General features: G+C 36.0%; 3 protein-coding genes across 3 annotated transcripts; all 3 read right to left on the bottom strand.

The window, feature by feature from the left end:
• Window positions 1–31,142: 31,142 nt before the first annotated feature.
• On the bottom strand, window positions 31,143–33,607 carry LOC120068403 (subtilisin-like protease 4). Its single transcript, XM_090308652.1, has one exon. It carries the CDS (start codon window positions 33,475–33,477, stop codon window positions 31,240–31,242), a length of 2,238 nt encoding a protein of 745 aa, XP_090164778.1. The 5' UTR covers window positions 33,478–33,607; the 3' UTR covers window positions 31,143–31,239.
• A 750-nt stretch (window positions 33,608–34,357) lies between these two features.
• NUDX14 (nudix hydrolase homolog 14) lies at window positions 34,358–37,452 on the bottom strand. Its single transcript, XM_039020160.2, has 7 exons — window positions 36,922–37,452; window positions 36,651–36,756; window positions 36,493–36,570; window positions 36,038–36,130; window positions 35,756–35,848; window positions 35,251–35,349; window positions 34,358–34,780 (listed from the first exon to the last, which is right to left on the bottom strand). The coding sequence occupies exons 1-7, from the start codon at window positions 37,146–37,148 to the stop codon at window positions 34,541–34,543; spliced, it is 936 nt and encodes a 311-aa protein (XP_038876088.2). The 5' UTR covers window positions 37,149–37,452; the 3' UTR covers window positions 34,358–34,540.
• A 10,463-nt stretch (window positions 37,453–47,915) lies between these two features.
• On the bottom strand, window positions 47,916–51,726 carry LOC120068531 (geraniol 8-hydroxylase-like). Its single transcript, XM_039020337.2, has 2 exons — window positions 50,721–51,726; window positions 47,916–48,680 (listed from the first exon to the last, which is right to left on the bottom strand). The coding sequence occupies exons 1-2, from the start codon at window positions 51,609–51,611 to the stop codon at window positions 48,075–48,077; spliced, it is 1,497 nt and encodes a 498-aa protein (XP_038876265.1). The 5' UTR covers window positions 51,612–51,726; the 3' UTR covers window positions 47,916–48,074.
• Between the last annotated feature and the right edge of the window lie 20,363 nt (window positions 51,727–72,089).

The following is a 72,089-nucleotide window of genomic DNA, read 5'->3' as shown; positions in this document are numbered from 1 at the left end:
ATGTGGAGACATACAAGTTGATCGTGCTTTAAGTGATAGCCTAATTGGTCTGTAGTATATGGATAAAGGAAGGAAACGTTATTCTGGTGACACTATGAGCGTGGCCTGCTTTGTAGATGTTACAAGTGTTGTAAAGTGCTACAAATGGTCTGATACAAACTCTTTGTATAGGATACCCCCGCTCGCATGTCTCCACATGAATGGTCAGGATCAGACCATTTGTAGCACTTTACAACACTCGTAACATCTACAAAGTAGGCTGTATTCATAGTGCCATCAGGATAAGTTATCGCTCCTTTATCCATCTATTACAGACCATTTAGGTTATTACTTAAGGCATGATCCACTTGTATTTCTCTATATACATGCTTAAGTTACATGAAATAACCATGAATCTTAGTTTATTAGATTTGAGTAAATGCTTATAAAAATTAACATTTATTTTATCAATAACAATATGTTTACAAAATGTTTACAAACTACGAGACTACTAGGAGATTTAGGACACCAAACCCAACAGTAGGCTCTTCAACAACTCTTGTTGAAGTTTCAGTAGTTTCTTTAGAAATTTCACTCAACATGATTTTTCTTCTTGGACTGTACTTCCTTATATGATCCTCCTCAAGGAAGGTATCGTTTGTTGATACAAACACCTTGTTTTCCTTATGATCTTATAAGTTACCCCCTCGTGTTCCTTTGGGGTAGCTTACAAATAGGCACAACCTCGAACGTGGTTCAAGTTTCTTAGGATTAGCCTCAAGAACATATGCTGGGAAACCCTAGATTTGGAAATGACGCAAACTAGCTTTACGCCTGATAACTTGTAGAAATACAAGTTATTTATGCTGCCTTATTCACATATTGTGGCCAAAAGAGAAGGAATATTAGCTCAGAAATATAATAAATATAAATTAGCGCAATTACACCCACTAACATCATTAAGATGGTAGAAGAGGATATTTCTACTTTGTTTTGCAGGAAACCAAGTCACCGCTTGCGATCAAGACTCAACGAGAAACTGAACAACACATCTCTATTACATTGCGCCTGTCAATCAACAATGAAGAGACGATTAATGCAATGACGGCGCAATGCGACAGTCGATCTCGAGCTAAATTTCAACCGCAGCAGTAATAAAAATAACACCGCATACGAGCAACCGATCGAAAGATGCAGCTGAGCAACGCAAATGCGGAAGATTGTGACATGTCTACAACTAACCGTTGTGCAGATTTGACGGTCTGATTGCATAACAAAAGGAATATTTATTCCTCCATCTTCAGAATTTCCATAACAAGAAGTAGGGTCTACAAGCCAAGAATCAAAGATTTTCAGCTATAAATACCCCCATAGAATTTAGAGAAGATATATTTGATACGAGGGCTAATTGATGCTAGATTATTGAGAGAAAGGCTGAGTTGAGTACTAATCGGAAGAAATCCAGGAAGAAGAGAGACAAGGCCGAGAGGTGAGTCTCAGTGCGATTCTGCTAGATCCCCGCCATAAAGCTCTGTGCTTAGATACCTCTTACCGGTTGAGCAAGCCTGAGAGGGAAGCTCATCCTTCAACACGATCCATCCATACCGACAAGCAAATCTCCATCCAGATCGACGGCAAGACATTGGCATTTATTTGTATTTGTTTCCAACTCTATTTCATCAACTGTATTTCATTCTCTTAATCTCGTCATTCACAAATCATGTATCAGACGCTAAATAGTTTTATTGAATGTCTCGATCACTTTCATTGCCACTTTTCTGTCTATTTCTGTTCCTCCATTAATCATTTTCTCCATGAAGTTTACTTAATACCTTGGTAATTAATATGGATTAAACGAGTCACTTAATCTGTGCTAAAGAGATAAATGTGTTTAGCTAAGGCATGCTAGATAGCAACTTCACCTGTGAGAGCAGAAGTGAAGATGTCATTCTAATCTGTCGAAAGAAGGTTAGAAGAATGCGTTAAATAAAGCAAGTAGTACTTCCAGAGATGGAAGCAACCTTGCGTTCATTACGTTTGTCCCTATTTCACCACAGAGATGTGAGAACGCGGCCAATCATCGAAAGGTGTACCCCAAAGGAACAGCGAAACCGTACTTATATCTTTAACGCAATTAAGGAACTTGCGATGTTTGTATTAATTATCCTCTATGTTTCTGTTTCACACATAAGACTTGCTTCGCATTACACGATCTTTGTATAATCTTCACAACCAATCTTCACCTCAGTATCTTGTATCATGAAACTTGTATCTTGTATCATCTTGTATAATCTTCACAGCAATTTACTTTAACGCAATTTATGTTATTATCGCATTTTTACCGCTTTACTTTACTTTATCGCATGTTTAATTACTTGTACACAAAACTCTTTTATAAATTGAAAAACCCCGGTCGCATATATCACAAACATAACGCAATAACCTCAAACAGTCCGTGTGTTCGACCTCGGATCACACCGAGAAACTTGCAGTGAAATTGTACTTGGTTTCAACGCAAGGAAACTTGTGACAACGCATAGCTACTACAAGAACATTCATTAATAAAGCATATCTAGAAGTAGTATCATATATTATCGCATAAAATCTATGTCATCATGTTTATGGCATGAACTTGCATCATATTAAAAAAAATACGCGTTACAACACCCATTCAAAAACTCCAAAGGTGTTCTAGCAACACTCTTGGAGGGAATACGGTTGAGGATATAAGTTGCAATCTCTACTTCAAAACCCCAAAATGAGTCCGGTAAGGAAGCATAACTCATCATCGATCGAACCATGTCCAACAAGGTTCTGTTTCTCCTTTCCGATACACCATTATGTTGAGGTGTACCAGGTGCTGAGAGTTAGGAAACGATTCCATGTTCTATCAAATAGTTCTAGAACTCATAATCTAAAAACTCTCCACCCTGATTAGATCGAAGTGTTTTAATCCGTTTATCTAATGCGTTTTCAATTTCAGTCGTGAACTCTTTGAACTTTTCAAAGGATTATGACTTATGTTGCATTAAATAAAAATACTCATACCTCGAATAATCATCAGTAAAAGGGATGAAACACTCATAGCCTCCCCTGGCTCACACATTCGTCTAACCACAAACGTCTGAATGCACTAACTCTAAAGGCTCTTTGGCTCTATAATGTTTTCCAATAAAAGGTCTTTTAGTTGTCTTGCCTTCAAGCATGACTCGCACACAGGTAAAGAATTTTCGTCTAACTCGTTTTCTTTAAGAGAAACTTTAAGTTTTTTGTTTTGAGTTACAAACTGTTTTAAACAACTATCTGTTATGGAGGAAATTTATTGCTAACGACCTTAGCACAAACAAATTATTTTCCAGTTTAGCTTAACATATCTCACCACCATCTTTCTGAGTAAACACTTTATTAACTGAAAATTTTAAAGTGTATTTACATTCAAGCAATGACTTTACAGAAATCAAGTTCCTCTTTAACTCAGGAACAACATACATATCATTCAAAATGATAAATATATTCTGTAAAGTCAACCAGAGGTCTCCCATTACCACAGTTGAGATGACGTGCCCGATGCCTACTCGCATCATCATCTCATTAGCCTCAAGCTGCCACCAGGATCTAATCCCCTAAAAAGAAGAAAAAACATGGTTAGTGGCCTCAGAGTCTATAATCCAGGCAAAATCACCATTCTCCACTAAACAAGTCTCCAAAACTGGTAAATCACATTTAACTTTTTAGGCCTTGGCCTTCTTCTTCTCCTTCAACTAGCGTGGGTAGTTCCGTTTCCAATACCCATCTTGGTTGCAGTGAAAACTTTTCCTTTTTCAACCAGGCTGGCCAAAAACTTGGTGACAAAATTTAGATTACCAAATCGTCAAGGACTTGATAACTAAAATTAGGTGAACGCAATATGCGATGCATGCTCTTAATGTATGCGTTGATTATTGATGACATGCATAAATGCATGTCATCATAGGCCTTTTATTTAGAATTATGAAGGCTGTTAAGCAGAATATGAGGCAATTATATTAGGAATTCATGAGAAAAGGAGTTTGCAATGTTCAGTATTGAGAATCTCGGCTAACCCATTATTATGCGTTATTATGCATTCAATTGTCTATTTTTGTAGCTAATGCATGAAGTGGACACAAACGCAAAAGTCGGACTACCGCATAGACGACTACATGCAGAGAAACTCTCCTTCGTAAAGGCGAATGCATATGATCAATGCATGGATGTTGCGGTGATCAGCCACATGCATCCATCGCATAGGTGTTGCGATCGTCAAGCGGTTGCGGTCATCATGTAGAGTTGCGATATTAAGCAAATGCGGTCACTACATGATTGCGGCTACACGATAACGCATAATAGAGGGATCAACGCAAAGTTGGTGGAATGGACGCATAAATGCATCTCTCAGAAAAATCAAAAGATGATGTTGAAATTTCACCTACCCGCCGTTAGCAGCAGAGATTCAAAAAGGACTTCGCACCGTGAATGTAAAAATTAGAGCAGTCCATTAATGTTGTCGATGATCCAAACTCTATATATAGAAGCCAATGAGCAGAAGTTCAAGGTATCCAAGTTTCGGACTTTGGGCAGATTCTTATGATCCAGACAAATGCGTGAGAAGAAAACTTGAGAGTTCTTCACCTCCTTCATCCATTCTGAGTGATGACTGGAGCCTTCATCGGAGCTCGATCTCGAGAGAGTCAGCTCCATCGCCTATCCATGGCACCATCGGCAGCCTTGACACACATCTGCTGGGAGCGAGACATTGCATCCAGCTGATCCTTTCATTTTCTCTTCTTTTCTTATATTGTATTGTATTACATTTTGGGATTAAGGAATTAATACATTATGTGTTCAATTTATTTCTGTGTTTCCTCGACTCCATCTCCATCTTTCTTTACTTAGCATCCTTAACTTTCATTGCATCACTTAGTGAGATTGCTAAAGTATCACATACTTAGTCATGTGGATTAGAGATATGAAGCATGTAGCAAACCACTGAAAGGTGTGTGTTACGTGAGTGTGTGAGAAAACCTTATTTGCTTAGTGTGAAGCTGTAGCAATGCCTGTCTATAGATAGACGCAACGCTTGTCTATAAGTAAAATAATCAACAACCAACTGCCTGGGAGGGTAAGCGATTGGTCGCATTAAGCAATGTAAGATATTGTTCACTAGAGATAAAAATAATCTTGCATTAGCCAAGTTTATGTGGTTACCTTGCCTTATGTATGCATCTATCACACCTTTAGAGCTACTAGGGAGAGAGTCCAAAGAAATAACCTAAGACTCGAGAGAGCTAGGTTAGAATTGATGCTCAAGAGAGCTAGATTAGTTTGCATAAGCAAGAATGGAGACTTGGGAATAAGCTCCGTTTGCTATTACACAGTGTATGCACCCTACGAAGAGGACAATGACTGCATCCAAGAAGTAGGATTTAGTGGTAGTATGCGGTCATCTCGACCTTTTGCATACACATCGCATGCGTCCTAAATCTAGGCTTTTAGTGTATGAAGCATGATCATATAGCTTGCATTGGCTAAGGTTACCTTGCAGTCACTTTTAAGGGTTGCGACGAAGATATCTCCACATTTTATCTATTTTTCCATCCATTTACTTCCCGGCAATAGTTGTCGTGTCTCTACCTCTCATGCATACTTTCATTGCGTTGTCTGTTACTTAGAAGTAGAAGTAGTGTTAACATAAAAACCCCTCCATCATTCTTTTATTCAATCATCGCATACACCTACTTATAAGTCCCTAAGTTCGACCTCGGATCACTCGAGAAACTTGCGTTCGCATTATACTTGGCGTGAGCGCAAGAAAACTTGTGACAGGAATGCATGGTCATCGCATACATTGATTAATGCATAGTTCATTCCAACGCATGATCACCGACGCATGATAATCAACACATACATTAAGAACATGCATCGTATATTGTGTTCACCTAATTTTAGTTATCAAGTCCTTGATGATTTGGTAATCTAAATTTTCGTCACCAATTTAGATTACCAAATCGTCAAGGACTTGATAAGCGATGAAGCAATTATCAAGGACTTGTTCCCCTACGAGCATCGATTCTAACCTAGCTCTCTCGAGTCTTAGGTTCTTTATTTAGACTCTCTCCCGAGTAGCTCTAAAGGTGTGATGGATGCATACATAGGGCAAGCTAACAACATAAACTTGGCTGACGCAAGATTATTCCTATCTCTAGTGAACAATAGCTTACATTGCTTAATACAACCAACCACTTACCCTCCCAGGTAGTTGGTTGTTGCTGATTTTACTCATAGACAAGCGTTGCATTCGCCTATAGACAGGCGTTGCTACAGCTTCGCACTAAGCAAATAAGGTTTTCTCACACACTCATGCAATGCACACCTCTTGGTGGTTTGCTACATACATGACTAAATATGCGATACTTGTCACACCCGACCCTAGACCATCTTCTTAGCCTAGAGAAAGGTATGACTGTAGCAGTTACCAACCCTTGGGCTAACACTTACTGCCTAATAACTCTTGCAAAATAACTCTGATACAAATTATAATTCATATGCAACGGGACGTCTTTAGGTCCATAATTTATTAACTTAGAAACATAATATGTTTAGAGTCATTACAACACTAGATTTACCTGTCCCAAAACCCACAAACCTTAGTCTCTATGTAAACAATAGTAACATGTGTACAATATTACAGTAACCACCTAGCAAACGATTACAAGTCTTTTAGTCCTTTAGTGGCAGAGCAAACGCAGAGCTATCTTCAGAGGATTCGACCACTACCTGTGGGGAAGAAAATAAAACATTTCAAAACGGGGTGAGCTTACGCTTAGTGAGTGACCAAGAAAACATAGTAAATTCTCATGCATGATTTCAGTAATGAGTTTTTAACTGAAACATAAACTTTTACAGTACTTGTACTGTAGCATAAACATTTTCCAAGCGTAAAACATATAAAGTTGTTTTAATCATAATACAGTAAAATCATTTCTCAATCCAACGCACACTACTATGGATAAAACAATCCCAACACCAACTACTAGTCCAGAGAGAACTCTTTTGTTCAATCTCTAACTCTATCTATCTGTGGCCACACTAAGTACCCTCACACATTAGGTACTTCTACTCCGATACCTTCTCAATGTCCTTCAGTATCGAGCTACTAGGATACCTTCTCAAACGTCCTTCAGTATCCCATTGGCTTGGTACCTTCTCAAACGTCCTTCAGTACCAATAGATACCTTCTCAAATGTCCTTCAGTATCTAGTTGGGCGGATACTTTCTCAAATGTCCTTCGGTATCGCATTTTAGTAAAACTAGTCATAAATGACTTTTCTCTTTAAACCATGTAAAGTATAATACATATAAAACATGGCTTTGAAGATGGTGACGCATGCTGGATAAAATCAACACATATAAATGGTTTTTCAACAATTTTTCGCACATGCATGCGTTCCAAACATAAATTATAACTTGCTTGGAAATCACTTCACAAAACTAGTAGGCATCAGAATATTCTTGAAAACATGATTTCATGGTTGTAATCAAACAGTTTAAGCAAAATGTTTCCGTCAAAACATTTTAGCCACTCACCTTGATTTCTTAGGAGCTTTTCACTCTAGTGGCTCCTCGGGCTCCTTTTCACCCCTAGAATCTAGATTAAATTTTCAGCTTAGATTACTCATATATCGGAACCTTATTTTGAAATACTTCCTTCTACAAACCTATTCTAAAATGACTCAGAAAGATTACCCTAAAATATCAGCTCATAACTCTTCGTGGTTTGGCCGGAATCACATAATCTTCAAGACTGGCTCAGACTGATTTGACAGTCTGACCCTTCTGTCTTATTTTCAATCTCCAGCCCGGTTCCTTTGATTTTTTCCCTCTGGCAGCCCCATCTGAAAACTAGACTTCCATAGGTTTTAGATGGCTTTGGAATCACTCCAAATGCACGAGTAGATTGGGAGATCTTCTCATCTCAATTTGATGCGTTCTCCTCAACCCTCACTGTCCAATGCGCTCTACTCTCCCTCTCTTTTTACGTAATTTCTGATTTTGTGATTTGAGAATGAAGTCCCAAAGGCTTTATTTATAGGTGTCCAAACTTCCCCTGTTGTTGACACCACCTACTTGGCTGCATGGCCAAGTGTTTACTTCTTCCCTCATCAACGCAAACTTGCATCATCTTGGCCAATTGTGTTTTCTCCATATGAGTCCACCATAATTCCTTAGCCCTTAAGAATTTCTCCTAAGATGACACGTGGTTTGCTGATGTTACCCTTGTGATCTCACCCTTATTCATCCAACTTAGGTATTTCAACGCATAATCCACAACAGCGCAGCCTAAACTCAACACATAGATGCTTGCCCGGCCAATCGACGTATAGGCAAGGCCCTTTGACATTTGCGTGGGCGAGGCGCTTGAATGCATCACCGGATGAGGCATTGCTGCACGCATAGGCTGCTATCACCCTCTCCAAACTCGCTCTCTCCCACTTTCTTGCTGGTCTCGCTCTTTCCTACTTTCTCGCTCAAAATCTCGCTTTCTCCTCTTACTCTCTCCCACTTTCTCACTCTCTCCAATCTCTCTCTCTCCCACTTTCTCGCTGGTCTCGCTCTTTCCTAATTTCTTGCTCAAAATCTCGTTTTCTCCTACAATCTTGCTCTCTGCTACTTTCTCGCTCTCTCCCACTTTCTCGCTCAAAATATTGCTCTCAATGATCTCACTGGTCTCGATCTCAATGATCTCACTCTCAATGATCTTGCTCTTAGCTGCTGCGAACATTGTTTGTCTCCGTGCAATTTCTACACGATTGTGCCACTAGTCAATTACCTTCCAAATTTCCCCAAACTCAATTTCCATATTTTTCTTTTCAAATCCCCCATTCCTTCTTCACCATTCCATACTAGTTTCCTCTTCAACCTATTTATTATACAAATTAAATAGGAAAACACACTTAAGTAGAAAATTAGGGTTCGGGGTTCACAATACTCTAGCAATCTCACTAAGTGATGCAATGAAAGTTAAAGATGCTAAGTAAAGAAAGATGGAGATGGAGTCGAGGAAATAAAAAAATGCATTGAACACATAATGTATTAATTTCTTAATCCCAACATGTAATACAATACAATATGAGAAAAGAAGGGAAAATGAAAAGACCAACTGGAAGCAATGTCTCGCTCCCAGCAGATGTGTGTCAAGGCTATCGGTGGTGCCATGGATGGGCGATGAAGTTGAGTATCTCGAGATCTAGCTCCAATGAAGGCTCCAGTCATCATTTGGAATGGATGAAGGAGGTGAAGAACTCTCAAGCTTTCTTCTCATGCATTTATCTGGATCATAAGAACCCACCCGAAGGCCAAAACTTGGATACCTTGAACTTCTGCTCATCAGCTTCTATATATAGAGCTTAGATCGTCAACAACATTAATGGACTGCTCTAATTCTGACATTCGTGGCGCGTTAGTCCTTTTCTGAATCTCTGTTGCTAACGCGTGGTAGGTGAAATGTCAACATCATCTTTTGATTTTTTCGAGAGATACGTTGATGCGTCCATTCCACCAACCTTGCGTTGATCCCTCTATTATGCGTTATCGTGTAGCTACAATCGTGCAGTGACCGCATTCGCTTAATACCGCAATCGTGCAGTGACCGCATTTGCTTAATACCACAACCCTACACGATGACCGCAACCACTTAACAATCGCAACTCCTATGCGATGGACGCATGCAGCTGATCACCACAACATCCATGCATTGATCGTATGCTTTCGCCTTTGCGATGGAGAGTTTCTACGCATGCGGTCATCTATGCATATTCTGCTTAACAGCCTTCATAATTCTAAATAAAAGGACTAAGATGACATGCATTTCTGCATGTCATCAGGTGCCACCCCACGGACCGATAGGTTGTGGGTTAGTCGGTGCCTTCCCTTTCCCCTTATTACCCTTCTTCTTTTTTCACTTATTAGTGCCAGAAGAAGAAGGTGCAGACTTAGTTCCTAAGGTCGAACCTCAGAGGAAGTTTTTAGATGAAGAAGCAACATTTGCCTAACCAATCTTCTTCTCCTTGCTTTTCAGTAAGGATTGGAATGTCTGCAACTCGATAAGGAGAGTTGTAAGGTTGTAATCAACCCTATTCAGAATAGCATTGCTCACGAAGTGTAGAAAGCTTTCTGGCAACGTCTCCAGAATAATGCTAACCTGGTTGCCCTCATCGATGCGAGCCGCGTTCATCTCCGCCATATTAAAGTGGACCATCATGTTTAGAACATGTTCTCGAACAGATGTACCCTCCTTGATTTTTTAGTTGAAGATGAACTTTAGAGCTTCATGCTTGAGCTGCGTAGACGATTGTCCAAACATTCCCTGCAGGGACTCCATGATCTCTTGTGCAGTGACCATGGGCTCATGCTTCTTGGCTAAGACATTGTTTAGGCTGGCCAAGATACAAGTTCAGAACTTCTCGTTTGGCCGTGTCCATTTTTCATAAGCCTCTCGAAAATTTCAAGCGTCGTTTTGCGTTGGAATAGTAGGACACTACTCCACAAGGACAAATTAGAGGTCATCGATGATAAGTATCATGTTTATTGCATTCTTACAACTAGTGTAATTTTCGTCAGTAAGTTTTCAACAGTTAAAAGAGCTAGAATAATGGTTGCCATTAATTAAAAGTTGTTGAAAACAAGAAAAAGTTAATAACTCTATTTGCATTACCACTTTTAACACTAATTTTAGGTTTTAGCAAAATGGTTCTAATATACCGTAAGTGACATCTGTTTTGCAATGATGCCCCAGCGAGGTAGGACAAAAGTGACTGTTGGGGTGATCAAGTGCCCCTTCACTAGGATAAGATATTCTCAACCGTTAGACAGAAACAACTTTTGTAATTGACTCTAACAGTCGTCATTGTTTGGTCTAGAATTTGTTAATAACCTTAACAATTTCGCGTAAGTATAACCCTTCATTTTAGGCTTTAGAGTCTCGCCCTAATACGCCCACCATAAGGAAAAAGCAGATTTGGACAACAGACTAAAGCAACTCTATCCTTTCCAGGAGATCAGATAAAGAGTTGTGCAAATACAGTCAACTTTTAGGGAGAGACTCCTAAGGTGCCTCGAGGCGATGCACAAAAACTTTATTGAACCTAATGAGAGAGACCTGAGATATGTTATCACACGTTCTGCTCCCACTTACTATGAACATTCTCTCCATTCACCTTGGTATTGACCTACATAAACACCATCCTTTAGGGAAACACTCCTAGGGTGCCACGAGGCTGAGAATTAATCTCACGATGTGAACATTTAGGTAGAAACATGTAGAGGTTTAAGTGAAGTATCAAATACCCAAGTACCTCCCACTGAATGTTCTACCTAAGGATTCATAAACTTAATTAATCCGACTACTGATTTTAACTAAGTGTGTGTTTAATTTGCTCAAAAACAACTCTTGCTTTTGATAATTAAACAAGTTTGAATCAAGTCTTATTAAACATTTTAATAGACTATCATCAAATTTGCATGCATGTAGCAAATCTATCTAATTCACCTTTCCAGGTAGGTTCCCAAGTAAGGGTGTACTGTTTCCGTCAGCTTAAATACCCCAGCCTAGACAGAACCCGCCTTAGATAAAAGGTCGCTTATAGAAATATTTGGTACATTTTTAATCTTTTATTAGTGAATTTAATCCCATTAAACTGAATTAAAAGATTAAACTTGGGTTTCTAATCTCATTATAACCGTGATCTTAGGTCTAGCTCAATCAAATTTTAAAACTCTTTTAAAACATGAATAAAGCCTAAGTGTGCATGCATGTCTTTTTTATTGATTTTAGTTCTAATTTCTTTAATTATAACACTTTAGTACTGAATCTAGATCTTGAACAAGAGGTCCCACCCTCTCCTTGGCCTGAGAGGGATTCGATCTATAAGTTGGACCTTAAACTAATTGTTCATTAGAGGATCAGTGGAACTTAAGGAACAAGATGTAGTTTTGGGGGTAAAACGATTTTTATGACCCAGCCAAGATTACGAACAACCTGTGAAGGATTAGCTTACTAATCATGGTTTATATCAAATGGACACAAATATATCTATAGTAAGGGGACTGCAACTTTGGGACTATAGTGGAATGACCCGTTAGTTAACGAATGTTGATTAGCTCTGTCTAAAGAGTTTAGCTAGCTAATCTCGGATCGTTGGAGCCCATGATCTGTAGGTCCATTAGGTTCCCCTACTAGCTCATATGGAATAAACTTAGTACAATATGATAGAATAATTCGAATTGTTTGAATTAGGTGAAGAGAGAGAAACCGACAAGTATATATGATATAGTGGTCGAATTTTTCAGTTTAGAGATACAGCTTTAATATTTAAATGTGATTTAAATATCAAGAATATGAATACGTTCATATTCGGAAGCTCGAAAATAATGGAAATGGTTAAAGATGTAAAAAGTCAAAGAGTTGACTTTTGACTTTGAAAAGTCAAACTTTGACCGACCTTATATTCAAATGTGATTTGAATTTCGAGAAAATGAATGCGGATTCATGCTCGGGAGGTCAAAATTAGTCAACATGGAAAAAACTCATAAAAGGTCAAAATGTTGACTTTTTGAACTTTGACCAAATGACTATTTTGCCCTTTGACTAAAGTTAGTGGGAAAATCTAAACTTTTGTTGGATAATTCCACTAACAAAATAGTGGGCTAGGTGTTGGCTTATAGTGGAGACATTAAACCCACTAAGATAGTGGATTATAGGTGTTTGGTTTTTATGGATTTGGTTCATGCAATTGTTTCATGGTTTTTTCTATAAAATGGGCTTTCATTTTTGGATTAAAGAGTTTTGCCATTTGCCAAAATTGTTTTGTAAATTTGGGCTAGAAAAATCACATTTTTTGGAGAAAAATTTAAAACCCAAACCTAATCCAAAATTTCATTTCTTTTTTCCATCTCTTTCTCTCTCTTGGCTTTCTACATCCACCAGGTCCCACAACTCAGTTCTGAGTCCAGAGGATAGTAGGTCAACTCTACTTGTGGTTCGAAAGAGTTCGGGTCGACATTCAGCAAGGAAAATTGGTTTTCGGGAGCTTCAAAGGTAAGTTAATTACTGTTTTTTTTTCCTTCAAATTGCATGTTTTTCCTTTAAATTAAAAGCAATTTGAGTGTAATTAGGTTATTTTTCGCTGCATATATCTCGAGTTCTATCATGTGGTATAAGAGCATGCTAGAATTACGCTCAATTGCTTTTAGTGGGTGTTTTTTTCCTATCTATACAAGTGTTGAATGAAATGTGGATTAAAGTGGATTTATTATGATTTTGGCATTGTTTTTCTCTAAACTTCTCGTGGAAATTTGTAATTTCTCACATGTTTATGAGCATTAATGTGTGAAAAAGGGTCTATAAATTTGTTGGAGTCATTAGAGTTGAAATTAGGCTGTAATTTCTTGATTCCGGGAGAGAGGACAGCATCAAAGGTTGAAGAAAAATACTTACAGACCCGAATTCTGCTCCCAGACCCGAGTTAAGCTCCTAGACCTGACTGGAAACCCGCGGTCCGACCCGATTTGGAGAAGCCCCACACGCCCACCAGCTATTAACAAGCTTCTGACCCGCCCTACGCTCCGACCCAGCTCGCGACCCGCTGCTCGTGTGCCTCCCGCGCGTTCCGTCGACCCGACCCAACCGCGCCTCCCTTGATTGCATCAGTGTTTGTTGACCAGACGATCTAGACCGGTCTGTTCGACCTGGTTGAGTCGGTTTGACCGGTTCAATTTGGTTTTTGGTGTTTTTGGGCCAATTCGAGAGTTTTTTGGCCGGTACAAGATGGTTTAAAGTGTTTGAAGCCGATTCCAGGAATCTGGTTGCTGAATTTTGTAATAAATTAGTTATTTGTTTGTTTTTAATGCTAAAATCGGTCCACTTTAGTGTTGTTTACCTATTATGCATGTGATGTATAATGTTGTTTGATTATGTGTGCATATAGTATGCCATATAGTTTTAAAACCCCACCATAGGAAAAGCATATGACATGCATTTGTTATATCTTATAAGTGTTATAAAATATATACTATACATGCTTAGTTTTTATAAGTGATATATTAAAGCATGTTTGATTGAAGGAAGCATGTTATAGATGAATGCTCTAGAGTTATAATTGTTATAATTTATTTTATAATTGTTATAAAATAACCTAGACTTCTAAAATCTATAACAAAGATAAGATGCATGCTCACTTAGATTTAACCTTCGACTAATCCCAATTTTCATAGAAAATAGGTCGATATATTTAAAACCGAAGTTACAAGAAAACTCACCCAGCAAGATCTTGGCAAAAAGTCAGATGAGATGACTAAGGTTGAAGGTTTTTAAGTTGACGGTTCATGGAACACCTACTACCTAGAGTTCGAGTCGGCGTTTGAGTTAGGTTAAATCGGTTTTATGAGCATGTGTGAGCGGTGTGAAGTAATAAAAAAAATTTTATCACCTAGACATTGTAGGTTAAAAATTTAGTATAAAATTTATACTCAGATGAATCACCTAGACTTAAGATATGTTTAGTTAGCTGAAATGTATCGCTAAGTATTTTATACTCTAACCGTCTAGAACACTTCAGCTCTAGCATCCCTAAGAATTCACACCGTGAGATTCATGCTTGGCATTGGGCCACCCTAGGAGTGGACTCTATTCGAAGAATGTTTGCATGAGTCAATATCAAGGTGAATAGGGGAAGTTGTTCATAGTAAGTGGGAGAAAAAAGTGTGTCAACACATCCTACGGTCTCTTCCATTAGGTCACACCGTGAGATTCCTATAATGCGCCTGCATGTCTGCCCTGGAGCGACCTTAACAATTGGAGGGCTGTATTATAGGTTTCGGAACACCACGAACTCTAGAAATAGATAGGGTCTCTCAGATCCGCTTTCATTCTTGTCTTTCCAACTTCGGGAACATAATGATTCCGATCTTTGAGGTCTGAAAATGGAGAGTCACACTTACGAGAATTACTAAGTGTTAGTAAATTCTTTACCAAAGTAGCGATAACTGAGTTACTATAGGGATAAGAGTTATTCTGGTGAGATAGTATCTAGTCAAGATAGTCTTGGTTCAACGGAGGAATAGTCAATCACCCCTCGGTGAAGGTTATTCTAAACCGTTGAAATATCGGTGCAAAATAGAATAATGAAAAGTACATTATTAGTTTTTTTGCTAAACTTGATTGGATTTAAAAGATTAATGTTTTTACTAAAAAGAATATGTTTTTCTTTTCAGCATGACTAGCTCTTTTGATCAACTCTTAGCTTCCGAGAAACTAAACAGCGATAATTATTCAACATGGAAAAACAATCAGAATTCAACACTAGTAATAGATAACTTGAGATTTGTGTTAACTGAGGAATGTCCTTAGGCCTCTGCCTCGAAAGAAGCACAAGATAAATATGATTTACTAGTTGCTGAGACATGTTTAGTGGAGGATGTTACTTCAACCTGGATATTGGATTCAGAAGCCACTAATCATATTTGCTTCTCTTTTCAGGAAACTAGTACCTGGAAAAAGCTTGAAGAAGGCGAGATCACCCTCAAGGTTGGAACATGAGAGGTTGTCTCGGCGAAAGCAATGGGAGACTTGAAGTTGTTTTTCGACCATAGATATATCATACTTAAAGATGTTTTATATGCACCTTTTATGAAGAGGAATTTAATATCTATCAGTTGTATTATGGAACAAATGTATAAAATATCTTTTGAAGTTAATGAGGTGTTCATTTTCAGAAAAGGTATTCAAATTTGTTCTACTATACTTGAAAACAAATTATATAAGTTAAGACCAACTAAAGCAAAATTTGTCTTAAATACTGAGATGTTTAGAACAGTCGAAACTCAGAATAAAAGACAAAAAGTTTCTTCTGATGCCTATCTATAGCACTTAAGACTTGGTCACATAAATCTCAATAGGATTGAGAGATTGGTTAAGAATGGACTACTAAATCAGTTAGAAGACAATTCTTTACCTCCATGTGAGTCTTGTCTTAAGGGAAAATGACTAAGAGATCTTTTACTGGAAAAGGTCTCAGAGCCACAATACCCTTAGAGCTCGTACATTCGGACCTCTGTGGACCGATGAATGTCAAAACTCGAGGTGGGTATGAATATTTCATCAGTTTTATTGATGATTATTCAAGGTATGGTCATATTTACCTAATGCATCACAAGTCTGATTCTTTTGAAAAGTTCAAAGAATATAAGGCTGAGGTTGAGAACCAGTTAGGTAAAATAATTAAGACACTACGATCAGATCGAGGTGGGGAGTACATGGACTTAAGATTCCAGGACTATATGATAGAACACGGAATCAAGTCACAACTCTCTGCACTAATATGCCTCAGCAGAACGGTGTATCTGAAAGAAGAAACAGAACCTTGTTGGACATGGTTCACTTAATGATGAGCTTTACTGAGTTACCTGATTCCTTTTGGGGACATGCATTAGAGACTGTTGTCTATATTTTGAATAACGTTCCCTCTAAAAGTGTTTCAGAAACACCTTATGAGCTATGGAAAGGGCATAAAGGCAGTTTACATCACTTTAGGATTTGGGGATGCCCGGCACACGTGTTGGTTTAAAATCCTAAAAAATTGGAACGTCGTTCAAAACTATGCCTATTTGTAGGTTATCCGAAAGAAACAAAAGGTGGTCTATTTTATGATCCTCAAGAGAATAAGGTATTTGTATCGACAAATGCCACATTCTTAGAGGAAGACCACATAAGAAGTCATCAACTTCACAGTAGACTAGTATTGAATGAAATTTCCAAAGACGCTATAGATAGAGCTAGTTCATCTACTAAAGTAGTAGATAAAACTAGTACATCTGGTCAGTCACATCCTTCTCAAGAGTTGAGAATGCCTCGATGTAGTGGGAGGGTATTTCATCAGCCTGACCGTTACTTGGGTTTAACAGAAACACAAATCGTCATACCTGATGACGGCATAGAGGATCCATCAACCTATAAACAGGCGATAACAGATGTGAATTGTGATCAATGGGTCAAAGCCATGGACCTCGAAATGGAGTCTATGTACTTCAATTCTATCTGGAAACTTGTAGATCAACCAAATGATGTAAAACCAATTGGTTGCAAGTGGATCTACAAGAGAAAACGAGACCAAGCCGGTAAAGTACAGACTTTTAAGGCTCGACTTGTGGCAAATGGTTATATCTAGAGAAAGGGAGTGGACTATGAAGAAACTTTCTCTCCCATTGCCATGCTTAAGTCGATTAGAATACTCTTATCCATTGCCTATGACTATGAAATTTGGCAGATGGATGACAAGACAGCCTTTCTAAACGGATATTTTGAGGAGAGTATCTATATGGCTCAACCATAGGGGTTTATTGCACAAGGTCAAGAACAAAAGGTTTGTAAGCTTCAAAAATCCATTTATGGGTTAAAACAAGCTTCTAGATCTTGGAATATAAGATTTGATACTGCGATCAAATCTTATTGCTTTGAACAGAATGTTGACGAGCCTTGTGTTTACAAGAAGATCGTCAATTCTACTATAGCGTTCTTAGTTTTATATGTTGACGATATTCTATTCATTAGGAATGAAGTAGGGTACCTAATTGACATAATAAATGGCTAGCAATGCAGTTCCAAATGAAAGATTTAGGAAATGTGCAGTATGTTCTTAGGATTCAGATTATTCGAAACCGCAAGAATAGAACACTAGCCATATCTCAAGCAACTTATATAGACAAAATGTTGTCTAGATATAAGATGTAGAATTCTAAAAGAGGTCTGTTACCTTATAGATATGGAATTCATTTGTCAAAGGATCAATGTCCTAAGACACCTCAAGAGGTTGAGGATATGAGACAAATTCCCTATGCTTCTGCAGTAGGGAGCCTGATGTATGCAATGTTATGTACTAGACCTGACATATGCTACGCAGTAGGGATAGTCAGTAGGTATCAGTCCAATCCTGGATATAATCATTGGACTGCCGTTAAAAGTATCCTCAAGTATCTTAGAAGAACGAAGAACTACATGCTCGTGTATGGTACTAAGGATTTGATCCTTACTGGATACATTGACTCTGATTTTCAAACTGATAAAGATGCTAGAAAGGCTACATTTGGATCAGTGTTCACTCTTACTAGAGGAGCAGTAGTATGGAAAAGTGTAAAGCAAAACTGTATTGCAGGCTCCACAATGGAAGCTGAATACGTAGCTGCTTGTGAAGCAGCAAAGAAAGCAGTATGGTTGAGGAAATTCTTGACAGATTTGGAAGTAGTTCCAAATATGCATCTCCTATCACCCTATATTGTGATAATAGTGGTGCAGTTGCAAACTCAAGAGAACCAAGAAGCCACAAGCATGGCAAGCATATTGAGTGCAAATACCATCTGATCTGGGAGATTGTATATCGTGGAGACGTTGTAGTGACCCAGATATCTTCTAAGCAAAACATTGTCGATCCTTTTACAAAGGCCCTCGCGGCTAAAGTGTTGAAGGTCACCTATAGAGTCTAGGTCTACGAAGTTTGTAAACTAGGACAAGTGGGAGAATTTTTGGGTATATGCCCTAGTTTATTGTATTCATATGTTTATTGTACTCATATATTTCTCACTTAAATCCAACATTGTGAGTAGAGTTTTAGTCCAAGTGGGAGTTTGTTGGATTTTATGTCCTAAAACTCGTAGTTTGTAAATTAATAAATATATTCTGTTTTGTTTTTCGATAAATTTGTTATTGAAATTGTAATCTTGAATCCAATAAACTAAGGTCCTGAGGGTATTTAATGTAGTTTGAACTTTATGTAGTGACATAAAGGTGGATCAAGTTCAAATATATAGCCAAAATGGTCTATAGTATATGAATAAGGTTGGATGTCTTATTCTAGGGACACTATGGATGCGGCCTACTTTGTAGTTAGTACAAACGATGTGATCCTAAATCATTCATATAGAGATATGTGAGTGGGGGCATCCTATGTAAGGAGTTTACATAAGACTAAACCATGAAATAGTCACTTTTTACGTTCTAAATACCGTTTTATGTAAAGGCATGCAACAATTGCATGAAAAATCTTCACAAAAACCCAACACCTAGAATCCACTCACTTAGTGCGCTTAATGTCTTCACTATAAGCCAACATCTAGCCCACTATTTTGTTAGTGGAATTATCCAACAAAAGCTTGGTTTTTCCCACTAACTAATGTCAAAGGGCAAAATAGTCATTTGGTCAAAGTCAAACTTTGACCAAAAAGTCAACATTTTGACATTTTATGATTTTTTTCATGTTGACTAATTTTGACCTCCCGAGCATGAATCCACATTCATTTTTCGAAATTCAAATCACATTTGAATATAAGGTCGGTCAAAGTTTTGACTAAAGTCAAAAGTAAACTCTTTGACTTTTTACAACTTTGACCATTTCCATCATTTTCGAGCTTCCGAATATGAACGTATGGGCTCTTCAATTAAGCTAAAAGAATTTTTCCATTTTGAAAATTAGTTTTCTAATATTTGGGCTGGAAAATTATAACTTTGTGAAGAAAAGAAAAGGAAACACGCAAACCTACTCAAAAAATTCCATTCCTTATTTTCATCTCTTTTCTCTCTCTCGGTTCTCTTCATCCACCAGGTCCTACAACTCGGTTCTGAGTTCAAAGGATAGTAGATCAACTCTAGTGGTGGTCCAAAAGAGTTCGAATCGAGATTCAATGAGGACAAGCGGCTTTCGGGAGCTTCAAAGGTAGCATCTCTACACTTTTAATTCACTGTTTTTCCTTCATGATGCATGCTTATTTCCTTTAATTTAAGAGCAATTAGAGTGTAATTAGGTCCCAATTCCGCTGCGTATGTCTCGAGTTCCATCAGAGAGGGGTTTGGTTATAGTTGAACTATAACTAATTGTTCATTAGAGAGATCAGTGGTACTTAAGAAGTTAGATGTAATTAAGAGATAAAACGGTAATTTTCATCCAACTGTACTTATGAACAATTTGTGAAGGATCAACACACTGTTAATTGGTTATCTCCAATGGATGTAAAAATATATCAATAATGCGAAGATTGCAACTATCAGTCTTTAGTGGAGTGATCGAATATTAATAAAAGTTGAAGCTTCAATCTATAGGTCCATAAGGTCCCCTCGTTAATTCAATTGGGATTAATGAGAATCGAAATTAATTTTGGATTAATTTGAATAGTTGAAATTAATTAAGGAGAATTAATTATATAAGATATAATTAATATAATGTATGTGATACATTATAATATAAAGTTTTGCTTGAGAGAAATAAATATTTGAATATGATTGAAATCTTATTTATATGAATGTGATTCATATAAAAACAATAGATTAAAAATAAAATGAATATGATGCATATTAATACGATAGGTTATATAAGAGAGTAATAAACTATAGGTTATATTATATGCGATATAATATAAACTATAGGTTATGTGTTATATTAGATATAACATATGGTTTGATATTTATATATATATTAAATTAGTTAATATATATATATATCAATTATTAATTAAATTTTGAATTTTTTGAATTTTGATATTAAAATTCTATTTTTTGAATTTTTGGTATTCAAAAATTGGGAGGGAGATATTTTAACTCCATTAACCCAGTCTCTCTAATAACCAACATGAATTACAGAAGTGGTTGAGATTTTTGGAATATATCTTCTTCCATGCATTCTTGAACTTGATAACTCTCCTCCCTAATTTAATTCCCTATGAAAATTATTCTCTCAACAAAAACCTCTCACTATCCCTCACCAAACTAATCTCACTGAAGCCCACATCTCTCAACAATTCTCATCCTTGAGAATAATGGGGAAGAGCTCTTGATGGTGTCCGTTTTTGTTGATGTAATTATGTGTTCGTGAGTTTGAGGGAGAGTTTGAACTGTTCGTGCAGTACACCAGGAGAGGATTCGTAAAGAACTTGGTCCCTAAGAGTAAGTGTGTTAGAAATTAATAAGCTAGATATTTCCTCTATGCTTGTTTCTTGGACATTGAATGTGAGGAAGAGAAGACCTTGATCATTATCCCGTTGCTCATGCATTAGAGTGGTTTCTACTTGATTAGAATTAGCCTTCTTAGACCAACAATCTACTTGAAAATGTCCATAATGTCTAAACTTGAAACATTGTATGTGAGAAAAATCTCCATGACCACCACTTCTGCCTCTTCCTCTATTTGAACTTCTTCCCCTTCCTCTATTTGAAGAAGATTGATTGTCTCTACTCTCTGACTCAGAATTTGTTACGACGTTGGATCGTCCATTGCCTCTATCGTCACGTCCACCTCTTCTTACACTAGATCGCCTTCCAAAGGAGGATTGCATATGAAAAGATTCTTCTAAAGGAGTAGAATCAAACGACTCTAATCTAAGCTCATGCGATTGAAGAGATCTCATTAAGCTATTGATGGAGAGAGTTGACAAATCTTTGGATTCTTCAATTGCTACAACAATATGCTCATATCTTCTAGTCATGCTTCTAAGGATCTTTTCAACCACCCTTTGATCTTCGATTGTTTCTCCATTTGATCTCAATTAATTAACAATTAAGAGAACACGATTGAAAAAATCTTTAATAGTTTTAGCAACTTTCATTCGAATGGTATCAAATTCAGCTCGAAGTGTTTGCAAACAGACCAATTTTACCTTTTCTTCTCCTTCGTACAAATCCTGCAATGCATCCCATGCTACTTTAGCAGTAGAGACTCTTGATATTCTTTCAAAAATATTTTCATCCACTGCTTGGTAGATGAAAAATCATATCTTCTTATCTTTTTTTCTAGTATCTCTCAACTTATTGAGTTGTTGTGGTGAAAGACCATCATCACTTTCTGGCTCCGAATATCCTCTATCAATAATATCCCAATGATCTTGAGATCTATAAAGAACCTTCATTTGTTGGCTCCACCGTCTATAGTTTTTTCTCTCAAAGCAAGGAAGTTGAAGCTACAACATGTTAGATGACATCTTTCAATCCTTTTTCTCTAACACCACTTTGTTGGAAGCATTGACGAGCCCACTCTAAATTTCACAAACTTTTAAGAGAAGAAACTTGTTCTCTTACAAAAATCAAGAACGCACAAGAGAAGAATATTGTTATCTTGAAACTCAATTTCTTTTCAAACTTCAATTTTCTTCTATTGATTTTTTATTGTTTTCTCTTAATACAAATGATGGAAATGAACACTTTATACAGAACTCAAGAGACACTTCCTAAAAGACACAAAATAAATGAAGTACATGGATACATATCATTCATGTACTCGAATAATTACATGTATCTAGAAATGCATGTATCTTGAAATTAGAAATGTATCTAGGAATGTGTTATCCATAATATACTTGTCGGTTTCTCTCTCTCTACCTAATTCGAACAATTCAAATTATTCTATCATACTGTTCTAAGTTTATTCCATATGAGCTAATAGGGGAACCTAATGAACCTATAGATCATGGGCTCCAACAACCCAAGATTAGCTAACTAAACTCTTTAGACGGAGCTAATCAACATTCGTTAACTAACAGGTCATTCCACTAAAGTCCCATAGTTTCACTCCTCTCACTATAGATATATTTGTGTCCATTTGATATAATCATGATTAGTAAGTTAATCCTTTACAAGTTTTTCATAATCTAGGCTAGGTCATAAAAATCGTTTTACCCCCAAGACTACATCTTGTTCCTTAAGTTCCACTGATTTTCTAGTGAACAATTGGTTTAAAGTCCAACCTATAAATCGAATCCCTCTCTGGCCAAAGAGAGGGTGGGGCCCCTTTTTCAAGACCTGGATTCAGTACTAAAGGGAACAACCTATCTACTTTCCCTATAATGAGTAGGAGTGAATTCCGTCTTGCACCCTATGTTCCCAACTATCCACCCGATCTTACCCCTGAAATGGGAGGCTTATTGGGCCAGCGATATTGAGCTGTCCTCACCTATGCAGATTTAAGGATAATTCTGAGTGAACAGGAGTTTATAGTTAGCTCAGGATTAATATTAAGTTACCTAGATCATCAATTAACGAAATAGTAGATAGTGGTTGTAGTAACCACATGACAGGAATAAATTATATTTTTATATCTTTAGATGAATCTCATCAAAATGTAGTGAAGACTGGTGACAACAAGAAGCTTGAGGTCAAAGGAAAAGGAGATATTCTTGTCAAGACAAAAAAGGGAACAAAAAGAATTACTGATGTGTATTATGTTTCAGGTCTCAAACAAATCTTTTAAGTTTTGGGCAACTTCTCTGAAGAGAACATGATGTTATCTTTAAAGAAACATATGTGAGATTAGAACCGAGAATAGAGTTCTCATAACGAAGATATGTATGACTCACAACAAAATGTTTCCAATTAAAATATACTATGAGAAGCTTGTTTGTTTTGAGACTTTAGTAAATGACTCTTCATGGTTGTGGCATTGTCGATTCGAGCACCTGAGTTTTGGCACTTTGCCTCACATGTGTCAACAACATATGGTGAGAGGAATGCCAAATATTAAAAAGGAAGATCAAATTTGTGAAGCATGTGTTTTCGGAAAGCATCATCGAAATTCATTTCCGACTGGAGGTTCTTGGAGAGCATCAAAACCTCTCGAGCTTGTCCATACAGACTTATGTGGATCCATGAGAACCATTGCACATGGAGGTAACCGTTATTTTTTCACATTTATTGATGACTACAGTCAGAAAATGTGGATTTATCTGCTAAAAGAAAAGAGCTCTACTTTCAAATATTTCAGGACATTCAAAGCAATGGTGGAAAATGTAAGTAACTTGAAATTGAAAGCATTACGTCCAGATCGTGGAGGAGAATATATAGTCTTTTCAAATTTCTTTAAGGAAAATGGAATCAAGCATCAGAAGACTATTCAAAGAACTTCTCAACAAAATGGAGTTGCATAGAGGAAAACATAATAATAATGGAACTTGCAAGAAGTATATTGAAGGCCAAGAAGCTTCCAGATCAATTTTGGGGAGATGCTATTTATCTCCTAAATCGAGCTTCAACTAAAAGTGTGCAAGGTATTACTCCTCAAAAAGCATGGAGCGGATTGAAACCAATTGTTAGTCACCTAAGAATGTTTGGGTGTATTGCTTACTCTCATATTTCAGATGAGAAAAGAGGTAAACTAGATGATAAATAAGAAAAATGCATTTTTGTTGGGTATAGTGAGAACTCCAAGGCTTACAGATTATAGAACTCTATAAGTAAAAAAGTTATTATTAGTCGAGATGTCATGTTTGATGAAGCAAAACTCTGGCAATGGAATACATCAAATAAAGACCAGAATCCATTACCTGTTGACATGAATGGCAAAGAAGATACTTGAAACTTGGATCTTGAAGAGAATTAACCACTAACTTCACCTTCTTCATCACACTCCAAAAGTGTTGAAGAAACTACTCCAAGGAAGACAAGAAATATTCAAGAGATCTATAATACTTCAAGAAGAATATAAGATGATGAACATACTGATTTTTCTTTATTTGCAGATTTTGATCCTATATACTTTGAAGAAGCAATTCAAGATGAGAAATTGAAAGATGCAATAGATCAAGAGATTGATGCAATCAAAAGAAACGAGACATGGGAGTTAGTCAAATTACCAAAGAATAGAAAAGCTCTTAGAGTCAAATGGATCTATAGAACAAAACTGAAGCAAAATGGAGAAGTGCAAAAATACAAGGCCAGACTCGTAGTAAAAGGTTACAAACAAAAGTTTGGTGTGGATTATGGAGTTTTTGCACCATAACTCGCTTGGAGACTGTTCGTTTGATGTTAGCCCTTGTAGCACAAAATAACTTGAAAGTTCATCAAATGGATGTCAAGTCAGCATTTCTAAATGGGTATTTAGAGGACGAAATTTATGTTGAGCAGCCCCCTGGTTATGCCAAAATTGGAGAAGAAAATAAGGTGTATCGATTGAAGAAAGCATTGTATGGGCTAAAGCAAGCACCAAGAGCTTGGTACAAACTTATCGATGATTTTTCCTTGAAGGATGGTTTCAAAAGATGTCCCTATGAACATGCTCTCTACACCAAAGAAGAAAATTGTAATTTCTTGATGATTTGTCTATATGTTGATGATTTAATCTTTACGTGAAATTCAAACATGATGATTGACGAGTTCAAAGAGAGCATGAAGAAAGAATTTGAGATGACTGATATGGGTTTACTTCATTACATTCTTGGTATTGAAGTTAAACAAGGTGATAATGAGATTGCAATTTCCTAAAAGAAGTATGAAAAAGATTTGTTGATAAAGTTCAAAATGGAGAATGCTTATCCTGCTAGTACTCCTATGGAACTAGGTTTAGAGTTAAGCAAGCATGATGATAGTGAAGCTTTTGATGCCACCATCTATAGAAGTCTTGTTGGAAGTTTAATGTATTTAACTACAACTAGACCTGATCTTGTGTTCTCAATAAGTTTATTGAGTAGATTTATGGCATCACCAAAGAGAAGTCATTGGGAAGCTAGAAAGAAAGTCCTTAGATATATTCTTTGAACTATTGATCATGGAATCCACTATAGAAGGAATGTGGATAATGTTCTTGTTGGCTACAGTGATAGTGAATGGGGAGGAAATATTGATGATTTCAAAAGTACTTCTAGGTATGTATTTAATATTGGTTTTGGAGCAGTTTCGTAGGCATCAAAGAAGCAGGATGTTGTACCATTGTCAACAATGGAAGCTGAATACATTTCTTTGTCTGCAACTAGTTGTTAAGCACTTTGGCTTAGAAAGGTACTACAAGAATTGAAGTGTCCTCAAGAGAAAGGGACCATCATGTTTTATGACAATAAATCATTTATTTCACTTTCGAAGAATCTAGTTTTTTATGGAAAAAGCAAACACATACAGATCAAGTATCATTTCATCAGAGAATTGATCAAAGATGGAGAAGTATATATCAAATATTGCAAGACACAAGATCAAGTTGCAGAAATATTCATAAAAGCATTAAAGACAGACTTATTCATGAAAATGAAAGAGAAGCTCGGAGTCAGGGAAGTCTAGCTTAAGTGGGCATGTTAGAAATTAATAAGCTAGATACATTATGGATAACACATTCCTAGATACATTTCTAATTTCAAGATACGTGTATTTCTAGATACTTTAATTGTTCAAGTGCATGAATGGTATGTATACATGTACTTCATTTATTTTGTGTCTTTTAAGAAGTGTCTCTTAAGTTCTATATAAAGATTTCGTTTCCCTCATTTGTATGCAAGAGAAAAGAATAAAAAATCAATAGAAGAAAATTGAAGTTTGAAAAGAAATTGAGTTTCAAAGAGAACGATATTCTTCTCTTGTGCGTTCTTGAGTTTTGTAAGAGTACAAATTTCTTCTCTTAAAAGTTTGTGAAATTTAGAGTGAATTTAGAGTGGGCTCGTCAATGCTTCCAACAAAGTGATCCTCTAATTCCTTCATCCTCTAATTTTTCTGTGAAGCATGCTTAGTCAAGATTGTTTAATTCTAGTGTTCTCTACATTATTCATGTTCAGTAAAATTAAAATTGGGGCACGATCCTTCCACTGCGGGTAGTCACCTACTCTTTTATAAAGAGGATTAGCATCATTGGAGGGGGGAGGGGGGTTCAAAACTCCAAGTAGTTTCATAAGAAAGATTTTTTTAATCGAAACAAAAAAGGAAATCCTGTGTATTAATAGTTGCAGTTGAAGATGGAGCGAGAATCCTAGAGTTTTTTAAGACTATTTTTATCATATTTTGAATGAAGTTTAACTTCAATAATTCCTTCTCAAACCAATATTAATGTTGTTTTAAATACTATTTCCCCTAAAGGTTTCAAAGAGATGAATGTAAATTGTTGGTTCCTTTTTCTATGAAAGAAATTCAAGATGCAATCCATCAAATGTTCCCAAATAAGGTCTCTGGGTCTGATGGATATTCTGCTATTTTTTTTCAAATATATTGGAGCATTGTGAGTAAGAGTACTGTTAAAAAAAATGTTGGGAAGTTTTGAAAGATGGGAAGGGTATTCTTTCTGTAAATTATACTCATATTGTGCTTATTCCTAAATTCCCTATCCCTTCCTCTGTTTGTGATTATAGCCCGATAAGGGGTAATTGACATTTATGGCCCCATTTTAGTTTTACTTTTTAAAAAAGGACCCTTTTCAAAAGCAATGTATTTTTGGACCCTTCAGTTTTCTCCTGATTTATAAAATAGTCGTTATGCCCTTTATTTTTATTCACCAAAGATTGAAATATTCCTTTCTTCTTCCTCCTCTCCATCAAAGATTCAAACTCCTAATATTTCTTTCAATTTTTTGCCACATTATCAGCTGCATTCCATCAGATTTTGGTTTTGGACTTGATCAATTTCTTATGTGAAGTTGTTTCACAAGTTTGATTAGTATTTTCACAAATTTTATTAGAGTTCTGGAGTGGGTTTGTTCATTGTTTGAGTTTCCATGCATTTATATGTTTTTTTTATACAGATTTAGTGATCATATTGAGTTTCTATCTTGTCTGAGATTTTTGATTAAAAAAAAATGAATCTTTTCTTACTTTAGGGCATATTCGCATAAACTGAAAGTGATGAAGCCCAGTTGGGAATCTTGTTGTGTGACCGAGTGTGAATCGGGGAAGCGGGATTCTGAAGGGGAAAAAAATTGGAAGAGGTCAGCAAATATAACTCAGCCAACTCACACTCAAAGGTGCCAAGTAGGCAAGAAGGCCACATATAAAACCTTCCCAATTATTCATTCTATTATAGGTTGTTATATTGATTCCCTTTCTCCTTCTCTCATTGGGCCATCTGTACAATTTGTTGTTCCTGTATTTTTTTCATTTTTTATTATTTTTATTGTCCCTAAATTAGGGCAAAATGCTGTATAAATAGGCCTTTGTGCCTATCTGAAATTCAAGAAAAATTTGTGAAAGATTTCCAAATCCTCTGCATGTTGTGCTTTTCCATATCTTGGTATAGAGCGCCATGGCAAAAGCCGAATCTGGGGCCTGAGCCTACAAAGTTCAACAACCCATCATTGAATCAACTTCTGAATCAAATAATAAGCACGAAGTTCGATCGAGAAAATTTCTTGCTGTGAAAAGCCCTTGTTCTAGCCATTCTTCGAAGCTATAAGCTCGAAGGTCACCTGTCTAGTAAGAACCCTTGCCCTCCCATGTTTCTTCCAACCCTTGGTGATAACTCGACCCCGGATGCAAGTAGTGCAAGTGAAGCTTCAAATTCTCAGGTGCTTCGCGAAGGCTCTGTTAGCACCACTACTGAGCGTAGTCTAAATCCTCAATATGAGGTCTGGATAACAGTGGACCAGTTCTTCTTTAGGTGGCTCTACAATTCAATGATGCTAGAGGAAGTTGTGCAGTTGATTAGATTCAACAGTGCAAAAGAAATGTTAACAAGTGACCCGACCCGTCCCGAGCCACATATTGACCAGGTAGAGATGTTAAAAAGTGGGGAACGGTGATGAAGAAGGTGGCAAGAAGGAAGGAAGAAGAAATATGTCGAACATCTGTTTTCTCAATTCTTTTTTATCCTCTTAACCAAACATGTTGGTCCCGCCTTTGGTTGATGGAAAAAAGACAAGTTATTTATTTATTTATATCATGTCTTTGGTTGATAGGAAAAATATATATATAAATACATATATCGTTGTTCATTTGTAATGCTTGTTCCATCCAAGAGATGCTATGGAATTTTCATTTCGACCATTTTTATTTTAATTGTTTTACTTATCTATAAACATAATATATATGGGTATTGATCGAGTAGTGGGTAGATCTACCTTGGACTAAGTAGGTTTATTAAAATTGGTGTTGGGTGTCAAGCTTCGAGGTTATCATTAATTATTATTTATAATTATATTTGGTTCGGTTTGATTTTATTGCTTTCGAGTGAATTCAAACCAGAAATTGAATCAGTTTTGTTAATTTTGGGTGGAGATACTTACATGTGAATTGATGTATTCTAAGACTTTAAAAAAAGTTAGATAAGTGCAATGTATGTCCACGAAAACAATAATAATGCAAAACCATGCACACCATGCCCCAGTCAAATCCATGCTAAATTATGCACAATGAGTAAATCCATGCAAATGATGCAAAACCATGTAAACCTAGGATTTATATAAATAGCATCTAAGCAAGGCTTATAATCGTGTTGAATGGAAGTTTCTTCAAGGAATTTTAATTAAAGTGGGCTTGATCCATCGTGGGTGTCATTAATTGTTGATTGCATCTCCTCCGCAAGCGTCTTAGTGCTAAAAAATGGTGAAACAAAGGGATATACCACTCCTTCTAGAGGGCTCCATCAAGGAGACCCTTCGTCCCCTTTTTTGTAGTTGAGGTTTCTCTTCCTCAATACAGAATGCTATCTTCAATGGCACTTTATCAAAGTTCTAATTTACTGATTCTAGTCCCACTATATCTGATTTGTCATTGCTTGATGACAATCTTGTTCTTTGCAAAGCATTGGAGGAGGAGATGATGAATCCAAGGAAAATTCTACTTAATCTATGAATTGGCATCAGGAGAAAGCTTTAACTTTGATAAGTCATCAATGATTTTCTCAGCTGACGTTAACCAAAATCGAGCTGGTTTTCTGAGTGGCTTGTTGTGTATTACTCATGTGGATAATTTGGCGCTTCCTTTGTAAGTTTGTTGATTTGAGATTTATTCAAGAACGAATCTGGAAAGTTGTCCAAAGATGGAAGAGATTTTTCCTTTTTAAGGCCGGGAAAGAGGTTTTGATGAAAAGTGTTAGTCAATCTTTACCAATTTATGCGCAATGAGCTTTTTCAGACTTCCCAAAGAGTTTCGTGATGATATGACTAGATCATTTTCAAAATTTTGGTGGGGTTTGAAGGATAGCGTTACGAAATCGACAATTAAAGAACACAAAAGGGAACGTAGAGATAGAGAAGATCGACATACAAATATACGTGGTTCGCTAACGATGTATTAGCTACATCCACGAGCAGAGGGAGAATAATATTATTAGGGAGAATGTTTTCAGAAAATTACATCAAACGATACCTCTAGGGTTAGAGTTTGCATTACTCTAAACCCTAGGTTGGTTGTTCAAAACGCTAACAAACAAATTCAAGACATTCCAACAGATGGTAAGAGAAAAATTCATTGGATGAGTTGGAAAAAGATGTGCTTACCTAAAGTTTTGGGAGGACTTACTTTTTGTGACTTAGAAGGTTTTAATAAACAAATTTGAAGAATCTTGGAGAATCCAAACACTCTGGTTTTGTCTATTGTGCTTAAGAGCATTTATTTTGAAGATTGTTCGATAAGAGAAACTAACATAAGACTTGACTCTTCATTTATATGGAAAAGTTTTATTTGGAGAAGAAGCCTTTTAACTAAGAATCATCGTTATAGAGTGTGGGAGATGGTTATTTGATTCATAGGTCTTCTAATCCTTGGCTACCAAGGTCTATTTCTTATTACCTATGGGTGTTTGGAATAATGATTGGTTGATTAGTCTACTAAATGAAGATGATGTTGAGTGTATCAAGAACATTCCCACTGATACGAGGATTCCAGATAAATTAATATGACATTACGACAAATCAGGTCTTATTCAGCTAAAAATGGTTACTATTTTTGTGTGAAGAATTTTATTAAAGAGTGCTCCAGTGACCAAGGTTTAAAATGTCGATTTCAATGAAAATAACAAGGTCATAATTGGGATATTCCCCCTATTGGAAAAGGTGTAAGTTTTCTATTGCCCTTGAGGCTTAATCAAGAATTTCCTTTTCAAAAAAAATTGGCCTCAATTTTAATAATTTGCAATCCGTCATTAATTTAAGATAATTATGTAACATATTTTGATTGACCTCATTCATTAGTCTTATTAGACAAAAAAAAAAAAAAAAAAAGAAAAGAAAAAGAAACATGTACAAAAGATTTGTTATTTTTTTTTTCATATACAAGTGACTTATTGACACTTAAATCGAGAATTTAGAAATTTATTTGATATTTTAGAAGTTTAAGAATTAATTAAACTTAAAATTAAAAGTTTAAAATTCTATCCTATACATTTATCAACTTTAAATTCTGAAAGTACACACACATTGATTTTGTTGTACCCCTACCCTTCAAAAAGAACAAACAGACACGAACATATTGGTTTTATTATACAACAATTTATTGCCACCTTTGAACGCAAGTCAATCAATGTTGAAACCAAACTCATACGAACTTAATAGATATCGGACTTCTAACGACGTGTTTAGTTGAAACCCATTTGATATAGCCTTTAGCAAACTCAATCGAGGGACTGATCGAACCAATTCTCTTAAACGTCACTGCATACGTCGCTTTTTGGTTCAATGCCGAGAAAATTAACGTCCTTGGTTTAACTGTTACAGAAACCGCTGCTGGTGCTTCAACGACGACAGTATAAACTTCACGTCCACCGCCAACATTAGTAACCGTTCTTGTGAATGTTTGTGGCGGTCCTAATTCAACCGTAAATGACGGGTAGTTGAGTTCTCCTTCTGGAATGCTTGGTGTTGTTAAACAGTCAACCGGTTTATGAGCAACAAGTGAAACTTGGTTATTTTTGTATCCTAATCCACAAAGATAAGGAATATAATCATCAGGTTGAATGTCATAAACCAATCCTGGGTCGTTTGCTTTTGATGGGTTTACATGACCTGCCCCAGTTGCAAACAAGTCAGCCGGCTGCAGAGTTTGATCAACAATTGGGTTGCCTTCAAGATTTGTTATGTTAGCGGTTGTCATTATAGAGGATTTAATGACGGCTGGTGACCAATCAGGATGAGAGCTTTTGATCAGAGCTGCAATGCCACTAAGATGAGGACAAGACATGGATGTTCCTGAAACTATGTTAAATGTTGATTTTGGGTTTGTGTTGTTGTCTAATGGGAATGGCCATGCTGCTAAAATACTGACACCGGGCCCGGTTATGTCCGGTTTCAAGATGCCGGGGCTCGCAAGACTAGGACCTCGAGATGAGAAAGAAGCTATGGCTGGAGAGAAATCATCGCCAATTATGGTTCCTTTGAATACAATTGTGGCTTTTGGGTATGTTGTGGAGTTTATGTAAGCTTTGATTTTCAGCGCCGCTGTGTGGCTGACGTGGCTTGCCGGAAGAACATGAGCATCTGCTTCAGTAGTGAAGCCATCTGATTCTGTGTTGAGAAGGATCATGGCGGCGCCACCTGCATTTTTTACTTCAACCCCTTTTGCAATTCTTGCTATTCCTCCACCTCTCTCGCATACTACAACTTTTCCTTTTACATCAATGTTTTTCAATGATCCTTCTCCACATAATGCAACCGTTTCATTCTTCTCACCAGGGAAAACAAGTGGCAAGAATGTTTGTGGGAAATCATTTGGCTGGAACAGAGATTCACCATCCAATTCTTCTCCATTTCCGAGCTTTGCAGCCGCTACGATTCTTCGATCAATTGTGCTAGCTGCAACTGTTAAAATCCATGGAGCTTCATTGGACAATGTGGCGTTAAAAGGACCTGAATTAGCAGCTGAGCAACTTACAAAAATCCCCTTTTGAATCGCTGCGAATGCGCCTATGGCTATACTGTCTTCGAAAAATGGTGCTGATGGGCTCCCGAGCGAGAGTGAGAGCACGTCAACACCGTCTTCAACAGCGGCGTCGAGTGCAGCAAGAATGTCGGTATCAGGGCAATCTTCTCCAAAGCAAACTTTGTAAATGGCAAGGTGGGCTAGAGGTGCCATCCCAGCAGCGGTACCTATAGCGTTTCCTAATGCCTCGGCGCCATCGATGAAAGTACCAGCAGCGGTGCTTGCTGTGTGAGTTCCGTGGCCATCTTCATCAATAGGAGAGTCATCCATCGTTGTTGCATGTCCCTTTAAGGCTTTTGATGCGAGATTAAAAGATCTTGCACCTATAAGCTTGTTGTTACAAGCAGAGAAATTAAACTCACATCTTCCTTTCCATTTGGTTGGAGGTTGGGGCATTCCCACATCATCAAATGAAGGATGGTTTGGTGTAATTCCACCATCCAATACTCCTATGATCACTCCCTTTCCAAAGTTTGAATCTTTCCAAAACCCAAATTGACGATTCAATCCTAGAAAATCAGGGGTGTGAGTTGTGTGCAAATGTAATATCTTTTCACGCCTAGCTGACACAAAACCATCCTTCTCTTCCATCGCTTTCGCTTGTTCTTCAGTAAGTCTTGCAGCAAAACCACTCATCACATTTCGGTACGAATACAGCAACAATGGTTGCTCCTCCGAGTTCTCCAAACTTGTCGGTAAGAATGACCTGTGCCAGCTCTCGAGATCATCGGCTGTCTCTGGTTTCTTCACATGGACAATGTAAGTATGAAGACTGCTCAATGGAAGCTCAGTTAGTTGAGCCTCATAGCCATGAAACTTGAGTAAGAGAAGGAGAAAAAGAGAAGGCAGAACAACCATGTTTAAGAGAAAAGACCAAAGCTTTATGGTGTTGGTGAACTCACCAAAGAGGAAGTTTTATATGGGAGAAAGGGAGGCAGTCATGGCCGGCGGTTGTGTAAGAAACTTTCAAAGGCATTAACATATTGCCATTGGAGGTTTGTGCTTAGGCCTGCGAGGAGTTTTGGCTGGTTAAGTTGAATGATTCATATTGATGGCAATATGTATGATATGATACATTAACTTTGTTAACTATTTGTTTATTTGGCTTTAGAATTGTCATTATGTAACTTGACATATTACAAGAATTGGCAAACCTGATATCCATAGAGGACATTTTGTTGCAAACCTTTGGAGAATAATAGAAAAATAATTTTTGTGGTTCGTGGATTAGAATTATTAAATCAGAGAACTCATATACAAATTCTTTATATTAAATAAGACTAAATGGCAAAGTTTGAATCTTGATGATGCCTCCAAACATCAATGCCAAATCCGCCATCTATTGAAATACAAGCCAACTTCCCTCAAAGTTACTGTTAAACTACGAGTGATCTTAATTGTCTTTTATGAAAAAAATTACATTTTTGCTCCAAAAAGTTTAGACTTGATTTTATTAGTGATAGAAAATTAGAAGGCACCGTATACTCCTAAAGGTTGGTCAAAATTTAAATATAGTTTTAAAATACGGTACATGCAAGGTTGATCGTTATTGATCTCACCATATATTCCTAAAGGTTGATCATATGGTTTACCTCATTTTTGGGCCCGACATGAAATTTGCCATGAATGAAATTTTTTGTTCTGCGTTTTGATGTAAGTAGAAGGAAGGAAGGAAAAAAAAAAAAAAAGACCTAGACAACTCTGCTATTCACTACTAGAAAGTTGTTGAGATCTACGATTTTAATGGTTAAGCAAAACATACAAATTTGAGTATGCTTTTTGATTGTGCAACATGTTCTGGTCTTGAGACAGCGTGTTAAGGAACTTCTTACCGTTTTACATAACCCAACAAAAAGTGAATTGAAGAAAGAAAATATTTGCCAAGGCTCAAGGTGAAAGATTATAGAGTTTAGAGAAGACACTAGCATGGTTTCAAAGAAGGCAAAAGCCCTTCCTTCAGAGCCATTTCATAGAATGCAATGGCCATTAGAGCCTTCGCATCGGCTGTAACGCGCCAAAGTTTTCCATAAGGAACAACATGAACCTTAATCAGCTCGCCATGATCCCTGAGTCCAGTTTCCTTTCCTTGCAGCTCTGCTATTGTCTCTTTACTTGCAGATCCTCGATACAAGAAGAGACCGATTCCCTCATCACATCCTCCCTAACCATGAACATGTAAGATAATGTTTAGTCTTTGATAATACACAAATCAAGGGCAAATGGAAAATCTGCAAAACTATGATGCTTAAAAGCTAAAATTAAGATGTTGTGTTGGATGTGGCTTTTGTGTAATGATTTCTTTAGAACTGTGATAAGCATCCAAGAGTTGAGACTGAGAAGTACACAAGAAGTTGCAAAAAGGGCAAGTCACAAGTGAGCGAGTTAGAAGAGGAAACCTTTTTGGTAATAATCATTAATCGGTGGGGAGAGCGAGGTACAATTCTCTTCGGATGGAAACATGACAAACTTATAATATTGAGATGGCTCTTTAAAGACCGTTATATTTCCAAAAGACAGTAGCTCTAAAGAAAACTTTGCAGATTAACAGATCATGGATCTTTAAGAATCTGAAAAGAAAACTAGCCTACTCACAAGTCACAACCATTGATATTTGTTATAATGTGAACTTACTGGAGAGGGAAAGACTCTGCATCCAGTTGCTGGGTCCAAGAAGCCGGTAAGATCGACCATGTCCTCAAGCTTTAACTGAATGCCAATTTCTTCTTCAACCTGATGGTTGCCACACCAAATAACACATCAAAATTGTCAAAGGAAACCTTCCACTCTTCCTTTAATGAAGACCTGCATAACTTGGATTCTCCATTCGAATGTTGTGTAGTACTTTTGTTGTGCAACAAATTTTTCTTTCATACATGTCTGTAAGTATCAACCTCACCAACAATTTGATCAACATCAACATATACCTCTTTGCATCAAATCATGACTTAATAATTAACAGGGGAAAAAATCTATCTAGAGAAGATAAAACAAAGATTTCATAAATTAAAAATAATGAAATCACAATACATATTAGCATATCAGCATAAACTTTGGGAACTTCTTTATTCTAAATCAAAATAACATAAAGTTGAATCACATCGAGAGATCGAGGGAGAGAGAGAAACAGGAATCAGACCTCACGAACTGCAGTGCCAACAAAATCCCCCTTATCGTCATCCAACATACCAGCAGGTAATTCCAACATAAGCTTTCCCACAGGAACTCTAACCTTAAACATAAAACTTCAATTCAATGTGATAAAGAATCAAATTTCAAGTAGTGTTTCACAGCATAAACAACCTAAAAGTTGCAACCTCTGATAGTCATTAGTGTCCAATTACATGGCAAATGATATAATCTCAACAAAACTAGTGAACATGAAAAAGTAACAACAAATTAAATGAAATAAAAGATGAACCTGCTCGGTCAGGACAGCATAGGTTTCTCCTTCGCAACTCAAAAGGATAAGCACAGCAACAGCAGGTCCTCTTGCAAAAACAATACCTGGAACCTATACAAGTTTTAGTTTGTAGAAAAGAAAGAAACCACGGCATTGATCAGTTCCCCAAGTTTAGATTAGCGCCTCAATTGATTTCTTTGGCATAATACCAACTAATATGACTTCATCGTTCTGAGGAACATAAAGGGAAGAGATAAGACGAGCATATTTGAGACCAATTTTTTTAATGAGTGATTGTAGTAAAAGTGATCTAATTATAATTAATAAGTGATTTTAGGATCAATAAATAACTAAAATTCATTTCCCAAGTCGTCATTATTTTTTAATCAGTTCAGTTAAGTTGATCCTAATCTCAATTAACAGATTTTAACAAATTTAGCACCAGAACAAATAAATGGTAGTCGTCCAATTACCTTCTTCCCGGTTTGCTTGTCGTAGATATCAGCTTTAAATTTGAGAAATCCAATTTTGTTTCCGAACATATCAACTCCCTGAACCAAAAATTCTTCAATTACCTTATGACCAAAAAGTGGAAACAATGGTAAAACTCGATGAGCTCATTTTCCACAACCTGAATAAGAACGCTCTTCAGGGACATGGCTCCCTTGGCTAAAATCCCACTCTCACTTTGCAAGTTCATCAGCCACTGTTTGAACAACGATGAATCGATAGCATTCCTGCAATATAACGCATTGAAAAACAAAACCCAAAAGATAAAATCGAAGAAATTCAGAAGTAGTCGTGAATGTAGGGCTTAAGAGGGCGTCAAGAATTGAATAGAGCCGCATAAAAATTGGTGTTCTGTTTGAGAATAAGAAGAATAGAAAGGAAATCGAACTTGCCGGAAATCGGAATCAGAGACACCGGGAGCAGCGAGAATCTGCACGGGTTGATCGAGTTGGCAGGGGATAGTGATGGATTGAGTTGGGATTGGAGAATCAGCCGACATTTTAGAAGAGAAGGATCTTAATGCGAGGGAATTGGAGTGAAGGAAAGAGGATGAAGATGAAATTTGAAACCCTTTGCCCAACGAGCGGAGATATATGGAAGGTTGAAGAAAGTGCGTCATTTTTTTAATCAAATTACGCCGACTTCTGTCCTAGAGTGGAACTGAGATGGCAGAGGATGAAAAAAGAAAGATGACTCGCTATGGTGCTGAAAAATACAAAAAAAAAAAAAAACAAACAAACAAACAAAACAAACTCAATCACTATTGAGCTGGAAGAAAGAAAAATGGATACAATCACCGGTAATCGTCAATGGGTGACCAACGATGATAGGTGGACAATAATCGACGAAGAGAATCCGATGATCCATGAGCAACATGATCAATGCAATACTTTTAATTGTTAGAAGTCATAAATGAAAGAGGCAATTTCTTGTTTTTGTGTGTGAAAATGAGTAAGAAGAAGAGAGAGGAAAAAGATAGAGGGAAAAAAACAAAAACAAAACCCTAGTAACTGGCAATGGGCATCAAGCAACAACAGTTGATCAACGACAGTCACGATAGTCGATAGTCGAAGGTCACAATGGTCAGTCACCAACCATCACTACGGTTGGTTGTTGATGACCAGACGGTCAATCACCGATAGTCAAAACGTTCGGTCATTGACGATCGATTGTTGAGGGTCAAGACGGTCGATCGACAGTCATCGGTGACCATTTATAAGAGATAAGACATGAAGAAAAAAAATTTCAAACACATAACATTCATTAAATATATATATATATATATATATATATATATATATATTCCAAACTCATGGGTTCAATTTCTGCCCAAACATAGATTTGGAGGTAATAGATCTCTCCTACTTGGTCTTCAGTCCATGTTTGTTATACATATTTTTTCAGTAATTTCTGTTGTAACAAATTCAACAGAAATATAGAAAATTCCTTGCCCTCTATAAATTGAACTGTTGTTCACTCATTTTAATTCTTTGCCCTCTATAAATTGAACTGTTATATCCTTATTGAACTCAAGCTGAAATATACAGAAAATTCCTTCTTAACTCATTATTCATCATGGTATTAGAGCTATTGACAAACGTCACCTTTTCTTTTCTTCTCCCTCCTTCCCCGAAATGGCTACCTCCTCTCTTCAAACACCTACCTCACTATCTCATTTCCAACATATGTAATCTCATACATGTTCGCCTTGACTCCACAAACTATGTACAATGGAAATGTCAAATGTCTGTCATATTGAAAGCTCATGCCCTGTTTGGTCACATCGATGGATCCACACCCTAACCAGACCAATTCCTTCCTTCTCGAACACCTCTACCTCCTGCCTAAAGAGAACCCAATCTCGAATACCATACATGGACCTATTGTGATCAAGCCCTTGTCACTCTCATAAATGCCACCCTATCTGTTTTCGCTTTCTTCCATTTCACCTCGGTATCCACCACTAGGGAACTCTGGCTAGCTCTTGAAAAGCGTTATTCTTCTAAACCCCGTACGATTATTAATTTTGGAGCTTTGTTCAGACCTCTACAATGAAAAAAAAAATCGCCTACAGAATCCATCGAGCAATACACACGGCGTGTCAAGGACATCGTTGATCGGCTAGTCGTGGCCTTAATCACCGTTGATGATGAAGAGATGCTCCTCCACATTCTAAATAGATTGCCATCTGACTACAGCCCATTATGCACCTCTCTTCGAACTCGCAATACACCAATTACACTTGAAGAACACCGATTACACTTCCTATGTCACGCTTTATTTCTTTTAATCCTTTAGAACTTATGCATAGTGATGTTTGGGGACCATCTCCTGTTTTATCTAATAAAGGCTTTTGTAACTGTTAGCTTTATTAATGATTTTAACAAATTTACCTTGTTGTTTCCTATGTCCTATAGGTCTGATGTTAGTGGCATATTGCATAAATTTGTTCCTTTTGTTCAAAACTTGTTTTCTGTTCACCTAAAAGTTTTTCGATGTAATGGTGGTGGTGATTTTTGTAATTCTTCACTTTCTTCCCTATTTTCTACTAAAGGCATGTTACACAAGAATTCCTACCCATATACTCTCGAGCAGAATGGGATAGCTGGACAGAAGCATAGATATATTGTTGAAACTGTTGTATTTCTATTATTTCATTCATTTGTCCTTCTTGAATTTTGGCCTTACGCTTTCTTCACTGCTGTTTTCTTAATTAATAGAATTCCAACTTCATCTTTCAATATGATGTCAACATTTGAAAAAATTTTTGGATACACTCCTGATTTGCTACATCTAAAGCTTTTTAGGTGCACATATTATCCTTTATAAAACCATATAATTCATACAAACTTCAACCTAGAACTTCCCAACGTATTTTTCTTGGTTACACTTTAGACTTTAAAGGTTATATTTGTTTTAATCCACTAACACAAAATCAATTTGTTTCACATCATGTTATTTTTTATGAAACAATATCTCCTTTCTCTACTCAATCCGCTGGTATGTGCAATGTTCCACCATTGCCAATTTCCCCTAACAGTTCGCTATCTTCACCTGACTCTCTCATACTTACACCTCAACCAACAATATCACCACCACCTACTATACTTGGCCCTCCACCAAGACTTACTCCATCCTCACCAACAAACACTCAATCTTCACCAGATAATCTTCCCGTCCCAACACCTCCATCTTTAAAGCCAACAATGTCAATCCTTCTCTGTCAACACGACATCCAGCCAATGTCCATCATATGTAAACACGGTCAAAATCTGGTATTGTTAAACCTCAAATTTTGAATTTTAATGTTATTGTGTTTGTCCTTACTGATCCAGCAAATTATTCATAAGCTTCTAAATATCCCTGAGTGGCATTCCACAATTTCAGACGAATTCATAGCTTTACAACAAAAAGGTATTTGGCCCTTGATACCTTGGTCTGTCGATATGAATGTCATTGGTTGTAAATGAGTCTATCGCACGAATTACAATTTTGACGAAACAATCTCATTGTACAAAGCCCACTTAGTTGCTAAAGATTATCACCAAATTGTGGGTTTTGACTTTGATAAAACCTTTAGCCCTATTGTTAAGAAACCCACCATTCGCATTGTTTTGTTTCTTGCTACTCAATACAAATGGCCTCCGTATCAACTAGATATAAAGAATGCATTTCTCCAAAGTCAATTACAGGAAGTTGTCTATATGTCTCAACCTATTGGATTTATTGATAAATCATATCCAGATCATGCATATTTACTTCACAAGAGCTTGTATGGTTTAAAACAAGTGTCGCATGCATGGTATGACAGGTTCATTTATTACTTATACACATTTGAGTTTGACTCTTCATTTTTTGTTTGGTGTATTGGATCGTTTATTACATATCTACTTCTGTATGTAGATAACATTATTCTAGCTGGAACTGGCATATCTTATATCGCTTCTCTCAAGATAACATTGGCTTCAGAATTTCATATTTTTTACTTAGGAAAACTCAAGTATTTCCTTGGCTTGAAAATACATTATCTTTCAAATGGTTTACTTAGTAATCAAGCAAAATATCTCATGGATCTGTTGAAAACCTTTAGCATGACTAGAGCCAAACCTTGTCTCACTTCTATTTCCACCACTGTAGATTTGTACACCACTACCCCATCATTTAATGACACTACTCTCTACAGACATATTGTTGGCTCCCTATAATATCTCACTTTCACTCGTTCCGACATCACATTTGTTGTCAACAAAGTAAGCCAATTTATGCAAAACCCTTCTGTTGTTTATTTCTCTATTGTTAAATGGATCTTACTTAACTTGTTGGAACCTTTGGTCTTGGCATACAATTTTAATCTAGCTCCCTCAATCTCCAGGCATTTTGTGATGCTGACTAGGCAGGTGATGCCTCCAATCGTCATTCGACCACTAGGTTCATTGTTTTTCTCGGCTCTAATCCTTTCCATGGTCTGCAAAGGAACAACTAATTGTCTTTCGTTCTTCCATTGAATCTGAGTATCGTGCTCTTGCCAACACCACCTCTGATGTCTATTGACTTCGTCAAAGATTAGCTTGTAAACATTTTTCTTTTTTATTTTCTTTCATTTCTCCAGTTTTTGCTTCAATCTCCCCAATCTCCTCATCTTTTCAAATATTTCCCTTTTCCCCTCGTCTTCCCATTTCCCGCTAGAACCATTAAAAAAAGAATTACGAAACTGAGTTTCAAACCTAAGAATTGAAAGTGCCTGACACATAAGTGACTTAACACTTTTTTAAAAAAACTTTAAATATAAACAACAAATGAAAATAGATTTTAAAGAAACTACTTTTTTTAGTCATCAAGTTTGCACCATTTTTAGGAACATTTATTAAAAGTTTGAAATGAGAAATGATAATAGTTATTAAACAAGTTTATTTCTCAAAAAATCAGAAATGAGAAATGAGAACGTTATCAAACAAGCCAATAATTTTTTTTTCTTTTTTAGGACTTGAAGAGTATGAAGTCTATCAGTAGTATCACTGATAACATGTTATCATGGAAAACATGTTATCACTGATAATATGATATCTGAAAGAACCGGTGAAGGTCCGCAGTAGAAGAGGATCGATCCCAATTTTCATTTTTCGCAGAAATCTAATCTTACATAATAGAACAAAATCATGCATTATATAGATTTAATTTATAGCATGCTTAATTAACAAAAGAATTAGGGAAGAAAATGACTTACTCTTGTAGCCAAATAATTCTTCACGTATTCCCTCGATCCGGATCACGAACCCTTCGTTCTAGATCTCGATCTCAAAAAAAAAAAATCCAGCAAATATAAATGGCCACCACCAAAAGGTCAACCTCTGTATTCTCTTAGGAATGAGAATCCAGGAGTTATAGGTTTTCTAATTTTAGAAGAGAGGGAAAGATTTGAGAAGAGGAAGAAGAATAATTTTTCTTCTCTGTTCTTGGAGAAATTTTCTAGAGATCTCTCACTGACTCTCATTGGGAAGAAGAAGATGACCAGTCAAAACTGAACCATCTCTCATGTTCTAGTTAGGAGAGAATTAAAGGGAGGGAGTTAATTAGATTAATATATATATATATATATATATAACACATAACCTATAGTTTTTATATTGTATCAAATACAATATAATCTATAATTTATAGTTTTTTATTTTTTTCCTCAACAATGCATGGTATTTAATATAAATCACATTTATACTAAATTAAATTATATGAATCTCATCCATATAATTAATATTTGAATCATATTCAAATATTTAATTCCTCTCTACCATTCATGATATTTAACATAAATCATATTTATATTAAATTTGAGGGTCAGTTACAAATATAGATATTAGACCTAAAGTATTAGCAGATATAACACAATATAAAAAAATATATACAAATATGCCCAAATTTAAATAGTCTATCAGTGATAGATCATATTATTGGTAGGAGTCTATCAGCGATAAACCATATCAGTAAGAGTCTATCAACGATAGAAGTATATCGCTAATAGACTTGAGAGTCTATCAACGATAGAAGTCAATCACTGATAGACTTGGTTATATTTGTAATTTTTTTAAATGATGTTATACACTTGGTTATTATTCCTAAAAATGCTACCGATTGCAATTACCCTAAATTTAATTTATGAAATTCATTTATATAATTAGTATTTGAATCATATTCAAATATTTAATTCCTCTCAAAGTAACCTTTATGTCATAATGTACCGAATACATTATATTAATTTTATCACATATAATTAATTTAATTAATTATATCATATATAATTAATTCCCTCAATTAATTTGAACAATTCAAATTAATTCTCAATAATCCTTGTTGAGCTACCTTACGGACCTGTAGTTTGAAGCTCAATGGTACTTGGATAATTAATTAAACTCTTTAATTAAATTACCTAACATTCATTAACTATCGGTCACTCCACTAAAGACATACAATTGCACTATTCGCACTACAGATATATTTCTGTGTCCATTGGATATAGCCAGTCAATAGTGTAATGATCCTGCACAAATTGCTCATAACTACAGTTGGGCCAAAATTACCGTTTTTCTCTTGTAGTTGCATCTAACTCCTTAAATACCATTGATCCTTCTAATAAACAATAAGTTATAGTCCAACTATGACTAAATCCCTCTCGGGCCAAGAGAGAGTGTGGCCACATTGTTCAAGCCTCGGAATCAGCCCTTAAAAGAGCATTTTATCTACTTACCCTGACATCAAGGAATGAGTGAATTTCGTCTTGTGTAGTGTGTTTCCAACTCCTCAATCAGATGAATCCCTTTAATGGTAGGCATATTGAGTCGGCAATCTGGCCACTCTCACCCATGCAAATCAAATGACCGTCTTCATAGGCAGGAGTTCACAACTCACTTGGGATTTAAATCATGTCACCTATGGTCATCCTGGTTAAATGTAATTCTCTATTATCAACGACGTTATATAATGAGACTAGTCATTTCGTGGCCCGATCTTATATAAACTCTTTGTATAGGATACCTCTGCTCACACGTCTCTACATGAATGATCATGATTAGATCATTTGTAGTACTTTACAAACTTGTAACGTCTACAAAGCGGGTCGTATTCGTAGTGTCACAAGGATAAGGTATCCAGCCTTATCCATCTACTACACACCGTTTAGGTTATCATTTAAACATGATCCACATGTATGTCTCTACATACATGTTCAAATTACATAAAATAGCGTAGGATCTTTCTTCAATTACAACTTAATTTCAACTCTAGTGACTCCAAATAAATTACAGACTCTTGAACACACATATAAGCTCATCAAACAAAAGCCAATTACAAATTTAACTAAGGAATCAAAGAGAATTTAAATGTCAAATCTCAGAAAACCGTATCAATACACCATTTTCATGTAACTTATGAAAAAACACCCACCACACCAAAATCAAACCAAATGGAATACTTAAGTGATGCTCTGATACCAATTGTATGAATATATCAGCATGCAACAGAAGCAATAAGGATCAATAAACATTCTAATTCATTAGTTTTGGCTATAAATAAAGCATGGTCATACAATAATAAAAGAGTTTCATGATATACCTTTGTAGAACCTCTTGAAACTTGAATTTCAGTTGCAAATCTTCTCCAAATCTTCTTGTGAACTACCTCAAAGTCTTCCCTACTATTCTCTTGGATCCTTAGATTGAGTTGTAGGACTCAAAATAAGCTTGAATGAAGGAAATATGGAGAAGAAGCACACTGCTGCAACTTGAAGAACTCCTTCTTCAACCTCTCAAGTTTTTCAACAAAGACTCAAGAATTGCATTAGTTTGCATGTGTGATTTCCCCTTCAATCTTTTCTATTTATTGCAGGACAATCATGCACAGAAGAAGGACACATGAAAAGCACCTAATGCTTGGAAGATTGAATCAAGAAGTGGTGAGAAATAAGTGAGCTCCTTTGATGAAGAAAGTGGAATTCTCCCACTTTTCATTTTCCAATTTGTGTTTTATAAATTGATTTCTAAAATCAATTTAGTTTTCAAAAATTAAAAACTTTATTAATTTTCATAAATTAATGTTATAATAAAATTAATAATAATTAATTAATTAAATAATTTAATTATTTCTAATTAATTCAATATCAAATATTAAATTAATTCTATACAAAATCCACCTTCATGAATTTTTGTTCATGAATTTAATATTTAAATCATATTTAAATATTTAATTGATTCTCCAATTTCGTTTAATTTCAAAATTAAACACGTAATTATATCACATATAATTATTTATTCCCTTAATTCTAATTTGAACGTTTCAAATTAACTTATCACGCTACTCTAAAGCTAATCCATTAACAAGCTAGTAGGGGGACCTCGTGGACCTACAGATCATGGGCTCTAACGATCCGAGATTAATTAGCTAAACTCTTTACACCGAATTAACCCTCATTCGTTAACTAATGGGTCACTCCACTAAAACTCATAGTTGCACTCTCCTCCCTGTAGATATATTATGTCCACTCGATATACCCATAATTAGTAAGTTAACCCTTCATAGGTTATTCGTAATAACGGCTGGGTCAAATGTCTGTTAGCTTAGGATTAAGGTCAAGTTGACTAGGCCATCACTTTGAAATACTCAGTCTTAAATAGTAAACAACATTATAAAGTAAGAATGACTGATTTCGTGGTTTGTTCTTGTACAAACTTATTACATAGGACGCCCCCACTTCTCATGTCATAACATGTACAAATTAGGATCACATCGTCTGTAGTACTTTACAACTTTTTTTAACAAATACAGAGTGAGCCGCATCCAATAGTGTTATCAGAATAAGACACCCAACCTCATTCATATAGTATAGATCATTTTGACTATTTTCTCGAACCTGATCCACTTTTATGTCTCCACATGAAGTTCAAGTACTCATGTAATAGTCATGGATCTTTTAGTTTATTGGATTTCAAAAATGAAATAAGCAATTTATACATTCAACAACAACTTATTGAATTTTCAGAATAAGTTTTATTGTTTACAACGAGTTTTAGGACATAAAACCCAACAAACTCCCACTTGGACTAAAATTCCAGTGGTAACTTATATATCTAAATATATAATACTGAGTTTTTTAGTTTTACAGAGAAATACAATAAAATAAGGCATCACATACCCATGGTTTACCATTTGGTACCCCATACTCAGTTTTTCTCCCACTTGCCCTAGGTTATTCACCTGGTATTCCTAATCTTACTGGGAGATTCTTAAACACTTTAGCCGAAAAAATCATTGTAAACATAATAGTGTACAATAGACTTCTTATTAAACTATACGGGGAATGCATCTTATTTTCACAATACTTGTTTCTTAATAATGGCTAGGAAGTCAGACATTCCTCCCATTACATCAAGGTACTCTCAACTCTTTGAGTAAGACGCGTCTGATATGTCTAAACAACTCTTGTTTACAATATCAATTCAATAACTCTTTATTGATATATGTAAGTTTTTATGGAAACAAATATTACATGGTGATCTTGAATAATATTCCAATAATTGGAATGATATTGAGAAAATAATTTAAGGCAACTAGAAAGTTTTTTCACCAAATTTCATGTTCTATCAAATAGACCTAGAAATCTTAAACTTTCTATACTTTGATGCAATCGAAGTATTTTGATTTTATTTTACCTAACAAGTTTTGTACACTTTGAACTTTCCAAGTGTTAAAAAAAGTATTCAAAACTTACCACTTAGGTTAATATAACTACTTGCCTTTATTGATTTTCTAGCTGTTTTAAATATCTAAATATTTGCAAATAGCTTTTAACTAGGTTGGTTCTTAACAGAAGTTACTATACAGTAGAACAAACATAACTTTGCTAATGACATTTCATTTACAAAAATATATACAATTTTTTTTTTTGCAATAAGATAAACTAACTCTTATTGCAATAACAAAAGCTGATAAGATTATCTTCAGGTAGCAACATCTCCTACTGGTCATGTTAAGGATAGCAAGCAATCTTCAAGAACTAGTTTGCCTGTTTTGCTTTATCTATTCTCTTCTCAGCAAGGTACTGAGGGCAATTTCTCTTTCAATGTCCTTTCTCATTGCAGTGAAAATATTTTCCTTTGTCTGCAGCGTTGGCCTTGCCTTTTCTCCCAGCAATTTTCTTCTTCCCTTTCTCCTTGCTCTTCTTAACAGAAATACTCTTACTTTATGAAGAGGAAGCAACATCAGGCTTTTTAGAGGATGTTCCTCTCTTCTCAGCGATAGTAACGTGTATTTTCGGTTCCAGACCTTTAGCTCTCATCATTATCTGGTAAGCCTGTAGCTCATTCAGAAGAATAGTCAAACTGTATTTAATTTTATTCATAAGTGCATTCGTGCAGAACTGTAGAAAACTCTTCAGAAGAGATTCTAAAATAAAACCGACTTGACTTCTCTTGTCAATGACAACTCCATTTACTTCTGCTACATTGAACGGACTATCATGTCCAGGACATGTTCTCTAACAGAGTCCCCTTCTTTCATTCGGAAATTTTAAATGTATTTAATAGCATCATGCCTTAAGGAGAAAGACGGTTGTCCGAACATCCCGTGTAGAGATTCCATAATCTCTTTGGCAGTACCTATAACCTCATGTTTCTTTGCCAAGACATCAAATATGCTGGCAAGGATATAGGCACAGGCTTTATCATTCGCCCTGATCCATCTATCATATGCATCCCGAATAGTTCGGTTTGCATTGGATCCATGAATGAGAGGATAATCCTCTGTTAAGATGAACCGTAAATCGTCTATCACCAATATAGTATTCAAATCTGATTTCCAAGTTGCATAATTATCCCCAATCAGTTTACTAGATGCCAACAATTGAACTAGTGAACTTGTCATTCTGAAAAATATAAACAAATTATAAGTGAATTTTTTTTATAATCCAATGAAGTTTTAGCAAAATAATAATATACCCAATATTATTTTTACAACGATACTACAACAAGACATTCTTGACTAAATACTATCTCCATAATAACTCGTATTTCGATAGTCATTTAGCTACCGTTTTTTTTATAAGAAATTACTAACTCTTTAGCAATTCTATAAGTGTAACCCTCTATTTTCAGACCTCAAAAGTCCAATCCCAACGATGCACCAGAAGTTGAAAAGTCAAAGTTGAAACCGACTTGTAGAAATCTTATCCATTTATGGAGTTTGAATTGTTCCATCAAACATAAAATAAACCATAAAATATAACTAATGTAAATATAATATAAATAATAAACATTTTAATATAATATAAATAATAAACATTTTAACTTTCTTTTTCTAAAGTCAAGAATATTTTATTTAAGAAAAAACTTAAAATATTTATTCATTCATTCACATAATTTCTCTAGAAATTTTTTTTTGTTATTTATAATATTTCTAGAAATCACCATCTCCATAAAAAGACCATTGACATTCACGTCGACATCCATGAAATAGAAACACTTGGCTTGATAGGTGAAAGCAGTTTTTGTATGAAAATCTATAATTAAACAAGAAGCGGGAAGGCTCTCAAAGGAGTAGCCATTTCAACAGTGAGTCCAAGCTTTTCATCCATATTCACATCTTCAGGTTGAAGACCATCTTCAAGCTTCCAATCAAAGAAATGAATAACCGAACCCAACATCAAAGGCAGCATTCTCATTGCCAATGGCAATCCAGGGCAAATCCTCCGTCCGGCGCCGAACGGAATCAGCTCAAAATCTCTGCCTTTAACATCAATTTCCATCTCTAAGAACCTCTCTGGCTCGAACATTTCTGGGTTCTTCCATACGTTCGAATCTCTACCCATAGCCCATAAATTTACGAGCAGTTGAGCGCCCTTTGGGATTGTGAAGCCTGAAATTTCAACGTCTTGTATGGCTTTACGAGGCAGTAGAAAAGGGGCAGGGGGATGGTATCTGAAAGTTTCTTTAATTATTGCTTGTAAATAACGTAGCTTTGAAATGTCTGATTCTTCAATTGGGTTCCCTTTTCCAATTACTCTTCGGATTTCTTCTTGAGCTTTTGATAGCTTTTGTGGGTTTTTAAGTAGTTCTGCCATTGCCCATTGCAGTGCTGCAGAACTTGTATCTATCCCAGCAACAAATAATACCTATAAAACCCATAGAGAACAATCAAATCTAAGAGAAGCTCATTTCAAAATTTTGGTGGAATTCAGAAATTAATCTAGATGGAATACGAAACATTTTGCTACTATTCTAGAAAATTTCTATGCGAGCCATTCAAATAGTACCTCTATGTTTTTAAAAATTGTAATATTAGGATGAATTTTCATAAAAATTTTAAAAATACCTTTGAGTAAAACTTTATTTATAATTTTGAATGAAATTTAGATATAAAATGGATGGATGTGACTTAGAATGAAAATTTAAATATAATGACATTTTAAGTCATCGCTAAACAATTATAAATCCCAATTTGTGTTTAAAATTTGATAGGAAGTATATCCCAACCACAAAACTTTTTTTTTTTTTTTTTTTTTTTTTTTTTTTTTTTTTTTTTTTTGCAACTTGCTCCAACCAAAAAGCTAAAAAAGCTAAAAAGAATATTTAAGGAAAAAAAAAAAGGAAATTGCATTGTATGATAAATACATTTAAAGAAATCAAAATCATGACATCAATTTTTTTTTATAATTGCAGGTGTGACAATCACATAGAAATCAGATAATAATCAAATAGCAATCAAATTTTCAGATGGGAGTTTTTTTTACATGTTTGCAAAAAAATAAAATCTAGGGATACACGTCCAATTTTCAATTTTTTTTTTTATTAAAGTTGTAATTGCCCCCAAAAAAAAAATTGCGGTCTTTGTAATTTTTGTCATGCAATTATGGTGAGAAGATGCAAAGAGATGAATGCACCTGTATAATAGATTCAAGTAATTTTCTAGCCAAAATATTTTATGAAAAATGAAAAATAAAAAGTTGCCACATGTCAAATTGTGTTGAGGCATGAGTTGGGATGAAAACAATTTTTTCTAAATCCACCTAGTTATATATGTAAATTTAATTGGGTAATATGATGCACCCCATTCTTATCACTTACACTAAAAAACAATGAAAATATTTTAAAAAGAAATAAAAAAGAGTTTACCGTATGGCAAATTATGATTGAACAACTTAGATACGTAAAGATGGATGTGGTGTGAATGCACTATTTTAGGTCATCACTACACAATTTTAAGTCTTAATTTTAGTTCAAATTTTTAAAGGATTTCTATTTAATGATATTTTAGAAACGTATATTAAAGTTGGAGGATAATATTGTAACTTTTAAAAATACAGAAGTAATATTTTTTTTTTAACAGAAAAAGTAAATTTCAAGTGAATTTGTTAAAATTTAACCAAAAAATAATAACAACAATAAAATTACCACTAAACGCAATAGCAATACTTCCTACCCATTTGAACCCATTTATTGTAGCCTAGCTCCTCCAACCACAAAGGGTAAAGAGCTAAAAAAGACAATATTTAAGAAGAAGAAAAAGAAAATAAGACCTTACATGCGGATGTGGTTGTAAATTAACCCAAAAGGAATAATTGTGAATCAAAATAGGGTTATTTTAAATATAGGAAAATGAACCAAAATATTTATAAAATATAGTAGAATTTTAGAACTATCAATAATAGATACTGATAGAAATCTATCAGTGTCTATCAACGTCTATCATTGATAGTGAAATCCACGTTAAACCCAAGAAATAAAGTACAAAATTTGAGCCAAACTAAACATAACTAATTGATATATGAGTATGTCATAAGATACGCAGATGAAATCCTTATATTTTTAATTTTACTAAAATTTTGAATTTATGATTAGATTTGTAAGCATTTGGTTTTTTCTTTTTGTTTTTTAAAATTAATTCTATAGACTTATTTCTATCTTAGTTATCTATTTTATACCGATGGCTTAAAAAACCAAGCCCAAATTTAAAAATAAAAAAAAGTCATTTGAAAAAACTTGTTTGTTGGAAGTTGGCTATAAAGTCAACCATGTATTTGATAAATATGCAAATCATTATAAAAAGATAGAAAGAAAATAGGATTCAATTTTAAAAATTAAAAAAAAAAAAAAAATGGCCAAACGGGCTGTTAACAACAAATTTAAAAAAATGAAGAGGTTGAGGTAGATACCAATAATAAGTGTTTGAACTCAGTTTTCCCCATTTTGATATCGCTGTTTGCATTGTCAAGGTCGAGAAGATAATGCAAAAAATCATGGCTATGATTATTAGAACCACAACTTTTCTTCTGCTGATCAAGTCGTTCCTCAATCATCTGCTCCAACACATAAAAAATCTTATCAAAATAAACACACTGTCTCTTCTTTATCCCTTGAAAATCAAATTTCTTCAGCAAAGGAAAATAATCTCCAAAATTCGGCCTCGCAGCTTCTTCCATAATCCCTCTTACAGCAACTTTAAACTCTCTCCCAATTTTCGAATTTGGGTCCACAAAATCCACCGAAAAAATCGTATTCGAAAGCAAACTCAACGAAGTCACAAATCCCACTTCCCCAAAATCCACTGCTTCACCTTTCATCGCACATCTCGAAATCTCCTTCACCAGCTCCGCCGCTCTGGCTCGGCGGAGACTCTCGTTGGCGTCGAGAATCCGGGCGGCGAACAACTGGGTGTTGCAAATTCGTCGGAGGTTTCGCCAGAGAGGTGAAATGGGAATCCATGGGAGGCCGAAAAGCTCGTGGTTGTGAGTGGTCATGGAGTCAGGGACGGTTCTGCAGGACAAAAACTGGTCGTGGGTTTGGAGGACTTGTTTGGCCATGGCGGAGGAGGAGATGACGACGGTGGTGATTTGGCCGAGTTTTAAGGTCATGATTGGGCCGTAGGATTTGGCGAGATTGGATAGAGATTTGTGGGGAGGGTTGCCGAGAGCTAGAAGATTGCCGATGAGCGGCAAAGGCTTTGGGCCGGGGGGAAGCTTGGGGATGGTTTTGGTCATTGTTTTCGAAATCATGAAGAGCCATGCTAAGGGAAGTAGAAGAATGCAGATCCAGAAGAAATCCATCTCTCACTACATTTTGTTTCCTCCTTCTTCCTTTTAAATCGATTCGAGGATGTTGATGCCATTTGATAACGTGTTGCCTAGGCCACATTTGATATTATGTAGGCCCCATTTGAAGTTTTAGTTTTCCCGTTTATTTTTATGAACTTACACTTATTTTTCTTCATTTTTCTACTATAATTTATCATAAACTTGAAATCGTTTGAATTCTAAGTGATTTTTTAAAATAAAATAAACAATTTCACTAAAGTCTATTTTGTTTATGTTTAAAAGTTTGGCTTGGTTTTAGAAATATATGGGAAGAAGTGGACGATCAAATAAAGAAGTTTGATGTTATGACAAAAACAAACGATAAGCAAAGAATAAGAAGAGAAGAAATTAACACATAAATTAATGTTAGTTACGTCAATGTATTGAGGGAAAAGTAGTTTTATTAACTTGCGGAGAATAAATAGATATAATATATAGGTGAGATTGAAATGGTTTATGTATGACTCCTCTCCTAAACTCTAGATAGAACAAACCCAAAATAAAGGTCTTAAACAAACATAAATAGAAATGCAGTCTCAACATAATTTAGGTGGTCATTTGAGATTCATGTTTCGTCATTTGATACAGATAACATTTCGAGGCATAAGAATATTAGAAAGTATAGTATTAAGCTTAATTTTTAAAAACTAAAAGTCAAAATAGTTTTTGTTTTTGCTTCCCGTGTTTAGAATTAAATAAAAACAAAAGAAAAAAAAAGTGGACAAGTGAAAAGAATAAAAACGGCTGAAATTTTGAAGAAAAGAAATGGTTGGGCACGTGTTGATGGTGCTTGTGGTTATAAGTGATATAAGTAAAGAAAAATACTTAGGTGCATCTTGAATAGCATCTATGTTTATGCATCCATCTAAATTATCTGATCATAATTTATTAAGTGTCAAATTCTTTTTATTTTATTTTTTAAAAATTATTTTACTTCTGCTAAAATCTAAGTTTACGTGTGATGCGTTGGAAGTCTGTTCTTTCATTTATGCTCAACATCTCTCGATGCGGATGCTACACTTATCCTATCTCTAGGTTGCATGCACTAGTTAAAATGAACAGGTAAATGACATGAATAATTTTATCTATAGAATTACTCACGCCCTAGCTTGATGTGTTCAACAAGTAACTACTCTCTTGTGTAACTAATTTCTTTTTCACTTCAATCAACTGATCATGTGGATTTAAGCAACAAATTTTATGCACTTATCAAGCTGGAAGATTCACATACACAAACAACTTAGAAAATTAATAGATGTGATGCGTTGGAATGGTTGCCATTAAGATTGAATTAAAGAAATAAGTCTTGATACATATAATCTTAGTCCAATCAAGTAGGATAGTGAGTGAGAATACAAAGTAAAAGAAAGAAGTCAAGCCGCAGGGTTCAGCCTCTTGTCCCCTTTAGTTTGTTTTAGCTTGTTGTTGTTGACTCGGTGGAAAGGTTGAAGGAGATATGTCACACCCCTTCCCAGATTATCCTCTTAATCTAGAAGAGTATGTGATGACAATAGTTGCCAACCCTTTTGTAGCACTACTGCCTAACAAACCTGTTTAACCTACCTAGGAAATCCTGGAATGACATATTTAATATTCAAGGGCTACCGGAACTTAAAACATTGAAAATAACCTCAGGGCTCCATACATAGCAAACTCATAATTTATATACAGAAACAAGGTTCAATGGGTCCCACACTTATTACTAGTCCCTAATATGTAAACACATGTGTATAAATATTTACAAAACAAATACCTAACTTTCTCTTCCAACCGAGTTTTTAAGTTGTAGAGCAATAATGTAGTTATCCATTGGGGAGATGACCACTACCTAGGAGAAAGAAAACATTTAAAAGAGTGAGCTATTAGCCCAATGAGTGACTAATAAATCATAAACATCATGCTTTAAAACTAAAACTGCCAAACAAACTCACATTTAAAACTTTCAAGCATAGTATATCTTTAAAACATAGCTTAACATAATTCTTAATTGAGAGAGAATCTTTTTCCTCAATCCCTCAACGTTAAACCTTAGTTGGTGTGGAGTATTTTCAACACAACCAACATCAAGTCTACCTACGTGCACGTGGTTATCACTAAGTACCATCATACTTTAGGTACTAATGCCCAAATACCTTCTCCTTGACCTTCAATATCAGGTTTTAATAATCATCATAAAACTCATACTTTGAAGTAAATCATACTTTGGAAGCATAGCATCATAAATCGTATGCTTAAACATTTTTGCCAATAAACATCTCTTCCAACGCATGCTTCTTGAAATATAAGTATTGAAATACTTAAGTCATGCTAATAAACTTCTTTAAAACTAATATGCGTTAATGGCCTCATGAAACATAGTTTGCTTGGAAATTATTTTAAACATTCATTTAGACAAGCATAAGTATAAACATTTAAGTAAAGCATGTGTTACTAAAACATTTAGAAAACATCAATTTTGTCACTCACAGCCTTGGACGTTTCCTCCTAGGGTTAATAAGTGCTTCCTATTGGCGTTAACCCTGTGGAAATAAATAACATATTTAGCTAGTACCTTTGATCTTCTTGTGAGACTAACTCACCTAAATAAACTTAGCATTCAACTTTAGACCCCAATTTCCCTCTCAACGCATATCTTCCTATGCATCCAACACTTAGGAAAAATTTGAGTAACTAAGCCTTAGCATGCAGTCAGCAGAGCACTTTATGCGCTCATCGCATGTCCTATGCGCTCATCCAGTGTGCCAACACACGATCAGCCCCTTGCGCCCAATGCTTCTGCCTTAAAACCTAGTGCCCCTTATGCTCACGGCTTCAGCACATGCCCGCATAGCGCAACGCATCCTTCGCGCATAGCTTCAGTGCATCCCTTACGCCCAATCAGCTCCTCGTGCGTGCCTTCAGCCTGCCTGAGTTGAGCAGCCTGCTTATTCAATGGTTGCAGCTGCCCACTTGTTCAACCAAAACCCATTTTCACTTTTGAGCTCAAATAACTTATTTTTCAGACTTTATCTAGGAAACTTTCCTTCTACACATTTGTTTAAAAACATCTTAAATTGCTTATTTTAAAATTTGAGCTCTTAATTCCTTGTGGTTTGTCCGAAAACCTCAAATTTTCATCACTAGCCCAAATTCATCCGAGAGCTTGACCTTCTTGCAATCTTCTTCAGATTGCAACCTGAATTCTTTGGAGATTCCTTCCAGCAGCCCTAGCTCAAACTGCACTCATCAAGCTTTTGAATGGCTCTAGAATCACCTTATTAGCACGAGTAAAAAGCTTAAATTAAGCCTTTGAATTGAAACTTTTCTTTTATACTAAGCATTGCATGTCCTCAATGCATTCTTAAGCTGCCAACTCACCCACTAAGTGGGATTAACTCCCTTAATTTCGGCAGCGGGTCCATGATAACAGGTGACTAAGCTGCTAACCACCATTTGATCAAAGCATGGCTTCACCATCAACTCGTCCTTGCTTGACACAATCAATGCATGTCCCTTGGCCAACACATAGCCTCAATGCATCTAACCATCATCTAGTCTAGTGCCGACGCCTGATTTCCTTTTTTCGTGGCCTTTTCTTTGAATATCACATAGACTCAACCAACACATGGCTCAACCTCATCGTACAGCTCCCTAGCCAGCACCATCGCATAGCCACCAGTTAGCACCATTGCCTTGCCTAAATGCCATCGCATAGGCTTACCTGCCCACGCCGCATATCAGGCCTTCGCACGTACATCCATCCTTGGCATATACCTCAACTTGGTAGCACCTTACCTCGTGCGTCCTGCTCCCAAGCTCAGCAATGCCTAAGGCCTTCAAGCTCTTGTGCACGCATCCTTGCCCATCTAACCTCTCATGGGCTCGATCAATGCTTGCTCTTGCTCAACGCATGGTGTCACAATCGCTCTTTTGGAAGCTTCTCTTAGCGATTGTGCGGCACTTCTTCCCACTCACGAACAAGTCAGCCAACTCAAATACGGACTGCCAATGGCACACCGAGTGCCTCTCGCAACCTCCACCCCCGTTTTAGGGAAAACGGTTTTAGAAAACAGGTTTGGAGAAAAGGTTTTCGTAAGAAGTTTTTGTGAGTGTGAATAAAGAAAGAAAGATTATAGTAGACTAGAAAGCAATAAGCAACAACAACAGCTTTATAGAGTACTACTCCGGGTATGAGGAAGTGATAGTTAGTCTTATCCCCATATAGTGCATTCTGAACAAAAAGCCAACTGGCGCCCTTGCATATGCAAAAAGGCGGGTGAGTGGTCACTTACAATGAAAATGTAAAGAAAGCAAGCTAACTAAGCTAATACAAAACAAGATATGAAAGTATGCTAGAAGGGGGTTGGATAGGGCATGCGGCCATGGGCAACAGGCCCTGGACAAGCATGACCGTGACATTCTCCCCCACTTAATTGGTTGACGTCCCCGTCAACTGACTTTGTTCAAAATCTGCGATGGCTGGAGCTGCATTCTTCAAATCTTCGGCCCGCTCCCAACTGATCTCTTCGCCTGGGAGATCCTTCCATTTCACTAAGAACTCTGTCAGTTCTCGTCTGGGTCTTCCAATACGGCGCGTACGTTTATCCAGGATTTGTGCAACTTCTTTCTCAGCAGAACTCTTCATCGTGGCTGGTGGGCGCCTTAGCATGTTTCGTTGTTCATCCTCGGGATCGGGATGATAGGGCTTCAGGATACTCACATGGATGACAGGATGAATCTTCATCCATGAGGGTAACTGAACCTTATATGAGGTTCTCCCGACCTTCTCAATTACCTCCACTGGACCTTCATATTTCCTTACTAGCCGTTGGTCTCTCTGGCCTCGGAAACGAAACTGTTCCGGTCGTAGCTTGATCAGGACCTTGTCCCCGGCTTGAAACTCGAGGGCCCTCCGCTTCTTATCAGCCCACTTTTTCATCCTTCTTGATGCTCTTTCTAGGTAGGCGCGAGCTATCTCAGAGGTTTTGCTCCACTCTTTAGTGAAGTTATGTGCCTGAGGACTTTTGCCTGCATAAGGGTGGTCCACCAAGTGTGGCATGAGTGGCTGTCTGCCGCACACCACTTCGAAAGGCGTTTTTCCGGTCGCGGAACTCTGCTGGCTATTGAAGCTGAACTGAGCCACATCTAACAACTGGACCCAGTTCTTCTGCCTAGCGTCGATAAAGTGACGCAGATATTCCTCGAGCATACTGTTGAAGTGTTCCGTCTGGTCGTCAGTTTGGGGATGATAGCTAGAGAAGATATTCAGTGTTGACCCCAATATTTTGAACAATTCTGTCCAGAATGTCCCAGTGAATCTTCCGTCCCGATCGCTAACAATGCTCGCGGGGACACCCCATAATTTCACGATGTGTTTGAAGAACAGCTGGGTAGTCATTACGGCTGTGCACATTTTCGGCGTTGGGACGAAAGTGGCATATTTTGAGAACCGGTCGATGATAACAAGGATCGATTCGAACTCTCCCACCTTGGGCAAATGGGTGATGAAGTCGAGAGACACGCTCTCCCATGGTCTAGAGGGCACAGGTAGGGGTTCCAGTAGACTCGCTAATTTCACCCTTTCGACCTTATCTTGTTGGCAGACAAGGCAAGTCTTGGTAAATTGCATGACATCGTCCCGAAGGCTTGGCCAATAGTAGCCTTGTTTCAGAAGGGCATAAGTCCTTTGCCAACCATTATGTCCTGCCCACGGTGTGTCGTGGCACTTCTTCATCAGCGACCTTCGTAACTCCCCGGATCTGGGGATGTAGAGGCGATTGCCCTTGGTGTATAGTAGATCATCTTCCACCCAGAACTGGCGTGTCTTTCCCTTTTTGGCCAACTGTAGGATGGCCTGCGCCGCTGTGTCGTGTGTCAATTGAGTTTTAACAGTTTCTCGTACTGTTGCACTCAACGTACTTGCTTGTAGGCGGGCGAACATGCGGCCCTGTGAGCGATCTGAAGTATTGCTTTCTGGGAGCTGTCCAGCTCTTCGACCCGCTCCTCTATGTGAGCAACAGAGCCCGAGGAGCTATCGCCTCGTTCAAAGCTACCGAACCGTACTGTTTTGGTCTCGACCCTCATCATCAATTCTCTGACGGGTAATTCGTCTAGGCGGCCTACTACCGCATCAATTCCATCGGCTTTCTCGGCAACTTCTTGTAGCCGAGTCTCTAGGAAACGGACATTATCTGGGACCTCTCTCAGGTAGAGCATTTGCTCTTCCATCTCTACCAATCTGTCCACATGGGACTTATTCAGGTTCTTCGTCGCCGACATGATCACTGATCTTCCCTCTATAAGCCGATTAGGCTCTAATACCAACTGTCACAATCGCTCTTTCGGAAGCTTCTCTTAGCAATTGTGCGGCACTTGTTCCCGCTCACGAACAAGTCAGGCAACTCAAATACGGACTGCCGATGGCACACCGAGTGCCTCTCGTAACCTCCACCCCCATTTTAGGAAAAACGGTTTTAGAAAACGGGTTTGGAGAAAAGGTTTTCGTAAGAAGTTTTTGTGAGTGTGAATAAAGAAAGAAAGATTGTACTAGACTAGAAAGCAATAAGCAACAACAGCTTTATAGAGTACTACTCCGGGTTTGAGGAAGTGATAGTTAGTCTTATCCCCATATAGTGCATTCTGAACAAAAAGCCAACTGGCGCCCTTGCATATGCAAAAGGGCGGGTGAGTGGTCACTTACAATGAAAATGTAAAGAAAGCAAGCTAACTAAGCTAATACAATACAAGATATGAAAGTATGCTAGAAGAGGGTTGGATCGGGCATGCGGCCATGGGCAACAGGCCGTGGACAAGCATGACCGTGACACATGGCATCCCATGCGGCCACCTCTTAGCCTTATGGTCAATTCCTCCCATGCGGCCAACTAGACTTTGTGAGCATTGAGAAAATATGTAGAAAATCAATATTTATGGGTTTGATTCCTTTAGAAGATCTATAAGTTAAAAGAGTATAAAGAAGGAAGAGTTGGTAGGAAAAAGTGGTAATTGAAAAAAGAGAGAAATATTTGGATATATTTTAGGTTGCACCAATTTTTTAAAAGTTCACTTTAATTTCAGACTAGAAAAAATTAAAGAAAAATTTTATTACGTGAAAAACTATATTTAAACCACTTAATTAAAAAGATAGGTGCAATCTAAAACCAGCAAACGTGTGGAAGAAATTGAAAATGGAGGAAAATAAAATTGTTCTGTCATGTGGAACAATAATTGAAATTAAATGATGAAAAAGAAAGAGAAGGGGAAAAGATAAAACAGGGATATATGAATAAAATTTAAAATAAAAAAAAAGAAAAAAAAAAAAGAAAAGAAATTTGTGGTTCAGCCACAAGTGAAATTAAATGATCCAAAGAGTGAGAGGGAGATAAAGATTGTTTGGACATGGATGGGTTCACGTGATATCATTATTGTTGTTATTATTATTTTGACAACAATTGTGAAGTTGGAAGAAAATGTTTTTATTGCATCTTACTAAAACAAATGGTTATGAAGAAAGGAAATGAAGTTATTGTACTATTTTAATTGACAAAAGGACAAGATGTATCTTAATAGTTTGATGAAAGAGGGTGGAATTTGAAAGGTTACATTAATTAGTTCCTATGACCATCTCTAGACTCTAACAATCACTTTCAACTATGAATTTCGGTGAAAATCACTTTCAATGATCAACTTCGACAATCATCTTTATTAGACAATCAATTTTGAGCTCCGACAATCACTTCCGATGACAAACTCATCAACTCTAATACCACCTTCATGCGTAGGCTTTGACAACCACCTTCGACTACGAACTTCGATGAAAATCATCTTCGATAATCAACTTCGACTACCACTTTCGATTATTTATAAGATTGATTGCTTCTTAACAATTCCGCTACAGTCTAGGAAGAGGTATTGTTTACTTGGTAGGACTGGCCAACTTAACTATTTTAATTATGAACAATTATATATATATATATATTTGTATGCATGAAATTGGCTCATTATTGGTCATGATTATACATATATGTATATCTATATACACATACACCCTATTATTTGTGAACATGAAAATAAACCCTAATGACAACTCTATTTTTTTTTGTGCAAGTTCAACTCATATGTTCCAAGACTGTTAAATTATGTCATATATTTGTTGATTATATAAATAATAGTATTTTGTATATGTTAAGTGCAATATTACATAGAAAATTGTAAAATATATTTTTATTTAATTTAATTCACATATCAAATGAGTGTTAAGCATATTTGGAAAACTATGTAAGTAGTTGAAAAGTATGTAACAAATAACAAAAGAAAAAAAAAATCACAAAATGAAGATTTTTTTCTTGGAACATTTTCTAGCAAGAATTAGTAATATATGGAGATTTGTTTTCTGATGATCTTCCAAATTTGGAGGAATAATTGAATGTGAAATTATTGAAGAAATATGGTAGCATTCCATTAGCGGCTAAAATGATGTGGGAGATTCAATTAAAAAAATTCATGACAGGGGAAAGATACAGAGCAATAAGAAGAAGAAGAAAAAGAAGAAGATGATGATGATTAAATTTATGGAGAAAAATTAAGAATCAAAAGTTTTGATTTATCTCTGTTTTTTCATTTTATTTTACAAATGTTCTTGCAAGAAATGTAGTGAGTTAATGGTTGTTCATTACCAAAATAAAAGGAAAGAAAAACTTTAAAAATATAAAAGAAAAAATTGCATTCCATATTTTATTCAAACAAAGATAGGTAGAATTATTGAATAAAAAATTTAAAACAAAAATAGCAATCATAAAAACAGATTATTTAGAGTTTAAAAAACTGGACCAAATACTTGACATATGAACTCAATTATATACGTAAACACAAATATAAGAATTCAGACAAGATAATTTTGTACCCTAAATACATAAATTTAAACTTCACAAACATATGAACTTCATAGGCATATGAATTCCATATATCATCTCTCAAATCACCGTCCCAAATAGTCCCTAAATATTATTTAAAGGTACGATTTTACAATAAATTGAGAGAACTAGTACAAGTTTTAATTTTCTAGTTGCACCTTACTTTTTAGCTGCTAGAAATTTTCTCGCACCTCGACGAGTTAGGTAGAAGAAGAGTTCCAACACCCTTTTTTTTTTTTTTTTTTTTTTTTAATATAATCCAACACCTAATTTTTAATGTGTTAGAATTTGTCTCCAACCTCTCTCATTACACCATAATTTTAAGCTGTGTGTAATTTTTTCCCAACTTTATATCTTAAAACCGAACTAAAAAAACAATTTTGGTGTTATCCATAGCTTTTTCAATACCCAACACGCTTTTAAGACATGTTCGATCTATCCACACTTTAGTCAAATTCAAAAAATGTTTAGAGCAAATTGTTACCCAATTATTGTTAACAAAAGGCTCAAGCGTCTTGGATAATTTGTGTTCAAACGTGTTCAAACTCACTGATCTGACATTTATGACTATGGTTAATTAGATTAAAAATACAATCAATATACATGCATTAGGTGCGTGTTAAAAAAAATAGTATAAAACAGGTAATTGTAAAAGATAGCTTTTCTTAATATAATAAGGGAAAAGATTCAAACTATATACCTCTTGATTGCTAACATATATTATATGTCAGTTTGACAATACTTTAAAACAATTGCAAATTTAACAAATTTTTTCAATCTATTATATTATTTTATTTTATTTTTATTCTTATTATACTCTTGTGTACAAATTACAACTTCAAATCATTCTCTCCTTATATATATACATACATACACACGTGATTATTCCCGATGCTTTATTTTATTTGTTTGCTTCTAACTTTTTTTTTATTTTTTTTTATTTTGGACTTTGATTGACTCACCATTTAGGTCCTACACCAATTTTTATAAAAATAATTTATTATTGTTTTTATTATGTGTGTTCATATCATATCACAAGGAATGATAACCTAACAATTTTTTTAATATATTTTTCATTATTGGGTTATTCTGATGTTTGCAGGCCCAGAACCAAGTTTTTCCACTAAAGGCCCAAAAACTTTAGATAAAATCAACTGAGGTTGGTGGAAATTATGGTTGAAAGTGAGCCACGAGTGTTAGAGAATCGAGGAACACGTGTGTGACAAGATTTCTTCAAACGGCTGAATAGGATATTGAACTCAGAAGGCAGACTCGATTAGATAAACATTTTCTTTCTTCCTTACTCGATGATCTCTCTTCTTTACTCGACGTTCTCTCTCCTACTCGATGACTTTTCTTCTTTACTTGATGCAACTCGATGCTACTCGAGACTCTGAAAATTTTGTAGTTTGATTGCAAAATGATATTTGGGTTGTTTTCACATAAAAACATATGAAGATTTGCAAGGACATTAGGAGAAAGAGAGGAAAAAGACACAATTTACGTGGTTAAGCTAAACATGCCTACATCCATGGGAAGATTTTCTTTTCTTTTATTTCTTGAAGATTGCCTCTTACAATAGTTTAGTACAAGAGAAAAATGATGAATGCATGTTCTAGATTTAATCAATAGGTATTTATATTGTATACCCTTTGTCAGTTACATGATGTATAATTTTATTATGTAAAACTAAACTAGTTATACTATGTATTTGAGTCAACATTTTAAATTCATGTTTTTTTTTTTCTAAGATTGCCTATTTTGAAATTGAGGATATGAAATGGGTCCCCTATGCATCTGTCGTAGGTAGTTTGATGTGTGCGATGTTATGTACTAGACCTGACATCTGCTATGCAGTGGGGATAGTTAGTAGATATCAGTCTAATCCAGGATTAGATCACTGGACAACCGTTAAGAACATCCTCAAGTATCTACGGAGAACGAGGGACTACATGCTTATGTATGGTTCTAAGGATTTGATCCTTATAGGATATACATACTCTGATTTTCAAATTGATAGGGATTCACGAAAATCCACATCAGGATCAGTGTTCACTCTTAACAGATGGGCAATAGTATGGCGAAGCACCAAGCAAGGGTGCATCGCGGACTCCACCATGGAGGCTGAGTATGTAGAGGTTTGTGAAGCTGCTAAGGAGGCCATTTGGCTCAAGAAATTCCTGACTAATCTGGAAGTTGTTCCAAACATGTCAAAGTTCATCACACTTTATTGTGATAATAGTGGTGTTGTGACTAATTCCCGTGAGCCAAGGAGTCATAAGCGCGAAAAACACATAGAGCGGAAGTATCATATCATCCGAGAGATTGTGCATCGAGGGGATGTGATTGTCACGAAGATAGCGTCAGAGCACAACATTGTGATTCGTTTATGAAGACCCTCACGGCTACAGTGTTTGAGGGCTACCTGTAGAGTATAGATCTATGGGACAGACCATGCTTAGATTAAGGCAAGTGGGAGATCTTGTACTAGGCGTGTTATGCCCTAGTTTATTGTTTTGTGTACTTGTATTTTTATTATCTTGTACACCTCACTAACTTTAGGACAAGTGGGAGATTGTTAAGGTTGATGCCCTAAATCTCGTAGGGTCTTATAGTTTGTAAACTTTGTATGAACAAACTCTTATGTGATTAATAATATATGATATTTTTATTCACTTTGTCTATAAAATATGTGATATTTTAGTTGCATTAAACACAAACCAATAAACTAACATCCAAGGTTATCGTTGTAACTTGAACATATATGTGAAGACGTACAGGTGGATCATGTTTAAGTGATAACCTAAATGGTTTGTAGTATATGGATAAGGTTGGGTACATTACCCTTTTGACACTATGAGTATGGCCCACTTTGTAGGTGTTACAATTGTTGCAAAGTATTACAAATAATCTGATTTTGATTATTCATGTATTAGACATGTGAGCGGGGATATTCTATACAAAGGAGTTCGTATAAAACCGAACCACTAATGTTTAGTCTCATTATATAACACCATTCATAATAGAGACTTTCATTTCACCAAGATGACCATAGGTAACATAACCTTAATCCTGAGTGAGTTGTGAACTCCTGCCTATGAGAGTGGTCATTTGATTTGTATGGGTGAGAGTGGCCAGATCGCTGATTCAACAAGCTTACTATTTTCGGGATTCGTCTAATTGGGGAGTTAGGAACACAGCTATGTAAAATAGAATTTACTCATTTCCCGATGTAGGGGTAAATAGATAAATTGCTCCCTTAAAGGCTGATTTTGGATCTTGAACAATGTGGCACCACACCCTCTCCTAGCCCGGGGGGAGGGGGGAGGCACGTGCCCCTACTGGTCCCTAGTGGCTCTGCCGGTGGTCATGCTCAATACAAAGTTTATTTTCATCCAATCATAATAACACTTATAATTATCATCCATGAAAGTCAATATACATATTCATTTTCATTAAACAATATAACTATTATATTATTACTAATGAAAATAATTCACATGCTATCATACTATATAACAATTACATTGCAGTATGATGTATGAGCATGCATAATTGATCATGAAACCATATAATATAACACTTATAACGAAAAAGATGCATGAAACATGTTTATCCTAAGGTGTGATTTTAAACTATATGACATACATTGTGCATATTACTAATTTAGTCATATATCACATGCAAAATTAAATTAAATAGCGAAATAGACCAAAATTGTCACCCTTAAAGGAAATATTAATTAAATTAATATAATTAAGTTATATTAGTCTAATTCATTAAAATAAATTAGAATACAAAAAACAAGGAAATTCACTGCCAAAACCCGAAGGAAGACTCGAACCCGTAACCGCTTGGATGGATTGCCATGTACATGCCTCATCTTGGAGCGTCATGACACTGTACCTTAATGTCGCGACACTGTACTTTTCCGCTTCATGTCGAAGCGTCGTGAAGCTAAGGTACAGCGTCACGATGCTGCATCACATAATGCACCAATCTGCTTCAAAATTATATAGAAATCCTTCGTTTTTCATCTCGATCATTAACAACACTTGCAAAACTTGTGACTCGGACTTACAAACTCGATTACTAAATTAAATGCCCAAAAACAGCAAGCTCTTACTGAAGGATCTCATGCCGAGAGTTCCATGAGCGCGTTTAGAACGCTCCGATCATAAGGGAAATATAATTATCGGCATGCTACTAACAGGATAAAATCATAAGGGAAAGAGTTCCATACTAATTGAAGACTATCTTCAAAATTCAGAACTCTTACGCAGCGGAAACCCTCCTAGTGATCTACCGGCTGGAACATCGACTGCAGCAGCACGATCAACGCGAACTCACGACTGCAACGGGGACAATACCACCATTAATGAGCCCTGGGTATTCTCGGAGTGAAAACCCAAATGGTGGGCTTTGGTGAATTTGGTAGAGGATGGAAGAAAAACGAGTCGTGTAGGTGATAAGCAAGTAGGAAAGAATACAACGCTATCGTATAGCAAAAGTGCTTATCGCATAGAGGAGCTACACGATCGTATAGGATTTACTGAACGCTCGTTTAGGAAAAGGTGTACGATCGTTTAGTTAAATTGGCACACTATATAATCGTTTAGAGAAGCTATCCGATCGTGTAAGCGAAAGTGTGCGATCGTTTAGCGCGAGGTGGATGATCGTTAGGCGGAGAAGCGACTATCGTATAGGCTCTTGGGCGATCGTTTTACAAAACACCAGCCCGCTTTCATGAAATCTTTTGGGCAGAATGGTGGATTATCGATTGCACGATCCAAAATGAAAACTTTTTTTTTATTTTTAACTCATCGGTTACCATAACCGATGCAGTCCGCTAACCCACATCCGAGCGTGGAAAAAGGATTAATTATCATATAATTAATCAATTAATTAATTAATAAATATAATCATATTATATTTTTAACCTATAGTTTAATATCACATATCTACTATAATATTTTCTCCTCTACTTGATATAAATCATATTTATATCTAGTTTCCTCCAAAATAATGCATCTCATACATTTGCCAATTATATCATATATAATTAACCAGTCCAATTATATCATATATAATCGAACTTTCTCTTGTCAATTTGAAAATTTCAAATTAACCCAAATATTGGTTCTCGACTTTATCCAAGCTACCCAGGGGACCCAATGGACCTGTGGCTCAAAGCTCCAACGGTACGTGAATAGCTGACTAAACTCTTTAGCTACGAGAACCACCATTCGTGAACTGTCAGGCATTCCACTAAAAACTAACAACTGAACTCTTCTTACCACAGATATATTTCTATGTCCATCGAATATAACGAATCATGAGTACGATAACCCTTCACAGATGCTCGTAAGTACAGTTGGGCCAAATTACTGTTTTGCCCCTGTAGTTACATCTCACTCCTTAAGTACCACTGATTCCTCTAATGAACAATCCAACATAGTCCAACTATGTGTGAACACCTCTTAGGCCAAGAGAAGGTGTGTGGCGCCACATCGTTCAAGCCTTGGAATCAGCCCTTAAGGGAGCCATTATCTACTTACCTCTGCCTCGGGGAAGGAGTGAATTCCATCTTGTGTAGCTGAGTTCCCAGCTCCCAAATCAGACAAATCCCCAAAATGGTAGTTTGAATCAGCGACCTGGCCACTCGCACCCATACAAATCAAAGGACCGCCCTCAATGGCAGGAGTTTTCAACTCACTCAGGATTGAGGTCATGTTACCTATGGTCATCCTAGTGAAGTAAAGTCTCTGTCATGAACGGTGTTATATAACGAGGTATTAACACTTCGTGGTTAGGTCTTATACAAACTCTTTGTATAAGACGCCCCCGCTCGCATGTCCCCAACACGAATGATCAGGATCAGACCATCTGTGAGAAGTCACAATACTTGTGACCATTCCACAAAGCGGGCCGCGTCCGTAGCGTTACTAGGATAAGGTTTCCCTCATTTATCCATATACTACAGACCATTTTGGTTATCACTCAAGACATGATCCACTTGTATGTCACCACATACATGCTTGAGTTACATACATATAACCAGGGATTTTATGTTTATTGGTTTGTGATAAAGCAAATAAAACAAGTAAATGAGAAAAATACAAGATGTGAAGTAAATATCATATATTAACAACACAAGTGTTCGTACATACTGTTTACAAACTACGGAACACGAGACTTTAGGGCATCATCCCCAACACTTACATGATTAAATCAAGTAAAAATAGTAATCTAAAACGAAAAACTTGAAAATATCTATTTGTAAACCCATATTCATAATGCAGTGAAAATAACCAACCTTTTCCTTTTATTTTTGCTTCTAAAAACCGAAAATTAAAATTGCAAGAAATGTGCTGACACCATTGAAGGGAATCCAATTCTGAAAAGCAGTTTTTTGAGTAACTAAAATTAATGAACTAATGAAAATATTCAAAGGATAAACATACAAAAGAACCTAAGCATGCTTTTATGAACTCACCATTGTGGATTCCTTTCCTTCTTCATGTTTTCCCCTCCAAAGATCACAAACAATCTCGAGCTTCTCAACAAACAGGAACACCATCTCTAAGGCTACCTTATTATTCTCTTGGAAAAAAAAAGGAACGGAAGTGTGGGCTCCAAGACCATTGATGAAGAAAATTTTAGAGAGAAATTATTTTTGGAGAAGAGAGATTATAGAGGAAGGGTGGAGACTAGTTTATTTTTCACAAAAACAAACCTTACCCTAAAAAGGGTAATAATAGTACATTTATAGGGAGAGAGGGTAACACCTTCTCCCAGCTTTTCCATTTTTCTCCTTTTAGCTAATTAATTAATTAGTATACAAAATAACTATACACTAAATCAAATTTAATATAAAATTAATTAATTAATTAACATATAAATATCACATATTTATATGCATATATCTCTTAATGAATCAAATTCATATAAATCTAATATTTGAATCTCATTCAAATACACCCCTCTTATAATATAGTTTGGATTATAGATCATATCTATCAAAATTCACTATACTTTATATTAATCATATTTAATATAAAATTTCTTTATTTAATTTGAACAATTCAAATAATTCATTTTTATTATCCTTAACGAGCTAACAAGAGAAACTTATGGATCTACAGATTAGAAGCTCCAATGATATGAGATTAATTTAATTAAAGTCTTTTAATTAAATCAATCAATATTCATTAACTATCGGTCACTTCACTAAAGATCAATAATTGCACTCTTCGCATTATAGATATATTTTTGTGTCTATGGATATAACCAATCAACCAATCAATAGTGAGTCAACCCTTCACAAATAGCTTATAACTATAGCTAAGTCAGAATACCTGTAACACCCCACACATTTTTTTAGTAATAATGTAATTTCAACAACTTTATTATTTGCAATTTCAGTAATTTTCATTAGTTGGAGGGTTTTTTTTTCTGGAATTTTGGACATTTAAGAGTAATTACTGTAATTTGATTATTGAAGGTGGAAATTTATGTTGGAAATTGATGGTAGGAATTAATTCCAAATTGGAAAATGAGGGAATTTAAGAAAATAATGGGAATTAATTCACATATTTTTCTCTTTTTTTTTTTTCTTTCTCTCCCCCCTTTCTTCTAGCAGCCACCGAGACCCCCTCCCCGACCTCCATTGCTCCGCTACCACCTCAGTCACCCAGCCTCGTCAGCCGCCAGATCTGAGTCGAAACTCTCTCAGCCACATCGCCCAGCCTTTAGTCGCCGCCCAAATCAGAAATCGGATGTCTACCGTGTGCCGCGCTTCTGCATAAACCCAGTCACTCACGTCTGTGCCATCTTCGTATGATTCTCCTCAGCCGCGTCTCCGATTGTCGAACCCCGATGGTACCGCTTGCCAGCCTGCGCTGGTCTCCATGGGTTGTAGATCGTCGCCCAGAGTCTCGAGTTTCGCTGTCATTCACGCTCAGATCTGAAGATCTACACCCAGGCGGCCACCACTATGCCTCACTTTTGGGTCGCTCGCCGTCAGTCACGCAAGGGTGCTTCAGATCCGTTGTTTCTCGTCGTTTGTGCTGCCAACAATAAGTGTAGTCGGAACTTGTGGATTTGGGGTAATTTGTGCTATTTTAACTAGATTTATTGGCTAATGGTATTCTGCTTCAATCTATTGACACATATTTGTTTGGGCTTTAAAATCGAGTTTTGGAGAAACTTTGAAGTCAAAAGTGTGGTGTCAAGAGGATTTGGATGTGGTTTCGACAAGCTTTTGGGTAAGTTGTGCTGGTAATTTGGGAATGATTTAATGTTTAAAAATTGGGCTTAAAGGTTAAGATCGATTTTTGTCCATGTTCTAGGATTTCATTCAAAAGTTGTGGAAAGCTAGAAAGGAGTTTGTTCGCTTAACTTAACTTTTGGACTTTATTTGAGGTAAACAATCTTACCACTGGAACTGCCCACGGGCTAGGCTTTAGTTGTATGCTAGCATGGTGAGTGTATGTTATGGTAAATTGTTAGCATGTTGATTGATAGTATGACCTGAATCAAAGTATGTTTTGGCACGAGTTCTGAATTGTTTAAATACACACCTAAGCACTTGATTGTTAGTATGTGATGGTATGTGTTTTCATATGTCGACGTCTGACCTGCTAATGTTGAGGCATACTTGTATGTTGTAGAATTATGATGTAAGGTTTACATGAATGTTGTATATTATGTTGTTGAGGATTATGTGTATGTGATGGAGCCATGGTACCAAGGATTTCATGTATGTTTTAGAATTGTACGGTATTGATTCTTTGAACATTGAGACTGTGTGAATATCCTTATTGATTAGTTAGATGCTCACCAGTTTTGTGTTTCCTTCAGGATTCACTAGTTTGTGTTTCCTTCGGGATTCACCAGTTTTTGTTTCCTTTGGGATTCACCAGTTTGTGTTTCCTTCGGGATTCACCAGTTTGTGTTTCCTTCAGGATTCACCAGTTTTGTGTTTTCTCCGGGATTCACCAATTTTGTGTTTTCTCCGGGATTCACCAGTTTTGTGGGCATACTTAACTATAATAAGATAGGACTCAGTCTCTTGTCTGTTTCATGTATTTATGTGCCATATGTCGGTATCTAGAGGTCATAGATGCCTAGCCTGACCCCAGTGGTGGGGCTACTTACTGAGTATTTCATACTTATTCTTTCTTATGTTGATGTTTCAGGAAAAGGTAAAGATGTACCGACGATGGCGCAGAGAAATTCATGATCGTGTCACTGGGACTAGACCTTTTCGCTTCCGCATTTTGAAATCTGTTATTTGGTTTTACTACTTAAAATTTATTACTAAGGATTATTTCTTTTATATGCCTTTGATTAGCCTATAAGAATTTTGGGTACCCTATTAACTGTTTTAACAATTGCATTTAATAAACGTCTTTTGAACTTCTCTTATTTAATTAACATTTATTTCAAATAACTGAGCGTCGTTTTTAAATTCTGTGCATGCATTTATTTTAGTAACAGCCTTACCTAAGTCCTAGGGGGTCGGGTTGTTACAATACCATTTTACGCTTATAATTACATCTAACTCCTTAAGTACTACTAATTTCTCTAATGAACAAACAACTTATTGTCCAACTATAAACTAACACCTCTCGGATCAGTGAGAGATTGATGCCTTATTGCTCAAGACCCAGAATCAGCTGTTAAGGAAACGATTTATCTACTTTTCCTATGATCAGGAAGAAGTGAATTCGTTCTTGTGTAGGTGTGTTCCCAGCTCCCTACTCAGACAAATTCCCAAAATGGTAGGTTTATTGAGTCAGCTAACATAACCACTCTCACCCATACAGATTAAAGGATTGTCCAAACAAGAGTTCACAACTCACTTATGATTAATGTCAAGTTACGTACGGTCATCTTAGTGAAATATTGGTTTATTCAAGTAACGGTGTTATAAAGAGAAACCAATCATTTTATAGTCTGGTTTTCTATAAACTCTTTTTATACAATACTCCCACTCACATGTCTCCACATGAACAATATGACTCATATTGTCTGTAATATTTACAACTCATAATTACAAAGTGGGTCGTGTCTGTAGTGTTAGTAGGATAAGGCACCCAACCTTATGTCGGGATGGAATCCCGAGTGGAAGCGTGTAGACTCCTTGTATCTCGAAAATCGATTTTTGAATAAATAGAAAATAGTGTTCTAAAACAAAACATATACAGGATAAACATATTAAATAACATGCTTTGGAGAAGAGAAACTAAAAGAGAATCATTCTTACCTTTCAAAATTTCCGAGCTCGACGAAAAATTCTCTCCATCTTGGCACAAATTTCTTCTAAATTGAACTTGGACACAACCACGAGAATAACCTTGTTATTCTCAAGGATTCCAATATAAGGATAGGTCGTAGCCAACTAATTGGAAGAGGAAGAGGTACAGAGATTTCTCTTAGAGAGTAAAGAGAGGATTTATGTTTTGGTGGCTAAGGTAAATCTCACTAAAATCAATTCTTGCCCTAAAAGAACCATAAGGAAGAATTTATATGGAGAAGGTTTAACCCCTTCTCCAAGTCTTTCCCAATTTACACTTATGTTCAGTTAATTAATAATATTTATTTAATTAATTAGCACATTAATGAAATAATCATCTATATATTAAATCCAATTTAACATATATATTTAATTAACAAAAATAAACATCGTATGTTTATGTGCATCACCTATCTATTAATTTAATTAATTAATTCTTTATAAATCTAATTCACTTGAATTAAATATTTGAATCTCATTCAAATATTACTCTCTAACTTAATTTAAATTATAGATCACATCCATAATCAATTACATATTAATCACATTAATATATAATTTTCTCAATTTGATTTGAACAATTCAAATGATTCCTCTTTAATATCCTTTATTGGGCTAACAAGGGGATCTAGTGGACCTGCAGATCAGAAACTCCAACAATATGAGATTAATTAGCAAACTCATTAACCAAATTAATCAATGTTTTTTTAACTATGAATACACTTTAATAAATACCCACAGTTGCATGTTTCTTACTGCAGATATATTTATGTGTCCACTAATATAGACAAATAACAACAAGTTCGTCCTTCACGAGTGTCTATAACACCAACTGGGTCAAATTACCATTTTACCATTGGGTTACCTCTGTATCTTTAAGTACCAATGCTTCTCTAATGAATAACCTATTTATGGTCCAACCAATCAACAGAAACCCCTTTCAGGGTAGGGCACTTTGTTCAAGTCCTGAAGATACCACTTAAGGGAACACTCGTCTACTTACCATGAAATCGAGAAGAGGTGAATTCCATCTTGTATTAATTCTTATGTTCCCAGCTTCTCACTCAGTTTTGTCCACAAAGGTAAGCTTTTGGATTGGTAAACTAGCTACTCTCACCTATACAAATCAAAGGACAATCTTTCGTGAATAGGAGTTCATAATACAATCAAGATTAAGACTAAGTTGCCTAGATCTTCCAATTGAAATTGGAACCAAACTAGTTAACGACGTTACATCTAGTGGTTACAATTTCGCAGTCC

This window comes from Benincasa hispida, chromosome 12 (assembly GCF_027475165.1).
Source record: "Benincasa hispida cultivar pf3 chromosome 12, pf3_genome.v1.1, whole genome shotgun sequence".
In the NCBI taxonomy this organism is placed as follows: Eukaryota; Viridiplantae; Streptophyta; class Magnoliopsida; order Cucurbitales; family Cucurbitaceae; genus Benincasa; species Benincasa hispida.
The sequence above is the reverse complement of the archived record's forward strand: the minus strand, read 5'-3'. Positions and strand labels throughout refer to the sequence as shown.

Bases quoted from the DNA above. Each gene is read 5' to 3' on its own strand.
- NUDX14 (XM_039020160.2), bottom strand. From the start codon at position 37,148: ATGACGCACTTTCTTCAACCTTCCATATATCTCCGCTCGTTGGGCAAA. The intron at 36,131-36,492 runs GTAATTGGACGA...AAACTTGTATAG, and splicing joins ACAAGCAAACCGGGAAGAAG to GTTCCAGGTATTGTTTTTGC. The intron at 35,849-36,037 runs GTTCATCTTTTA...TTTATGTTTAAG, and splicing joins ATGCTGTCCTGACCGAGCAG to GTTAGAGTTCCTGTGGGAAA.
- LOC120068531 (XM_039020337.2), bottom strand. From the start codon at position 51,611: ATGGATTTCTTCTGGATCTGCATTCTTCTACTTCCCTTAGCATGGCTC. The intron at 48,681-50,720 runs GTATCTACCTCA...TGGGTTTTATAG, and splicing joins AGTTCAAACACTTATTATTG to GTATTATTTGTTGCTGGGAT.
- LOC120068403 (XM_090308652.1), bottom strand. From the start codon at position 33,477: ATGGTTGTTCTGCCTTCTCTTTTTCTCCTTCTCTTACTCAAGTTTCAT.